Raw genomic sequence first — 68,046 nt, 5'->3', positions numbered from 1 at the left:
TGATTCTGAGATAACCTTGGAGGAGCTTGACGAGGTAATTAAGTCCCTACCTACTGGCAAGGCACCGGGGCCAGATGGATTTGCCGCAGACTTTTTTAGATCCTATGCTACAGAACTGGCTCCACTTTTGTTAGAAATTTATACTGAATCATTAAAGAATGGAAAGCTTCCACCAACCATGACACAAGCCCTGATCAGTCTGACTCTTAAAAAGGACGAAGATCCAAGCGAGTGTAAAAGTTACCGTCCAATCTCCCTGATCCAACTAGATGTAAAAATATTGTCAAAAATTTTGACTAACCAATTAAGTAAAGTTATGACATCTCTTATACATATAGATCAGGTGGGGTTTATTCTGGGCCGTAACTCTTCTGATAACATTAGGCGTCTCATCAGTATCATGTGGACAGTGGCGAATGAACAATCTCCGGTCGCTGCCATCTCACTTGACACAGAAAAGGCATTTGATATGGTAGAATGGGATTATCTTTTTAAGATTTTGGAAATGTATGGGTTCGGGAGTACATTTATTGGTTGGATTAAATTACTTTATAAACACCCTGTAGCAGCGGTACAAACAAATGGATTAATTTCAGATTATTTTACTCTGGATAGGGGCACTTGGCAGGGTTGCCCTCTTTCCCCATTATTGTTCTGTCTTGCCCTGGAACCATTAGCAGCCATGATAAGAAAGGAGGATGATTTTCCAGGGGAGACAGCGGGAGGCGTGGCGCATAAGCTTCTGCTTTACACAGATGATATTTTATTATTTGTCTCTGAACCTACTAGATCTATGCCTTGCCTCCACAGAATTATTAATTCATTTTCCAAGTTCTCAGGATATAAAGTCAATTGGTCTAAATCCGAAGCTTTGGCGCTGACAGCGTACTGCCCAGAAATAGCTCTCCAGCCGGGCGACTTCCAGTGGCCCAAACAGGGCATTAAGTATTTGGGGATTTTATTCCCAGCAAATTTGTCTGATTTAGTTAGAGTTAATTTTGACCCTTTAATAAAAATGTTTTTGAGCGATGTGGGCAGGTGGGCTTCATTACATTTATTGATGATTGGGAAGGTTAATGTTATTAAAATGAATTGTATTCCAGAATTCAACTACCTGCTTCAGTCTCTCCCTGTAGATGTCCCCCTCTCTTATTTCAAGCAATTTGATAGCATAGCGAAGTCCTTTATTTGGAATGGTAAGCGCCCCAGGTTAAATTTCAATAAGTTACATAGGCCAATTGACAATGGTGGGTTAGGCCTACCCAAGATTTTGTTTTATTATAATACGTTTGGTCTTAGACATTTGGCTCATTGGTCACTTCCAACTGAGAGAGCCCCTCCCTGGTTTTGTATTGAAAAGGAAGTTCTTGCCCCTATCTCGCCACTGCAAAGCCTTTCGATCAAACTAGCCGGAGAGGTTAAGTCGCACCCCGTTATTTTGCATTTGCACTCGATATGGACAAAAGTGTCCAGAGTGTTTAATTCGGATATTTATTTAAACGCAGCCTTGAGCATATGGCTGAGCCCTAAACTATGTATTAATAAGTCCCCTTTTTGTTGGTCAGATTGGATTGTGAGGGGGGGTTAATGCACTTGGTGACCTGTATGAGGGTAGAGTATTGAGATCTTTTGAAAATTTGGTTCAACATTTTGGCATTCCCAGATCTCAGTTTTATAAGTATTTACAGCTTCGCCACCAACTCTGCACTATTTCTGGGAGTGGCACACACCCCCCTAAAGCAGCAGGTGCTTTGGGAGCGATGATTGCTGCTTTTGGAAAAGGCCATGAAGCATCAGTGTATTACTCCCTACTAATTCAGAGTCTGGGGGATGGAGCCTTGACTTCTCTCAAGAGAGTATGTGAAAAAGCTTTGAATTTGGTATTGGAGGATGGAGTGTGGACTAAGATTCTTAAAAATGTCAAGTCTGTATCTAGAGATGCAAGGGTTCGCCTTATGCAATTTAAGATTTTACATAGATTTTATTGGACCCCCTCTAGATTATATAGGCTTGGTCTTAAAAACACACCCACTTGCTGGCGATGCCAATCAGAAGTTGGAGACACTACCCATGTCTTTTGGGGGTGTGTTAAGATCCAGGAGTTTTGGTTGAGTGTTCAGAGGTATTTGTGTGATGTTTTGAACACTCAGGTTTTGCTTTGTCCCAGACTCTATATTTTGGGTGATGGGGCGGTCATGCATTTAGGGGATAATCACATAAAAAAATTGGGTTCTGACCAGTCTCATGATCGGCAGGCAAGTAATTTTAAGGGGTTGGAAGTCAAGTGGAGCATCCTCTTTTTTGGAGTGGTGTGTGGAAATGGGGAAGTTAGCTGCATTTGAAGAGGCGGTAAGTAGAAGGCTGGGGTTTAGGGACTTATTTGCTAAAAAATGGGGCAAATATTTAGTTTTTTTGGGGGACTCTCGGGAGGGGATGTGGAGAGTGTAGTTTAGTTTAATCATGTATGTTTATTATTATTTTATTTATTTGTGTATATATATATATATATATATATATATATATATATATATATATATATATATATATATATATATATATATATGTATATATATAATATATATATATTTTATTTTTTATTTTTTGGATTGTGTGTGTGTTATGTGGGACCACAGGGCTGTTTGTTAGGGGTCGGGTAGGATTATATTAGTAGGGTTTAAATGTAAAATGTTGATTCTTTATATATGTGTTGAGTTTTTTCCACTGTCATGTGCATATGAATCAATAAAAATGTTAATTACAAAAAAAATTCTGACTGATGCCGTTTTGCCACCCGCTTATATAGAAAGCTGAGCGCCGTGCATTCAGTGTCATTGGCTGAGCGGACGTGAACGCCACTGGCTCAATTCAGTTGAATTGGCGTGATCCAATAGGAGTTCAGAAATCGGAGAAAACATCCTGGTTACTTGCGTAACCTCCGTTCCCTGATGGAGGGAACGAGACGTTGTGTCGATGTAGTGACACTAGGGGTCACTCTTGGGAGCCCAAAACACCTCTGGTCTTTGATAAAAGGCCAATGAAAATTGGCGAGTGGTATTTGCATGCTACTCCCCCGGACATACGGGTATAAAAGGAGCTGGTATGCAACCACTCATTCAGGTTTTATGCTGAGCCGAGACCAGGTCCGGCATTTCAGCGGGTAGTTCAGTGTTGTGGCAGGAGGGACACAATGTCTCGTTCCCTCCATCAGGGAACAGAGGTTACGCAAGTAACCAGGATGTTCCCTATCTGTCACTCACTTGACGTTGTGTCGATGTAGTGACACTAGGGGTCCCTATACAAAATGCCGCAACTGGCTGAACTTTGTTACGTGAACTGGCGGTGTGTGACGGGCAGACGTGTGTCTCGTAGCCAGCGCACCAGGCTGACATGTAACCTCCCCCAACATAGTTGTGAGTGTCGAATGGCCTTTTGGGGACAAGTTGACTACCCAAAAGATAGAGACAGGCTAACTCGTGGCCTCTTTTCCCCTTCTTTTTTTCCACTCCCTAAAAAACAAGGGGGATTATCTGACTGGGCTGCCAGGTCTAGTCGGGGGGTGTCCCTCCCAAGAGGAAGACACCGCAGAGACCACACCTTGCCCAAAGAGAGGGGGGGATATTTAAGTGGATGTGGAGAGTCTTTGTAGAGTTACTACAAACATGGAGACTGTGGCAGAGGGGGCTCTGCCCAAGGAAGACGCAGTTTGCCAACAGGGAAACGAATTAGCGGAAGATATACATCACATGGGGTTACCTTACAGGGGACTGCCACATGCGGAGCACCTACCCCAGAACAGGGCTCTTAGTTAGCACGTGTACTGGGCCAGCAGTGAGTCTCTCCGAAAACTCGATTGCCACAGGGCTCGGAGGAAGTCAACCAGGGAACATAGTTTGTGAACACTACTGGGAATTAATGGCGCATGTCTTCAGCTCAGAGGAGGTGAAAGGCGCTATGTGCAAGCGATACACCCGGCCGGCTATCCCAGGCTTATCCACTTGTATTGCGTGCCACTACCTGGGACGAATCCGGTTCCACCCGGAGGTTGTAGAACCTTGCAAAGGTGTTGAGTGTTGCCCAGCCCGCTGCTCTGCAAATGTCTGTTAGAGAGGCACCCCTGGCCAGGGCCCAGGAGGCCGCTACACCCCTGGTAGAATGGGCTTGTAGCCCTACCAGGGGCGGCACATCCTGGGCGTGATATGCTATAGCTATGGCTTCAATGAGCCAGTGGGCGATCCTCTGCTTGGAGACAGCGCTTCCTTTCCGCTGTGCACCAAAGCAGACAAAGAGCTGCTCAGAGATCCTAAAGCTCTGCGTGCGATCCAAATAGATGCGTAAAGTGTGCACCGGACACAGCAATGACAGGGCTGGGTCTGCCTCCTCCTGAGGCAGCACTCGCAGGTTCACCACCTGGTCCCTAAAAGGGGTCATGGGAACCTTGGGCACATAGCCCGGTCGGGGTCTCAAGACCACGTGAGAGTAGCCCGGACCGAACTCCAGGCATGTTTTGCTGATAGAGAACGCTTGCAGGTCTCCTACCCTCTTGATGGAAGGGAGCGCAGTCAGGAGGGCAGTCTTCAAAGAGAGTGACTTAAGCTCAGCTAACTGCAAAGGCTCAAAGGGGGCTCTCTGTAGACCCTTAAGAACTACAGAGAGGTCCCATGAGGGAACGAGGCACGGTCTGGAGGGGTTCAGCCTCCTGGCGCCTCTCAGGAACCTGATGATCAGGTCATGCTTCCCTAAGGACTTACCGTCCACTGTGTCATGGTGTGCTGCTATAGCAGCAACGTACACCTTCAAGGTGGAAAGGGACAGCCGCCCTTCCAACCTCTCCTGCAGGAAGGAAAGCACTGATCTGACTGCGAATCTCTGGGGGTCTTCCCGTCGGGAAGAACACCACTTAGCGAACAGATGCCACTTAAAGGCATACAGGCGCCTCGTAGAGGGGGCCCTAGCCTGAGTGATCGTGTCTACGACCATGGGTGGTAGACTGCTTAGGTCTTCTGCGTCCCATCCAGGGGCCAGACATGGAGATTCCAGAGGTCTGGTCACGGGTGCCAGATGGTGCCCCGTCCCTGAGAAAGAAGGTCCTTCCTCAGAGGAATTCGCCGGGGGGGGGGGCTGTCGCGAGGAGCGTGAGGTCCGAGAACAACATCTTGGTGGGCCAGTAGGGTGCTGCCAGGATGACCTGCTCCTCGTCCTCCCTGACCTTACACAGAGTCTGTGCAAGTAGGCTTACTGGGGGAAACGCATATTTGCTTAGGCCAGGAGGCCAGTTGTGTGCCAGCACGTCTATGCCGAGGGGTGCCTCGGTCAGGGCGTACCAGAGCGGGCAGTGGGAGAATTCTTGGGAGGCGAACAGGTCAACCTGTGCCTATCCGAATCAACTCCAAATCAGCTGGACCACCTGAGGGTGGAGTCTCCACTCTCCCCTTAGAGTAACCTGCCATGACAGCACGTCCGCTGTAGTGTTGAGGTAGCCTGGGATGTGAGTGGCTCACAGCGACTTGAAGTGCTGCTGACGCAAGAGGAGGAGACGGCAGGCGAGTTGTGACATACAACGAGAGCACAGACCACCTTGGCGGTTGACATATGCTACCGTTGCCGTGTTGTCTGTCCGAATTAACATGTGCTTGCCCTGGATCAACGGCCGGAATCTCTGCAGGGCGAGCAGAATTGCCAACAACTCGAGGCAGTTGATGTGCCAACGCAGCCGTGGGCCCGTCCATTAGCCGGCGGCTGCGTGCCCCTTGCAAACAGCGCCTCAGCCCGTTTTGGAGGCGTCTGTCATGACCACAACGTGCCTGGAGACCTGCTCTAGGGGAACACCTGCCCGTAGAAACGAAAGGTCAGTCCAAGGGCTGAAGAGACGGTGACAGACCGGCGTGATGACCACGCGATGTGTCCCGCGGCACCATGCCCATCTCAGGACACGAGTCTGAAGCCAGTGCTGAAGCGGTCTCATATGCATCAACCCGAGTGGGGTGGCCACCGCTTAGGATGCCATATGCCTCAGGAGCCTCTGAAAGAGTTTCAGTGGAACCGCTGTTTTCTGTTTGAATGCCTTCAAACAGGCCAGTACAGACTGTGCGCACTCGTTTGTGAGGCGCGCTGTCAAAGAGACTGAGTCCAACTCCAAATCGAGGAAAGAGATGCTCTGAACCGGGAGGAGCTTGCTCTTTTCCCAGTTGACCCGAAGCCCTAATTGGCTGAGGTGCGAAATCACCAAGTCTCTGTGTGCACACAACATGTCCCGAGAGTGAGCTAGGATTACCAATCAATCTTGATGCCGGACGCTTGCCAGAATGCGTTTTTGCATCAGCATCTTGAACGGGAGTCTGTGTAAAGCCCGGTTGAGTTCTCGCAGGTCCAAGATTGGTCGCAACCCACCGCCTTTTTTCGGTACGATGAAGTAGGGGCTGTAAAACCCCTTCTTCATCTTGGCTGGAGGGACAGGTTCTATCGCACCCTTCCGTAGGAAGGTAGCGATCTCCGTGCACAAGGTAGCAGCGTTTTCATCCTTCACCAAGGTGAAGTGGATACCACTGAACCTGGGCGGATGCCCGGCGAACTGAATTGCGTAGCAGAGTCGGACGGTCCAGACCAGCCATCGCGATGGATTGGAAAGCGCAAGCCACGCATCCAAGTTCCATGCATGGGGACCAAGGGGACAATGCCGTCGGACATACCAGCAGGTGGGGCCTCGCGGTGGGGTGGAGCTCGAGGTGCCACACCATGTCGTGGCCATGCTGAGTCTAAGGACATCGAAGCACTTACCTGGCTCCTTGTGACCACCCCCAGAACAGCTTGGTATGGGGAGGAAGAAGCCTGTCCTCGCAACTAGTGGAGACATTGGAGGCGGATGTGTGCCACAGCTGGGTGCGCAGGGGCGGGGAGACCGCCGCTGGAGCGCCAATCCTGCAAGGAAAAACCCATGGACGGTGGTCGTGATGACAACCGTGCACACTGGGTATGTGACCCAGAGAAGAAGGAAACTGCTCTTTAGCTGAACTGTTGGGTACCACAGCCACTTGGGCATGTGGCGAAATCAAATAAAAAGGCAACAAAAGATTCTCCACCCGGCCCTCCACTGGGGGATGGAGTGGTCTTGCTCCAGCTCCAATGCAGTGGGTTTCATCGACCTTGGGTTGCCCATCTCAGGGGCGCTTTGATGACCTTCGTGGGTTCTTAGCGGCCAGCCGTGAGATGGGTGGCATCTGCTTCCTGCGGTGGGCTCCACGCTGGGGCCGGGCCGAAGGGGCGGGCTGCGGCGGAGCCGGTGCAGTCACCGCAGGGGGACGCCCTTGGCGACGAGCAGACAGCGTGCGGGATCTTGAGCCGCGCTGGGGCAGGATATGCCGGATAGCCTCTGTCTGCTGCTTCACTGTCGAGAACTGCTGGGCAAAGTCCTCGACGGTGTCGCCGAATAGGCCAGCCTGGGAGATGGGGGCAGCAAGGAACCGTGTCTTGTCGGCCTCACCCATCTCGACCAGGTTGAACCAAAGGTGGCGCTCCTGTACCACTAGTGTGGACATCGTCTGCCCGAGAGACCGCGCCGTGACCTTCGTCACTCGGAGAGCGAAGTTGGTCGCCGAGCACAGTTCCTGCATCAGATCTGGGGCGGAACTACCCTCGTGCAGTTCTTTAAGCACCTTGGCTTGGTGGACCTGCAGGAGCAGCGCTGTAGGCTTTAGCCGTCAGGGACGACGTGAACCTACAGGGCTTGGATGGGAGCTTTGGGTGTCCGCGCCAGGTGGCGGCGTTCTGCAGGCAAAGGTGCACCGCGAGCGCCTTATCCACCGGGGGAATCCCTGTATAGCCCCTGGCCGCCCCGCCATCGAGGGAAGTGAAGGAGTGGGAACTGAGAAATCGGGACCGGGCAGTAAAAGGTACCTCCCACGATTTTGTCAGCTCCTTGTGCACTTCCAGAAAGAAAGGTACTGGAGCGGGGCATGGCTGCTTTTGAGCGGGAAAGCATGTCCGTCATCTCTGCATCAGCCTGTGACTGGGCAATCGACCCCGAAGGGAAGCTGAGGCTTCTGCGTCCGACTGGACAAGCTCTCTCTCCGATGCTGCACTCGAGAGCTCATCAGCTTTGCAGGCTCCGAACAAGAGGTCAAACTCACCATGAGACGAGCTGGCGGACTCATCCGGAAGCCCGATCGGGGCAGACGAGTGTGCTGGGGAATGGGAGGTCCGCGGGGGGATACCCGGCAGAGGCGATCCCATTGGAGTCCCCAAATCACCCCTAGTGCTAGCCGTGCTGGCCTCAAACCCGTGGGTTTTCTTATGAAAGCAAGCCGCGACCGCAACGTTGCCATGGTCATGTTCTCGCAGTGAGAACATGAACCATCCACGAACGCTGCCTCCGTGTGTGTCGCGCCCAGACATGAAAGACAGCGATCGTGACCGTCTGAAGTTGAGAGGTAACGACCAACTATATTTTCCAAAATAGTATTACTGTAAAACATGGTAAGCTAATAATATTCTTCAAGCTTGTTTTCATTATATACACTCGATATTATGAGCATTTGCTTACAAAATCCATCGAAATGTGTTACCCCGGTAAGAGGTCCTCCTGTCGCAGCAGCAAGTAAGGGACCGTGGAGAAAGTGCAAATCTTTTTTCTTTCTTTCTTTCCTTTTTTTTTTTTTTTTTTTTTTTTTGTTGTAATAGCTTCGTGTGTGAACTGCATGCCCAATATAAACTTTATTTTTGTAATAGCTTTTTTTTAAGGAGATAGAGACACGAAACCAATGTCACTCAATAGAGGAAGACAGTGTGCAACTTTCACAACCATTAGTTTTACCCCTAGTGGTTGAATAGGGAACTGCACGCCCAAAATCACCATTCTTTTTGTAATAGCTTTATTGTGAAGGAGATAGAGGCACGAAACCAACGTCACTCAATAGAGGAGGACAGTGCACAACTTTCACAACCTTTCGTTTTACACCTAGTGGTTTAATAGGGAACTGCACGCCCATAATTAATTTTCTTTTTGTAATAGCTCTTTTTTTTAGGGAGCTAGAGACACAAAACCAACGTCACTCAATAGAGGAGGACAGTGCGCAACTTTCACAACCTTTCGTTTTACCCCTAGTGGTTTAGTAGGGAACTGCAAGCCCAAAATCACCATTCTTTTTGTAATAGCATTTTTGTTGAAGGAGATAGAGGCACGAAACCAACATCATTCAGTAGAGGGGGACAGTGCGCAACTTTCACAACCATTCGTTTTACCCCTAGTAGTTGAATACGGAACTGCATGTCCAATATAAACATTCTTTTTGTAATAGCTTTTTTGTTGAAGGACATAGAGACACGAAACCAACGTCATTCAATAGAGTAGGACAGTGCACAAATTTCACAAACTTTCGTTTTACCCCAGTGGTTGAATAGGGAACTGCATGCCCAAAATCACCATTCTTTTAGTAATCGCATTTTTTGTTGAAGGAGATAGAGTTACGAAACCAACGACATTCAGTAGAGGAGGACAGTGCGCAACTTTCACAACCATTCGTTTTACACCTAGTGGTTGAATAAGGGAACTGCACGCCCAAAATCACATCTATTTTTGTAATAGCTTTTTTGTTGAAGGACATAGAGACACGAAACTGAAGACATTCAGTAGAGGAGGACAGTGCGCAACTTTCACAACCATTCATTTTACACCTAGTGGTTGAATAGGGAACTGCACACTCAATATCACCTTTCTTTTTGTCATAGCTTTTATGTTGAAGGAGATAGAGGCACAAAACCAATGTCATTCAGTAGAGGAGGACAGTGTGCAACTTTCACAACCTTTCGTTTTACCCCTAGTGGTTTAAGAGGGAAAAGCATGTCCAATATAAACCTTTTTGTAATAGCATTTTTGCTGAAGGAGATAAAGGCACAAAACCAACGTCATTAAATAGAGGAGGACAGTGTGCAACTTTCACAACCTTTAGTTTTACCCCTAGTGGTTGAATACGGAACTGCATGTCCAATATAAACCTTCTTTTTGTAATAGCTTTTTTGTTGAAGGACATAGAAACACAAAACCGCCGTCATTCATTAGAGTAGGACAGTGTGCAACTTTCGCAAATTTCGTTTTACCCCTAGTTGTTGAATAGGGAACTTCACACTCAAAATCACCATTCTTTTTGTCATAGCTTTTTTGTTGAAGGAGATAGTCACGAAACCAACGTCATTCAGTAGAGGAGGACAGTGCGCAACTTTCACAACCATTTGTTTTACCCCTAGTAGTTGAATAAGTGAACTGCACGCCCAAAATCCCATTTCTTTTTGTAATAGCTTTTTTGTTGAAGGACATAGAGACACGTACCCAATGTCATTCAATAGAGGAGGACAGTGCGCAACTTTCACAACCTTTTTTTTTTTTACCTCTAGTGGTTTAATATGGAACTGCATGTCCAATATAAACCTACTTTTTGTAATAGCATTTTTGTTGAAGGAGATAAAGGCACAAAACCAACGTCATTCAATAGAGGAGGACAGTGTGCAACTTTCACAACCTTTCGTTTTACCCCTAGTGGTTTAATAGGGAACTGTACGCCCAAAATCCCATTTTTTTTGTAATAGCTTTTTTGTTGAAAGAGATAGAGGCACGAAACCAACGTCATTCAGTAGAGGACAGTGCACAACTTTCACTACCATTCGTTTTACCCCTAGTGGTTTAATAGGGAAAAGCATGTCCAATATAAACCTTTTTGTAATAGCATTTTTGCTGAAGGAGATAAAGGCACAAAACCAACGTCATTCAATAGAGGAGGACAGTGTGCAACTTTCACAACCTTTCGTTTTACCCCTAGTGGTTTAATAGGGAACTGCACGCCCAAAATCCCATTTTTTTTGTAATAGCTTTTTTGTTGAAAGAGATAGAGGCACGAAACCAACGTCATTCAGTAGAGGAGGACAGTGCGCAACTTTCACTACCATTCGTTTTACCTCTAGTGGTTTAATAGGGAACTGCACGCCCAAAATCCCATTTCTTTTTGTAACAGCTTTTTTGTTGAAGGAGATAGAGGCACAAAACTAACGTCATTCAGTAGAGGAGGACAGTGCGCAACTTTCACTACCATTCGTTTTACCCCTAGTGGTTTAATAGGGAACTGCACGCCCAAAATCCCATTTCTTTTTGTAATAGCTTTTTTGTTGAAGGAGATAGAGGCACGAAACCAACGTCATTCAATAGAGTAGGACAGTGCACAAATTCACAAACTTTCGTTTTACCCCAGTGGTTGAATAGGGAACTGCATGCCCAAAATCACCATTCTTTTAGTAATCGCATTTTTTGTTGAAGGAGATAGAGTTACGAAACCAACGACATTCAGTAGAGGAGGACAGTGCGCAACTTTCACAACCATTCGTTTTACACCTAGTGGTTGAATAAGGGAACTGCACGCCCAAAATCACATCTATTTTTGTAATAGCTTTTTTGTTGAAGGTCATAGAGACACGAAACTGAAGACATTCAGTAGAGGAGGACAGTGCGCAACTTTCACAACCATTCATTTTACACCTAGTGGTTGAATAGGGAACTGCACACTCAATATCACCTTTCTTTTTGTCATAGCTTTTATGTTGAAGGAGATAGAGGCACAAAACCAATGTCATTCAGTAGAGGAGGACAGTGTGCAACTTTCACAACCTTTCGTTTTACCCCTAGTGGTTTAAGAGGGAAAAGCATGTCCAATATAAACCTTTTTGTAATAGCATTTATGCTGAAGGAGATAAAGGCACAAAACCAACGTCATTAAATAGAGGAGGACAGTGTGCAACTTTCACAACCTTTAGTTTTACCCCTAGTGGTTGAATACGGAACTGCATGTCCAATATAAACCTTCTTTTTGTAATAGCTTTTTTGTTGAAGGACATAGAAACACAAAACCGCCGTCATTCATTAGAGTAGGACAGTGTGATGAACTGCATGTCCAATATAAACCTTCTTTTTGTAATAGCTTTTTTGTTGAAGGACATAGAAACACAAAACCGCCGTCATTCATTAGAGTAGGACAGTGTGCAACTTTCGCAAATTTCGTTTTACCCCTAGTTGTTGAATAGGGAACTTCACACTCAAAATCACCATTCTTTTTGTCATAGCTTTTTTGTTGAAGGAGATAGTCACGAAACCAACGTCATTCAGTAGAGGAGGACAGTGCGCAACTTTCACAACCATTTGTTTTACCCCTAGTAGTTGAATAAGTGAACTGCACGCCCAAAATCCCATTTCTTTTTGTAATAGCTTTTTTGTTGAAGGACATAGAGACACGTACCCAATGTCATTCAATAGAGGAGGACAGTGCGCAACTTTCACAACCTTTTTTTTTTACCTCTAGTGGTTTAATATGGAACTGCATGTCCAATATAAACCTACTTTTTGTAATAGCATTTTTGTTGAAGGAGATAAAGGCACAAAACCAACGTCATTCAATAGAGGAGGACAGTGTGCAACTTTCACAACCTTTCGTTTTACCCCTAGTGGTTTAATAGGGAACTGTACGCCCAAAATCCCATTTTTTTTGTAATAGCTTTTTTGTTGAAAGAGATAGAGGCACGAAACCAACGTCATTCAGTAGAGGACAGTGCACAACTTTCACTACCATTCGTTTTACCCCTAGTGGTTTAATAGGGAACTGCACGCCCAAAATCCCATTTCTTTTTGTAATAGCTTTTTTGTTGAAGGAGATAGAGGCACGAAACCAATGTCATTCAGTAGAGGAGGACAGTGCACAACTTTCACAACCATTCGTTTTACCCGTAGTGGTTGAATAAGTGATCTGCATGCCCAAAATCCCATTTCTTTTTGTAATAGCTTTTGTGTTGAAGGAGATAGAGGCACGAAACCAATGTCATTCATTAAAGGAGGACAGTGTGCAACTTTCACAACCATTCGTTTTACACCTAGTGGTTGAATACGGAACTGCATATCCAATATAAATCTTCTTTTTGTTATAGCTTTTTTGTTGAAGGGCATAGAGACACGAATTCAACGTCATTCATTAGAGTAGGACAGTGCGCAACTTTCGCAATCTTTCGTTTTACCCCTAGTGGTTGAATGGGGAACTGCATGTCCAATATAAACCTTGTTTTTGTAATAGCTGTTTGTTGAAGGAGATAGAGGCACAAAACCAATGTCATTCAGTAGAGAAAGACAATGCGCAACTTTCACAACCTTTCGTTTTACCCCTAGTGGTTTAATAGGGAACAGCATGTCCAATATAAACCTTTTTGTAATAGCATTTTTGTTGAAGGACATAAAGGCACAAAACCAACGTCATTCAGTAGAGGAGGACAGTGTGCAATTTTCACAACCTTTCGTTTTACCCCTAGTGGTTTAATAGGGAACTGCATGCCCAAAATTATCTTTTTTTTGTAATAGCTTTTTTGTTGAAGGAGATAGAGACACGAAACCAACATCATTCAGTAGAGGAGGACAGTGCGCAACTTTCACTACCATTAGATTTACCCCTAGTGGTTGAATACGGAACTGCATGTCCAATATAAACCTTCTTTTTGTAATAGTTTTTTTGTTGAAGGACATAAAGACACGAAACCAACGTCATTCATTAGAGTAGGACAGTGCACAACTTTCACAACCTTTCGTTTTACCCCTAGTGGTTGAATACAGAACTGCATGTCCAATATAAACCTTCTTTTTGTAATAGCTTTTTTGTTGAAGGACATAGAGACACGAAACCAACGTCATTCATTAGAGTAGGACAGTGCACAACTTTCGTAATCTTTCGTTTTACCCCTAGTTGTTAAATAGGGAACTGCACACTCAAAATCACCATTCTTTTTGTCACAGCTTTTTTGTTGAAGGAGATAGAGTCACGAAACCAACGTCATTCAGTAGAGGAGGACAGTGCGCAACTTTCACAACTATTCATTTTACCCCTAGTAGTTGAATAAGGGAACTGCACGCCCAAAATCCCATTTCTTTTTGTAATAACTTTTTTTGTTGAAGGAGGTAAAGGCACAAAACCAACTACATTCAGTAGAGGAGGACAGTGTGCAACTTTCACAACCTTCATTTTACCCCTAGTGGTTTAATAGGGAACTGCACGCCCAAAATCACCATTCTTTTTGTAATAGTCTTTTTTGTTGAAGGAGATAGAGTCACGAAACCAACATCATTCAGTAGAGGAGGACAGTGCACAACTTTCACAACCTTTCGTTTTACCCCTAGTGGTTGAACAAGGGAACTGTACGCCCAAAATCCCATTTCTTTTTGTAATAGCTTTTTGTTGAAGGACATAGAGACATGAACCCAATGTCATTCATTAGAGTAGGACAGTGCATAACTTTCACAACCTTTCGTTTTACCCCTAGTGGTTGAATACGGAACTGCATGTCCAATATAAACCTTCTTTTTGTAATAGCTTTTTTGTTGAAGGACATAGAAACACAAAACCGACGTCATTCATTAGAGTGGAACAGTGTGCAACTTTCGCAATCTTTCGTTTTACCCCTAGTTGTTGAATAGGGAACTGCACACTCAAAATCACCTTTCTTTTTGTCATAGCTTTTTTGTTGAAGGAGATAGAGTCACGAAACCAACGTCATTCAGTAGAGGAGGACAGTGCGCAACTTTCACAACCATTCGTTTTACCCCTAGTAGTTGAATAAGTGAACTGCACGCCCAAAATCCCATTTCTTTTTGTAATAGCTTTTTTGTTGAAGGACATAGAGACACGAACCCAATGTCATTCAATAGAGGAGGACAGTGCGCAACTTTCACAACCTTTTTTTTTTTACCTCTAGTGGTTTAATATGGAACTGCATGTCCAATATAAACCTACTTTTTGTAATAGCATTTTTGTTGAAGGAGATAGAGTCACGAAACCAACGTCATTCAGTAGAGGAAGACAGTGCACAACTTTCACAACCTTTCGTTTTACCCCTAGTGGTTGAACAAGGGAAATGTACGCCCAAAATCCCATTTCTTTTTGTAATAGCTTTTTTGTTGAAGGACATAGAGACATGAACCCAATGTCATTCATTAGAGTAGGACAGTGCACAACTTTCACAACCTTTCGTTTTACCCCTAGTGGTTGAATACGGAACTGCACGTCCAATATAAACCTTCTTTTTGTAATAGCTTTTTTGTTGAAGGACATAGAAACACAAAACCGCCGTCATTCATTAGAGTAGGACAGTGTGCAACTTTCGCAAATTTCGTTTTACCCCTAGTTGTTGAATAGGGAACTTCACACTCAAAATCACCATTCTTTTTGTCATAGCTTTTTTGTTGAAGGAGATAGTCACGAAACCAACGTCATTCAGTAGAGGAGGACAGTGCGCAACTTTCACAACCATTTGTTTTACCCCTAGTAGTTGAATAAGTGAACTGCACGCCCAAAATCCCATTTCTTTTTGTAATAGCTTTTTTGTTGAAGGACATAGAGACACGTACCCAATGTCATTCAATAGAGGAGGACAGTGCGCAACTTTCACAACCTTTTTTTTTTACCTCTAGTGGTTTAATATGGAACTGCATGTCCAATATAAACCTACTTTTTGTAATAGCATTTTTGTTGAAGGAGATAAAGGCACAAAACCAACGTCATTCAATAGAGGAGGACAGTGTGCAACTTTCACAACCTTTCGTTTTACCCCTAGTGGTTTAATAGGGAACTGTACGCCCAAAATCCCATTTTTTTTGTAATAGCTTTTTTGTTGAAAGAGATAGAGGCACGAAACCAACGTCATTCAGTAGAGGACAGTGCACAACTTTCACTACCATTCGTTTTACCCCTAGTGGTTGAATACGGAACTGCATGTCCAATATAAACCTTCTTTTTGTAATAGTTTTTTTGTTGAAGGACATAAAGACACGAAACCAATGTCATTCATTAGAGTAGGACAGTGCACAACTTTCACAACCTTTCGTTTTACCCCTAGTGGTTGAATACAGAACTGCATGTCCAATATAAACCTTCTTTTTGTAATAGCTTTTTTGTTGAAGGACATAGAGACACGAAACCAACGTCATTCATTAGAGTAGGACAGTGCACAACTTTCGTAATCTTTCGTTTTACCCCTAGTTGTTAAATAGGGAACTGCACACTCAAAATCACCATTCTTTTTGTCACAGCTTTTTTGTTGAAGGAGATAGAGTCACGAAACCAACGTCATTCAGTAGAGGAGGACAGTGCGCAACTTTCACAACTATTCATTTTACCCCTAGTAGTTGAATAAGGGAACTGCACGCCCAAAATCCCATTTCTTTTTGTAATAACATTTTTTGTTGAAGGAGGTAAAGGCACAAAACCAACTACATTCAGTAGAGGAGGACAGTGTGCAACTTTCACAACCTTTCATTTTACCCCTAGTGGTTTAATAGGGAACTGCACGCCCAAAATCACCATTCTTTTTGTAATAGTTTTTTTTGTTGAAGGAGATAGAGTCACGAAACCAACATCATTCAGTAGAGGAGGACAGTGCACAACTTTCACAACCTTTCGTTTTACCCCTAGTGGTTGAACAAGGGAACTGTACGCCCAAAATCCCATTTCTTTTTGTAATAGCTTTTTTGTTGAAGGACATAGAGACATGAACCCAATGTCATTCATTAGAGTAGGACAGTGCATAACTTTCACAACCTTTCGTTTTACCCCTAGTGGTTGAATACGGAACTGCATGTCCAATATAAACCTTCTTTTTGTAATAGCTTTTTTGTTGAAGGACATAGAAACACAAAACCGACGTCATTCATTAGAGTGGAACAGTGTGCAACTTTCGCAATCTTTCGTTTTACCCCTAGTTGTTGAATAGGGAACTGCACACTCAAAATCACCTTTCTTTTTGTCATAGCTTTTTTGTTGAAGGAGATAGAGTCACGAAACCAAAGTCATTCAGTAGAGGAGGACAGTGCGCAACTTTCACAACCATTCGTTTTACCCCTAGTAGTTGAATAAGTGAACTGCATGCCCAAAATCCCATTTCTTTTTGTAATAGCTTTTTTGTTGAAGGACATAGAGACACGAACCCAATGTCATTCAATAGAGGAGGACAGTGCGCAACTTTCACAACCTTTTTTTTTTTACCTCTAGTGGTTTAATATGGAACTGCATGTCCAATATAAACCTTCTTTTTGTAATAGTTTTTTTGTTGAAGGACATAAAGACACGAAACCAACGTCATTCATTAGAGTAGGACAGTGCACAACTTTCACAACCTTTCGTTTTACCCCTAGTGGTTGAATACAGAACTGCATGTCCAATATAAACCTTCTTTTTGTAATAGCTTTTTTGTTGAAGGACATAGAGACACGAAACCAACGTCATTCATTAGAGTAGGACAGTGCACAACTTTCGTAATCTTTCGTTTTACCCCTAGTTGTTAAATAGGGAACTGCACACTCAAAATCACCATTCTTTTTGTCACAGCTTTTTTGTTGAAGGAGATAGAGTCACGAAACCAATGTCATTCAGTAGAGGAGGACAGTGCGCAACTTTCACAACTATTCATTTTACCCCTAGTAGTTGAATAAGGGAACTGCACGCCCAAAATCCCATTTCTTTTTGTAATAACTTTTTTTGTTGAAGGAGGTAAAGGCACAAAACCAACTACATTCAGTAGAGGAGGACAGTGTGCAACTTTCACAACCTTTCATTTTACCCCTAGTGGTTTAATAGGGAACTGCACGCCCAAAATCACCATTCTTTTTGTAATAGTTTTTTTTGTTGAAGGAGATAGAGTCACGAAACCAACATCATTCAGTAGAGGAGGACAGTGCACAACTTTCACAACCTTTCGTTTTACCCCTAGTGGTTGAACAAGGGAACTGTACGCCCAAAATCCCATTTCTTTTTGTAATAGCTTTTTTGTTGAAGGACATAGAGACATGAACCCAATGTCATTCATTAGAGTAGGACAGTGCATAACTTTTTCAACCTTTCGTTTTACCCCTAGTGGTTGAATACGGAACTGCATGTCCAATATAAACCTTCTTTTTGTAATAGCTTTTTTGTTGAAGGACATAGAAACACAAAACCGACGTCATTCATTAGAGTGGAACAGTGTGTAACTTTCGCAATCTTTCGTTTTACCCCTAGTTGTTGAATAGGGAACTGCACACTCAAAATCACCTTTCTTTTTGTCATAGCTTTTTTGTTGAAGGAGATAGAGTCACGAAACCAACGTCATTCAGTAGAGGAGGACAGTGCGCAACTTTCACAACCATTCGTTTTACCCCTAGTAGTTGAATAAGTGAACTGCACGCCCAAAATCCCATTTCTTTTTGTAATAGCTTTTTTGTTGAAGGACATAGAGACACGAACCCAATGTCATTCAATAGAGGAGGACAGTGCGCAACTTTCACAACCTTTTTTTTTTTACCTCTAGTGGTTTAATATGGAACTGCATGTCCAATATAAACCTACTTTTTGTAATAGCATTTTTGTTGAAGGAGATAGAGTCACGAAACCAACGTCATTCAGTAGAGGAAGACAGTGCACAACTTTCACAACCTTTCGTTTTACCCCTAGTGGTTGAACAAGGGAAATGTACGCCCAAAATCCCATTTCTTTTTGTAATAGCTTTTTTGTTGAAGGACATAGAGACATGAACCCAATGTCATTCATTAGAGTAGGACAGTGCACAACTTTCACAACCTTTCGTTTTACCCCTAGTGGTTGAATACGGAACTGCACGTCCAATATAAACCTTCTTTTTGTAATAGCTTTTTTGTTGAAGGACATAGAGACACGAAACCGACGTTATTCATTAGAGTAGGACAGTGTGCAACTTTCACAATCTTTCGTTTTACCCCTAGTTGTTGAATAGGGAACTGCACACTCAAAATCACCTTTCTTTTTGTCATAACTTTTTTGTTTAAGGAGATAGAGTCATGAAACCAACGTCATTCAGTAGAGGAGGACAGTGCGCAACTTTCACAACATTCGTTTTACCCCTAGTAGTTGAATAAGTGAACTGCACGCCCAAAATCCCATTTCTTTTTGTAATAGCTTTTTTGTTGAAGGAGATAGAGGCACGAAACCAACGTCATTCAGTAGAGGAGGACAGTGCGCAACTTTCACAACCATTCGTTTTACCCCTAGTGGTTGAATACGGAACTGCATATCCAATATAACACGAAACCAACGTCATTCAGTAGAGGAGGACAGTGCGCAACTTTCACAACCATTCGTTTTACCCCTAGTGGTTGAATACGGAACTGCATATCCAATATAAACATTCTTTTTGTATTAGCTTTTTTGTTGAAGGACATAGAGACACGAACCCAATGTCATTCAATAGAGGAGGACAGTGTGCAACTTTCACAATCTTTTTTTTTTACCTCTAGTTGTTTAATATGGAACTGCATGTCCAATATAAACCTTCTTTTTGTAATAGATTTTTTGTTGAAGGACAACATTCTTTTTGTATTAGCTTTTTTGTTGAAGGACATAGAGACACGAACCCAATGTCATTCAATAGAGGAGGACAGTGTGCAACTTTCACAATCTTTTTTTTTTACCTCTAGTTGTTTAATATGGAACTGCATGTCCAATATAAACCTTCTTTTTGTAATAGATTTTTTGTTGAAGGACAAAATAATTGCAAATAAGTATAGAATCTTGTATAGAAAAGAACCCTTTTTTATTTCTTATACAATCTTTAAATGTGCTTAAGTTTTTACACACAGATCACACACAACCACTTTGTTCTCTTAAATTTGATGATGCCTTTTTTTGTCAAGTTTACACAGGAGTGGTACCAACGTTCGCAGGTACTGCACTGAATCTGTTGGGGAGAAACTGTGACAATTAAACTTTGTATACTTTTATATCATAACAAACATATTAATGTACAGATTAACTTTACCACATTTGTACATACTACATTAATGACATTACAATATTAACTTCTACATATAATCATATACAATTTTATAAGTTGTGGTAGATAAAGACATTTTTGCTTTTGATTAACTTAATAAAAGTTGACTATAGAACATTTGTTATGATGTTATTTGTAAAATGAAGTTAACTGCATCAAGTAGTCAGCAGGGCAATGCTTGACCTAAACCTGTAGGTACTTAGTAGGGAGTTAAATATATTGCTGTATGATCATGTCATTGTCTTTAACTGATATTTACAAAACATTTTTAATTTAATTTGCTGGGAGCAAGGGCAGCTTGTGTTTTTTTACTATAGTGGAATACAGGCGGGCTATCACAGTACAGGAGTGTCCCTCGGTTTAACGGTCTACCACTGTTAACACAAACCTATATATTGTATTTTCAGCTGTCATAACACCCCACTATCACAAAACATATTCACTCTTCAAAAACTAGCCCCAATATGTAATAGTAATATTTCACTCATTACAGTATGGGTCTTTCATACACAGTACTGTCTATACAATATTGTTTTCAATTCATTGCTGGGCAACAGTTAAGTATAGTATACACAGATATTTACTACATCATGCCTGTTTCCGTCTCGACAGCTAACTGTACTGCAAATCCTGTTTAAAGTTTGTTTTCCACAAATATGTTTAACCAGAAATTGGCATGTTGTACATGTACAGTGGATATAAAAAGTCTACACACCCCTGTTAAAACAGCAGGTTTTTGTGATGTAAAAAATGAAACAAAGATAAATCATACCAAATTTTTTGTACCTTTAATGTAAAAATTACAATCTATGCAATACCACTGAAAATGTCCTGGTTACTTGCGTAACCTCCGTTCCCTGATGGAGGGAATGAGACGTCGTGTCGATGTAGTGACACCAGGGGTCACTCTTGGGAGCTCGAGACACCTCTAGTCTTTGATAAAAGGCCAATGAAAATTGGCGAGTGGTATTTGCATGCCACTTCCCCGGACATACGGGTATAAAAGGAGCTGGTATGCAACCACTCATTCAGGTTATATGGTGAGGAGCTGGGACAAGGTCCGGCCATGTCAGCGGGTAGTTCAGCGTTGTGGCAGGAGGGACACAACGTTTCGTTCCCTCCATCAGGGAACGGAGGTTACGCAAGTAACCAGGACGTTCCCTATCTGTCACTCACTCGACGTTGTGTTGATGTAGTGACACTAAGGGTCCCTATATGAAACGCCACAACTGGCTGAACTGTGTTACGTGAACTGGCGGAGTGTGACGGGCAGACCACTGTGTGCCTCGTAGCCAGCACACCAGGCCGACACGTAACCTCCCCCAACATAGTTATGAGTGTCGAACGGCCCTTTGGGGACAAGTTGACTACCCAAAAGATAGAAACGGGCTAACCCAGTTGTGGCCTCTTTCCCTTTCTTTTTTTCCACTCCCTAAAAAAGAAAGGGTATTATCCAACTGGGCCACCAGGTCTAGTCGGGGGGTGTCCCTCCCAAGGGGAGGACACTGTGGAGACTGCACCTCGCCCAAAGAGAGGGGGGGATATTTAAGTGGAAAAAATATGTCACATGGTCTTTGACAACCATGTGGAGAGTCTCAAGGTAGATCCTACCCAATGGGGGAGGAGTTACTATAAACATGGAGACTGGGGCAGAGGGTCTCTGCCCAAGGAAGACGCAGTTTGCCAACAGAGAAACGAATTAGCGGAAGATATATATCGCATGGGGTTACCTTACAGGGAACCACCACATGCGGAGCACCTACCCCAGAACAGGGCACTTAGTTAGCATGTGTACTGGGCCGGCAGTGAGTCTCTCCAAAAACTTGACTGCCACAGGGCTCGGAGGAAGTCAACCAGGGAACTTAGTTTGTGAGCACTACTGGGAATTAATGGCATACGTCTTCAGCTCAGAAGAGGTGAAAGGCGCTATGTGCAAGCAATACACCCGGCCGGCTATCCCGGGCTTATCTGCTTGTATTGCGTGCCACTACCTGGGACAAAACCGGTTCCACCCGGAGGTTGTAGAACCTTGCAAAGGTGTTGAGTGTTGCCCAGCCCGCTGCTCTGCAAATGACTGTTAGAGAGGCACCCCTGGACAGGGCCCAGGAGGCCACTACACCCCTGGTAGAATGGGCTCGTAGCCCTACTGGGGGCGGCATATCCTGGGCGTGATATGCCATAGCTATGGCGTCAATGAGCCAGTGGGCGATTCTCTGCTTGGAGACAGCACTTCCTTTCCGCTGTGCACCAAAGCAGACAAAGAGCTGCTCAGAGATCCTAAAGCTCTGCGTGCGATCCAAATAGATGCGAAAAGCATGCACCGGACACAGCAACGACAGGGCTGGGTCTACCTCCTTCTGGGGCAGCGCTCGCAAGTTCACCACCTGATCCCTAAAAGGGGTTGTGGGAACCTTGGGCACATAACCCGGTCGGGGTCTCAGGATCACATGAGAGTAGCCCAGACCGAACTCCAGACATGTTTCGCTGACAGAGAACGTTTGCAGGTCTCCTACCCTCTTGATGTAAGTGAGCGCGGTCAGGAGGGCAGTCTTCAAGGAGAGTGCCTTAAGCTCAGCTGACTGCAAAGGCTCAAAGGGGGCTCTCTGTAGACCCTGAAGAACTACAGAGAGGTCCCATGAGGGAATGAGGCATGGTCTGGAGGGATTCAGCCTCCTGGCACCTCTCAGGAACCTGATGATTAGGTCGTGCTTCCCTAAGGACTTACCGTCGACTGCTATGGCGGCAACGTACACCTTCTAGGTGGAAGGGGACAGCCGCCCTTCCAACCTCTCCTGCAGGAAGGAAAGCACTGATCCGACTGCGCATCTCTGGGGGTCTTCCCATCGGGAAGAACACCACTTAGCGAACAGATGCCACTTAAAGGCATACAGGCGCCTCGTAGAGGGGGCCCTAGCCTGAGTGATCGTGTCTACCACTGCGGGTGGTAGACCACTTAGGTCTTCCGTGTCCCGTCCAGGGGCCAAACATGGAGATTCCAGAGGTCTGGTCACGGGTGCCAGATGGTGCCCCATCCCTGAGAAAGGCTGGCTGTTGCGAGGTGCGTGAGGTCCGAGAACCACATGTGGGTGGGCCAGTAGGGTGCTACCAGGACGACCTGCTCCTCATCCTCCCTGACCTTGCACAGAGTATGTGCAAGTAGGCTCACTGGGGGAAACACATATTTGCACAGGCCAGGGGGCCAGCTGTGTGCCAGCGCGTCAATGCCGAGGGGGGCCTCGGTCAGTGCGTACCAGAGCGGGCAGTGGGAGGATTCTTGGGAGGCGAACAGGTCCACCTGTGCCTGTCCGATTTGACTCCAAATCAGCTGGACCACCTGAGGGTGGAGTCTCCACTCTCCCCTGAGGGTAACCTGCCATGACAGCACGTCCGCTGTAGTGTCCGGATGTGAGTGGCTCGCAGTGACTTGAAGTGCTGCTGGCTCCAGAGGAGGAGACGCCGGGCGAGTTGTGACATACAACGAGAGCGCAGACCACCTTGGCGGATGACATATGCTACCGTTGCCGTGTTGTCTGTCCGAACTAACACGTGCTTGCCCTGTATCAACGGCCGAAACCTCCGCAGGGCGAGCAGAACTGCCAACATCTCGAGGCAGTTGATGTGCAAATGCAGTCGCGGGCCCGTCCTCAAGCCAGCGGCTGCGCGTCCATTGCAAACAGCACCCCTAGCCTGCTTTGGAGGCATCTGTCATGACCACGACGCACCTGGAGACCTGTCCTAGGGGAACACCTGCCCGTAGAAACGAGAGGTCGGTCCAAGGGCTGAAAAGACGGTGACAGACCGGCGTGATGACTACGCGATGTGTCCGGCGGCACCATGCCCATCTCGGGACTCGAGTCTGAAGCCAGTGCTGAAGCGGTCTCATATGCATCAACCCGAGCGGGGTGGCCACCACTGAGGATGCCATATGCCCCAGGAGCTCTGAAAAAATTTCAGTGGAACCGCTGTTTTCTGTTTGAACGCCTTCAAACAGGCCAGCACCGATTGGGCGCGCTCGTTCGTGAGGCGCACTGTCAAAGAGACTGAGTCCAACTCCAAACCGAGGAAAGAGATGCTCTGAACCGGGAGGAGCTTGCTCTTTTCCCAGTTGACCCGAAGCCCTAGTCGGCTGAGGTGTGAGAGCACCAAGTCCCTGTGTGCACACAACATGTCCCGAGAGTGAGCTAGGATTAGGATCTGCGACCTTCGTGAAGATGCGAGGAGACAAGGACAGGCTGAAAGGGAGGACCTTGTACTGATATGCCTGACCCTCAAATGCAAACCACAGGAAGGGTCTGTGTCAAGGTAGAATCGATGTATGCGTCCTTCAGGTCTACCACCGTGAACCAATCTTGATGCCGGATGCTCGCCAGAATGCGTTTTTGCGTCAGCATCTTGAATGGGAGAGCATGTCCATCATCTCTGCATCAGCCTGTGACTGGGCAATTGTCCCCGAAGGGGGGAGCCCAGCTGAGACAAGCATGCTGGGGAATGGGAGGTCCGCGGGGGGATACCCGGCCGAGGCGATCACATTGGGGTCCCCAAATCGCCCCCAGTGCTAGCCGCGCTGGCCTCAAACCCATAGGTAGAAGGACCGAGGTGGGGAGCCACTGGGGTTGCCATGGTCATGTTCTCGCAGTGAGAACATGAACCATCCAGGAACGCTGCCTCCGTGTGGGTCGTGCCCAGACACGAAAGACAGTGATCATAACCATCCGAAGTTGAGAGATAACGACCGCAACCAGGAATAACACACAATCGGAAAGGCATCTTTAAAAAGACGTGTCTTTAAAAAGACGTTCCATGTGTGCCACTCTTTTAGAGAAATATACTCTTTTAGAGAAATAAACTCTTTCAGAAAATATACTCTCTTTTTTCTGCCGAAGCGCCCAGGGGCGTTCTCTGCAGTGCACCAGTGCAGAGGAGGGAGAAGCCGCTGAAATGCGCCGTCAGCTCCAGCAGAGGTGAATGAACAGTAGAAATTAGGCTCAATGAACATAACCGTTCGGCTCCAAAGAGAAAATCTGAATGAGTGGTTGCATACCAGCTCCTTTTATACCCGTATGTCCGGGGGAGTGGCATGCAAATACCACTTGCCAGTTTTCATTGGCCTTTTATCAAAGACCAGAAGTGTCTCGGGCTCCCAAGAGTGACCCCTAGTGTCACTACATCGACACAACTTCGAGTGAGTGACTGATCGGGAAAAGCTATTACAAAAAGAAAGTTAATTTTGGGCGTGCAGTTCGCTATTCAACCACTAGGGGTAAAACGAATGGTTGTGAAAGTTGTGTACTGTCCTCCTCTATTGAATGACGTTGGTTTCATGTCTCTATGTCCTTTAACAAAAAAGCTATTACAAAAAGAAGGTTTATATTGGACATGCTGTTCACACACCAAGCTATTACCAATAAATAAATAAATAAATAAATAATATAAAAAATAAAAAAATAAAATAATTGCACTTTCTCCACGGTCCCTTACTTGCCGCTGCGACAGGAGGACCTCTTCCCGGGGTAACTCATAATGCGACGGCTTTTGCAGGCAAATGTTCATAATATCGAGTGCAAATAATGAAAACAAGCTTGAAGAATATTATTAGCTTTTCATGTTTTACAGTAATACTATTTTGGAATATATTTTCTAATCCGTTTAAGAGTTATCGCCGTTTATCGCTGAATGTTTCTGGAATATCAAAAACAAAATTAACTTAACCTCGCTCTGACATTACTTAAACGCGGGTCTTGTTTCAGGCTGTCAGTATGACTCATGATATCATTCTTGGAGATGATCTGCCCGACTGGGTCGGGGCAAAAGTGTTCTATCAGAAATATGAGCCCAAAGAAGTGATTGGCAGGTGAGTATTATTGGGGTTGCAGTGGTAAATCACTGACATGTATGACTTGATTATGTTGAGCTTGATTTTGATGTCATTAATTATTATAACACTGTTCACCTTGAAGTGTCTTGTGTGTACCTAATCTGCCCCAGAGGTGTGAGCAGTGTGGTGCGCAGATGTGTGCACAAACACACAGGACAGGAGTTTGCAGTGAAAATCATTGCGAGCACTGCAGAGAAAACGACTGAGCAGCAGTTAGATAAGGTGAAGACCTCCATGCTGAAGGAGATCCATGTGCTCAATGCGGTGAGGGGCCACCCATCCATCATTGAGTCATGAATTGTGCTGCTAATGTTTTGTCCTTCCTCTGTTTTAACTGACCTCATTTGTACCCCGTGTTTTTTTTTTTTTTTCTTCCAGTCACACTTATTGATTCATATGAGTCAACAGCCTTTATATTTTTGGTCTTTGACCTGCAAGTATAGATTTTTCTTAAGTTTATAGATTAGAATAGGCTCATTTATAAAAGTGGTTCATGTTTGTGTGAAATTGTTTTTCCTGCAGAATGAGAAGATAACTTTTTGATTACTTGACTGAAAAAGCCACTCTTAGTGAAAAGGAAACCAGGCAAATTTTTAATTTATTTCCAATTTTTGCTATGATAGCAAATAGTTTTCTTCATAACGTAATTGGTCAGAAATACTCTACCAGCCAAAGGTTGATACACACTCATTTTTTATTTTTACATTTGAAAGTAATAGTCATCTCTGCATTCTCTAAAATTAGTATTGAAGGAGTTCCCATTATATTATTGTTGAGTGCTTTTACTTCACTTTCTGGTCCAACTCGTCCATCTAAAATCATGAAGATTTGGGTCAGGAGCTTCAGTTAATGTTCACATCAACTATCAGAATGGGAAAAAATGTGATCTGTGATTTTGACCATGGCATGATTGTTTGTGCCAGACAGGCTGGTTTGAGTATTTCTGTAACTGTTGATCTCCTGGGATCTGCGCAACAGTCTCTAGGGTATATAAAGTATGGTGCAAAAAACATCCAGCAAGCAGCAGTTCTGTGGGCAGAAACGGCTTGTTAATGTCAGAGGATAATGGCCAGACTGGTCTAAGCTGACAGGAAGGTGACAGTAACCCAAATAACTACACTTTACAACAGTACTATGCAGAAAAGCATTTTGTGACAACACGTCGAACATTGAAGTGGATGGGCTAAAGCAGCAGAAGACCCCTCTGGGTACCACTACTGTCGGCTAAGAACAGGAAACTGAGGCTGCAGTGGGCACAGGCTCACCAAAACTGGACAGTAGACGATTGAAAAAACATCACCTGGTCTGACGAATCTCGATTTCTGCTATGACAATAGTAGGCCCACTGCAGCCTCTGCTTTCTGCTCTTGGCTGACAGAAGTGGAACCCAACGTGGACTTCTGCTGTTGTAACCCATCTGCCTCAAGGTTTGATGTGTTGTGCATTCTGAGATGCTATTCTGCTCACTACAGTTGTACAGAGGGTTTACCTGAGTTACTGTAGCCTTTCTGTCAGCTCAAACCAGTCAGGCCATTCTTCGTTGACTTCATCAACAATCTGTTTTCACCCACAGAACTGCCGCTCGCTGGATGATTTTTGATTTTCGCACCATTCTCTATGCATTCCAGAGACTGTTACATGTAAAAATCCCAGGGGTTCAGCAGTTACAGAAATACTCCAACCATCCCGTCTGGCACCAACAATCATGCCATGGACAAAATAGCTGTGATCAAATTTTTTCCCCATTCTGATGACATTCCAGACTCGCACATTTTTAATATCAGACGAAGATCCACCATTATGCACCTCGTGCCAAAGTCCACTGTCTCTGAAGCATATTTTGTCCGATTGTGTTAGTTTTATTTCTTTTAAGAAATTATTTTACACAGCAAACACTTTTGAACAGATTTTTAACAAAGTCAACTCTGAATCAGTTTTAATTGATCGAAAATACATTTTAAAAACCTTATATTTTTAATATTGTACCCATAAATGTATTTTAACTTGTTTTTCGCCATTAAAATAGCCATGGATGTTGGCATGGCGTAAATTACAAATTCACTCTCTCCCTATTCTGATGGTTGATGTGAACATTAACTGAAGCTGCGGACATGTATCTGCATGATTTTATGCATTGCACTGCTGCCACATGATTGGCTGATTAGATAATCACATGAATAAGTATGGATACAGGTGTACCTAATAAAGTGGTCGGTGAGTGTGTATATATATATATATATATATATATAAAATATTTAAAAAATGTTGAGTTGTACAAAGAAATTTATACCAATTGTATGCACACTGCACAATTTATATTTGTCTGCAAATCTAATTTCAAGTATTTAAGCATAAGATCATAACAAATTCAGTCAATTTTTTTCCATACTTGTTTTGACTTGTAGTTTATTGCCTTGCACTGTCAGGGATGCAAACTCATGAGAGGTGAAAAATGTGAGAGTCATAGCAGGTGTTCCGGATGTATATTTTCAGTTGATTTGGTTCTTGTATTTAAAGCTTTTTGTTGTATTTAATAATAATAATAATTATAATTTATAATAATTTTCTTTATTCATCACACATTTGCACATATACAGTGAAATTCTTCTTTTTCACATATCCCAGCTAGGCTGGGGTCAGAGTGCAGGGTCAGCCATGATACAGCACCCCTGGAGCAGATAGGGTCAAGGGCCTTGCTCAAGGGCCCAACAGTGGCATCTTGGTGGTGCTGGGGCTTGAACCCCTGACCTTCTGATCAGTAACCCAGAGCCTTAACCACTGAGCTACCACTGCCCCTAATGCTTTAAGTGTTTAAGATTGGAGTAATGGTTTCAAGTAATTTTAATAAGGAAAATTTTACAAAACAATTTGAGCAAATTAGCTTCAGAAAAGGTGACTTTAGTTGAAAGGTGAGTAGTTTGCATCCCTGACTGCACACTGCGAAACTGAATAAAAGACTTGTGTTATTGCATTTAGGAGTATGATGCGTGCTCTTCTGGAGGCTGTCCAGTATTTACATTCTCTAAGTATTATACATCGAGACCTCAAACCTGAAAACATTCTTCTAAATGACCAGGGACACATCAAACTATCCAACTTTGGCTTTTCAGTCCAGCTGGAGCCTGAGGAAAAACTAAGAGGTGAGAGAACCGTCACTGTCCTTCCACAGTGGCAGTTAAAAAAAAGCTTTCCGGTTTTTCCCATTTAATACAACGACTTTCATTGTTTATAGCATTTGCTCCTTGTAATTTTTCCTTGTTAGAGTTGTGTGGAACTCCAGGTTACCTGGCACCAGAGATTCTGAAATGTTCCATGGGTGAGACACATAAGGGATATGGGAAAGAGGTTGATCTGTGAGTGTATATAACATTTCTTAGTAAACTTTATCTTCCTTTGGCCTGAAAGCGTCTCTCATTCCTAAAGTAATATGCAACCTTCCCAAAATTCTTCACCACAAGGTGGCATTAATTAAGTGAGCTTATTGATCAACATTCAGTCATTTTATCCCATGGTTTCCAACAGGTGGGCTTGTGGTGTGATCCTGTTCACACTTCTTGCTGGATCTCCACCATTCTGGCATCAGAAGTGGAACGACAGGTCTGACACTGTCAAAGACTTGGTGAGATTCTCTGTGAATTGTGAACTGCTTTGTTGCGCAAGCTTTACCCATATGTGCATTACACTTTGCTTATAAAGTATAAATTCCCTTAGATCTCAAGGCTTTTAATGGTGGAAACCTCACTTCGCCTCACAGCTGAGCAAGCTTTAGCTCACCCCTGCTTCCGTCAGTACCAAATGGAAGAGGTGTGGCTCTTCAGCCTCAGAAAGACATTTAGGGTATGTATTCTCTTTAATATGTGCTTTTCAAAGTGCTTGCAAGGCAGAATTGGGTTGGGATTGCTCTGACATTCTGGTTAAATTTTCAGGTCCCGATCTTAACTGTATTAGCCTGTATTCAAATGCATTGCCGCTACTACTGAGCCAGACCATTAACAAGGGAACTCCTAGCAAGAGACCCTTATTCAATCCATGGTGTGCGCAAGCTTATTGATGGCTGTGCTTTCCGCATGTACGGACATTGGGTCAAGAAGGGGGAGCAACAGAACCGAGCTGCTCTGTTCCAAAACACAGCTAGAATCATTCTACTGGGCCTTGAAGATCCTGAAAGCTAAAGGTCTTTTTTTTTTTCTTCTGTTTCTAAAGATATTCCTTGCCTGTCCATTAACAGTTTAATTTTTTTAGTTCGGTACAATAGCCCATTCAAAAGAGCTATTTATAGATTGTCTTTTTTTTTCTTTTTCTTTTTTTTTCTCAAAGTGGTGTTGCTTTTTTATTTATTTTCAGCAGCATGTCATGTGACCTCACTTTAACCACTCAATGTTTTTGTTTTGTTGTTTTTTTGGTATGTTTTTAAATGTTTTTATTGTTTACTCTATTGGTATCATTTCAAATAATATGGACCAGCTTTTAAGTAACATTTTGTAGTTCTTCTAGCTTTCTAGTTCAGTTAATATGTAGCTTTTTACTGTTTTGCGACCATATAATTCTGATTTTTCAAAAACATTTCCTGGTTCCAGACTAAATCATAGACAGACAGGGAACATTTAGCAATTTAGAGTCGACAATGGAAGGACTTTTAAGACTTTTAATACATAGCAAACCTTATTTAAATCATAGCATAATAGTTGTATGACCCCACTGAGAGTTGTGCATAAATGTTGTATTCCTTTTTATTGTGGAATGATTCCTGTAAATTTTTTACTACTTGCTGACTTTTATCACAGTTTACTATACATGATCCATTCATCATCAAGGTACTGTTTTAAGTCTAAACAGGTATACATAGATGAATAATATATATAATTACTGTGTCATGTGTGTAATTTAAGCACATATAGCTTACAGAGAGTACAGAACTAAAGTCATGGAAATATATTTTCTTCTTAACTTGAACGTTGTTCTCCAGTTTACTAATGGTGCCATTAAGCTAATCAGCACTGTGCTGCAACCGTTTTTCTAGCTTTGTTCAGACTTTGGAGTGGGACCTTTCATAAAAATAAATAAATATATATAATTTTATTTATATTAAGTGAATATTACACGTGATATTCAACATTCATATAGATAATCCTGAACACAACACTGCCAAAGAACTCATAACAGTTTTAAACACTTGATCTGACTCTGCATGTAGATGGACCCACACACAATCGCGGACACACTCTTGATCCCCTCATTAGTAAGGGTCTGAACATTTCATCCACTATTATTAAGGATGTCGTGCTATTGGACCATTTCTGTATTTTCTTTGAAATATTGATTTCTTCTGCCACTGAAGTTAGATCTGTCTCTGTCAAAAAGAGGTACATAAATGAGAACACTAGGTTGATGTTCTCCTCGATATCTTTAACTCAAAAGTTAAAAGTGCTATTGATGGCATTGCTCCTGTAAAGTACAACATCTTAAAATGTCAACCCGCTGTCTTGACACACTCCCCACATTCTTTTTCAGAAATGTGTTTAACTGTCTGGAAAAAGATCTGTTAGAAATAGTAAATGTGTCACTCCTTTCAGGCATGTCTCCAAAGTCCCTGACAACTGCAGTTGTCAAGCCACTTCTTAAAAAGAGCAATCTAGATAACTCAATATTGAACAACTACAGACCAATTTCAAATCTTCCTTTCAAAGGCAAAATCATTGAAAAAGTTTTTTTCAATCAGCTGAACAAATTCTTAATCTTGAATGGCTACTTGGACAATTTCCAGTCTGGTTTCCAACCGCATCATAGCACAAAGATCCTTAATGATATTCGGCTAAATACTGATTCAGGCAAAATATCAGTGCTGGTATTATTAGACCTCAGTGCTGCTTTTGACACTGTTGACCACAACATTTTCTTAGACAGATTGGAAAACTGGGTAGGGCTCTCTGGGACGGTCCTCAGCTGGATCAGGTCATATCTAGAAGGAAGTGGTTTCTATGTGAACATAGACAACTATGAATCTGAGTGGACATCCATGATGTGTGGAGTCCCACAAGGCTCAAATCTTGCACTGCTCCTGTTCAAACTGTATATGCTCCCACTAGGCCAAATTATGAAAAGGAACCAAATTGCATACCATAGCTATGCAGACGACACCCAGATCTATCTAGCCCTATCGCCAAATGACTACAGTCCCATAGAATCTGTGCCAGTGCATTGATGAAACTAACAGTTGGCTGTGCCAAAACGTCCTTCAGTTAAACAACGACAAGACAGAGGTCATTGTATTTGGCAACAAAGTGAATATATACCTTGACTCCAAGGGTCTAAAGACAAAAAATCAAGTAAGGAATCTTGGTGTCATTTTGGAGTCAGACCTTAGTTTCAATAGTCACATCAAAGTAATAACAATCAGCCTACTATCATCTCAAAAATATAGCCAGAATTAGATGTTTTGTATCCAGTCAAGAAACTTGTTCATGCATTCATCACCAGTAGGGTGGACTACTGCAATGGACTCCTCACCAGCCTTCCCAAAATGACCATTAGACACCTGCAGCTCATTCAGAATGCCGCTGCCAGGATTCTAACCCTAACCAAAAAATCAGAGCATATTACTCCAGTCTATACAATGGCTTCCAGTTACATTTAGAATTGATTTTAAAGTACTACTACTCATTTATAAATCTCTCAATAGCCTAGGACCTAAATACATTTCAGATATGCTTGTTGAATATAAACAGCATTTATATTCATTGAGACAGCGTTTAGCTATTATGCCACCCGCAGCTGGAACCAGCTTCCAGAAGAGGTCAGATGTGCTCTAACAGTAGCCACATGTTTAACTGTGCATTTACAGACAGAGCACTGTGCTGATTGCACTGCAACATTTTTATTTTTGTATTCTTTTTCTTTATTCATTTTAATAATTTTTACTTATTTTTTAAATTCAGTTTATTACTTTTTAATCTCAGTTCTTGTTCTTAATTGGTTTTAAAATTAATTTTATCTTGTATTTTCTTTATCATTTATATGTAAAGCACTTTTAATTGCCATTGTGTATGAAATGTGCTATATAAATAAACTTGCCTTGCGAGCATGTAGTTTTGCATATGTAATCACTTTGATGTTCATCAGTGGAAAGGGGTCAACTTTTTCCACCTGTCTTTGCAGGTTTCCTACTTAACATTTTAGTGATTAATGTTATCAAAATACATTTTTTAAAATGGCAAAAAATATTTTTGCTTAAATGTTTTGCAGACCTTGAAATTGTTTTGTGGAGACCAGGCATGCAATTGCAATTGCCACTTTCTATAAGAACAGTTCAAAACAATATAAACTGCCAGTAATAGTCTGCAAACCACCATAATAAATAATAAAGAGTCAAGAAAACAATCTGAAACATGTAATATGCATGGATTTGGAGGAAAGATGCCTTTTTAAAGGCCTACTGTAAAGGCCTCTTTTTATTGTAAATTAAAATCTAGAAATAAAAAATTGCATGTTATGCATTTCTGATTTATATTAGTGAATGCAAGGGAGGGTGAAATTAATAGCCCTAACAATTATTATATATATATATATATATATATATATATATATATATTTTCTTTTTTTTCTTTTTTTTTTTTTTTTTTTTTTATGATAGCTTTTTAGCTTCACCTGTGTTAAACTGATGCACACTCTTGATTATGGAGATGAGATCAGAAGTTTGCTCCCTGTTAAAATTGTGCAGAACAGCGCTAGATTTGTGTACATCTACTTTGTGCATGACACGAGTAAATTTTAATTGACTATATCACAATTCCAGTGGGTCAGAAGTTTACATACACTAAGTTAACTGTGCCTTTAAGCAGCTTGGAAAATTCCAGAAAGTGATGTCAAGCCTTTAGACATTTAGCCAATTAGCTTCTGATATGAGGTGTACTGAATTGGAGGTGTACCAGTGGATGTATTTTAAGGCCTACCTTCAAACTCAGTGCCTCTTTGCTTGACATCATGGGAAAATCAAAAGAAATCAGCCTCAGAAAAAAAAAATTATGGACCTCCACAAGTCTGGTTCATCCTTGGGAGCAATTTCTAAATGCCTGACGTTACCACGTTCATCTGTACAAACAATAGTACGCAAGTATAAACACCATGGGACCACGCAGCCATCATACCGCTCAGGAACGAGACGGATTCTGTCTCATAAAGATGAATGTAGTTTGGTGCGAAAAGTGCAAATCAATCCCAGAACAACAGCAAAGGACCTTGTGAAGATGCTGGAGGAAACAGGTAGACAAGTATCTATATCCACAGTAAAATGAGTCCTATATCAACATAACCTGAAAGGCTGCTCAGCAAGGAAGAAGCCACTGCTCCAAAACTGCCATAAAAAAGCCAGACTACAGTTTGCAAGTGCACATGAGGACAAAGATTTTACTTTTTAGAGAAATGTCCTCTGGTCTGATGAAACAAAAATTTAACTGTTTGGCCATAATGACCATTTGTTATGTTTGGAGGAAAAAGGGTGAGGCTTGCAAGCCGAAGAACACCATCCCAACCGTGAAGCATGGGGGTGAAAGCATCATGTTGTGGGTGCTTTGCTGCATGAGGGACTGGTGCACTTCACAAAATAGATGGCATCATGAGGAAGGACAATTATGTGGATATATTGAAGCAACATTTCAAGACATCAGCCAGGAAGCTAAAGCTCGGTCACAAATGGGTCTTCCAAATGGACAGTGACCCCAAGCATACCTCCAAAGTTGTGGCAAAATGGCTGAAGGACAACAAAGTCAAGGTATTGGAGTGGCTATCTCAAAGCCCTGACCTCAGTCTAATAGAAAATTTGTCGGCAAAACTGAAAAAGCGTGTGCAAGCAAGGAGGCCTACAAACCTGACTCAGTTACACCAGTTCTGTCTGGAGGAATGGGCCAAAATTCCAGCAACTTATTGTGAGATTACCATGCAAGAAGAAGAGGTGCATTAAATCACAAAGTTGATTTAGCTGTTACCATAAAATAGAAGTTAATGCTAATTTTGTACACATTAACTGACATGACAAATTTATAGCCTCATACATACCTCTGGAGTAAATACACTATATTGCCAAAAGTATTCGCTCATCTGCCTTTAGACGCATATGAATTTAAGTGACATCCCATTCTTAATCCATAGGGTTTAATATGACGTCGGCCCACCCTTTGCAGCTATAACAGCTTCAACTCTTCTGGGAAGGCTTTCCACAAGGTTTAGGAGTGTGTTTATGGGAATTTCTGACCATTCTTCCAGAAGCGCATTTGTGAGGTCAGAGACTGATGTTGGACGAGAAGGCCTGGCTCGCAGTCTTCGCTCTAATTCATCCCAAAGGTGCTCTATCGGGTTGAGGTCAGGACTCTGTGCAGGCCAGTCAAGTTCTTCCACACCAAACTCGCTCATCCATGTCTTTATGGACCTTGCTTTGTGCACTGGTGCGCAGTCATGTTGGAACAGGAAGGGGCCATCCCCAAACTGTTCCCACAATGTTGGGAGCATGGAATTGTCCAAAATCTCTTGGTATGCTGAAGCATTCAGAGTTCCTTTCACTGGAACTAAGGGGCCAAGCCCAGCTCCTGAAAAACAACCCCACACCATAATCCCCCCTACACCAAACTTCACAGTTGGCACAATGCAGTCAGACAAGTACCGTTCTCCTGGCAACCACCAAACCCAGACTCATCCATCAGATTGCCAGATGGAGAAGCGTGATTCGTCACTCCAGAAAACGCGTCTCCACTGCTCTAGAGTCCAGTGGCGGCGTGCTTTACACCACTGCATCCGACGCTTTGCATTGCACTTGGTAATGTATGGCTTGGATGCAGCTGCTCGGCCATGGAAACCCATTCCATGAAGCTCTCTACGCACTGTTCTTGAGCTAATCTGAAGGCCACATGAACTTTGGAGGTCTGTAGCGATTGACTCTGCAGAAAGTTGGCGACCTCTGCGCACTATGCGCCTCAGCATCCGCTGACACTGCTCTGTCATTTTACGTGGCCTACCACTTCGTGGTTGAGTTGCTGTCATTCCCAATCGCTTCCACTTTGTTATAATACCACTGACAGTTGACTGTGGAATATTTAGTAGCGAGGAAATTTCACGACTGGACTTGTTGCACAGGTGGCATCCTATCACAGTACAACGCTGGAATTCACTGAGCTCCTGAGAGCGGCCCATTCTCTCACAAATGTTTGTAGAAGCAGTCTGCATGCCTAGGTGCTTCATTTTATACACCTGTGGCCATGGAAGTGATTGGAACACCTGAATTCAATTATATTGGATGGGTGAGCGAACACTTTTGGCAATATAGTGTATGTATTTGTATGTAAAGTAGTGTCTCATATTTGTGTTGATGAAATTGAATAAAATGTGTTGCCCTTGCTCTGAGCTGAAAAAATTATGTCACTAAAGGAGATGTAATGCTCTTAACTATGTGAGCTTTCTAAAAGTTATCTCAAGATAAAATGGTTCAAACAATATTTGGTCATTTAAGCCACACTTAATGTATTAATATCTTTGCATGATAAGACATATGTCAAAATATCAACCAAGTGGCATTATTTAACTTTGTGAAACATGTCCATATTTATGTAATGTGATGAACTACATCTGTGGTTACTCTGCAACCACCTTGAAGACCAGCTGGTTAAAAGTCATATGGCTCAGAAAAGTGACATTAGTTCTGAGAAAATATGTATATAATGCAATGGTTTTTAGACATTTTTAAGTGTGACTTAAGTGTCCAAAAACTTTTTGGGGGCCACTTTGTATGATCCATGTACATACCCTGATTGAATGGCAAAACAGGACGTCTCTGCAGTAGGTAAAACAGTGATTCATGTTATTGAGGGGTGATTCTGTCAGAAAGAAGTTACGTTTAAGATGATCTTTTAAAATTATAAAGATACAATTACTTTTTATTAACATGATTATGACACACAAACACAATTAGATTCTCACCTGTGTTAAACTGATGCACACTCTTGATTATGGAGATGAGAACAGAAGTTTGCTCCCTGTTAAAATTGTGCTCCCTGCAGAACAGCACTAGATTTGTGTACTTCTCAAGCATTACTCCCTGTTTTGGCTGAGCCACATGAGTAATCGGAGGCGGGTTTACTATTTCTGAGGCCCCAAGCAACTGACCAAGCCGGGGCCCCATTTTGAAAATGTTTGCTTAAAAACTTACATAAAATTTATTTTAAATCAGAATTTTAAATTCATCCTATAAACCATTATAGCCAAGTACATTCAAAATGTTTAATAAAATAAAAATCTTGTTAAAGATAATTAATGCATGTTTTCCAGTTTAAAAAAAACAAAAAACAATATTTACCTACATATATCATGGCCCCTAACCACATATGTATACATTTTGGATGGTTTATACATATTTTTTTTTATAATTTTTATTTATTTATTTATTTATTTCCTTCACCTGTACTTGTCTTTATGGTTCTATTCATACATTGTGTGATCTTATTGAACATTTATATAGAAAAAAACTCCACAGTTTTACCACAATTTGTGGACTTTTCAGACGATCCCTTATCACCATAGTAAAATTTTCCAACTTATATCAATGTTAAATTGGCGATCTGGAACGATTTCACCATCTGACCAACTTAAATATTTAGTGTTAGTATTTATAAATTAGTATTAATTCAATACAGGACGCATAATTTTATCTTTAAATACAGGACGATCCCGTATTTTACGGGACGGGTGGCAACCCTGTTTTGGAGGCTGGGGCACCTACAGATACATTACTATTACTGTACAGAAACTGATCAAACATAATGGAAATGACAATTTATTACTAATACCTAGATTTCATGGAAAATACCTGAACATAAAGTCTTACTATAATTTCCTCAAAAGCCTTAATTTTTAACTACTACAATGCACCACGAGTCTGGATTTAATGAAAGCAAACGTGTGTTACCCCTCACGGCCTCTAAAAACGTCTTATAAAACAGTAATCTAAACCATCTGTCTGTGTTGTACTGTATCCGAGCAACCGAGTTTTTACTACCAACTACCAACATGAGGAAGCACGCTACAAATGATTTTATATTTTAAAAACCGTTTAAAACGATATTTTAAATGAATTTTAAATACAATTGAAACTATCAATTAAATGTAATAGTTGTTTTAATTACATCTATTTTATACGAGAATCAATGAAATGTATACGCCTCCCTTTAACACTTTTATTTTAAAAAGTTACTGTCATCCTGGCTACGATATTAAGCAGCTGTTGGGCGGAAGTGACGTAAAGTAACAGACTCGCTTGACAGAGTTCTCAAACGTATGGGGAAAAGAACACGAAATATTTTTTTAATTTAGAAAAACGGAATTGTGAAATATAATCTATACGTAAACTCATGATTAATAACAGAGTATGTGAAAACAATACAGAAATTGCTGAATATGTCACTCAGTTTTATAAAAATCTTTACACTTCAGATATAATGACATAGAAACAGATTTATTTTTGAGTAGAATTTTTGATACAACAAAGAAAATAAATGAAGAATTTCAATTATTTTGTGACAATGATATTAAATTGGAAGAAGTTCAAAACTGTATTATGGGATTAAAAGATAATAAGTCTCCAGGGAACGATGGGCTTATTAGTGAATTCTATAAACTGTTCAATGTTCAGTTATCTCCTTTTTTAGTAGCCATGTTCAAAGAATCTATAGCATACGGGGAATTACTTGCAACTCTTAAACAGGGTCTTATTACAATTATTCCTAAACCTAATAAGGATACATTTTATATTGACAACTGGAGATCAATTACCCTTCTGAATAATGATGCGAAGTTATTTGCTCTGATTTTTGCGAGAAGATTAAAGAAAGTTCTGGAAGAAATTATTGATAAAGAACAATCAGGGTTTATGACTGGGAGACATATCAGTAAAAATATTAGGGTAATTTTAGATATGATTGATTACAATTGTTACATACCAAATGATTCATTCATTTTATTTATAGACAAAGCCTTTGATACCGTGGGTCATGAGTTTATGTTTAGATGTATTGAATATTTTGGTTTTGGAGAATACTTCCAAAAAGCTATTAAAACTATTTACAATGGATGTAATAGTTCAGTCAAATTAACAACAGGTACAACTAGTAGATTTGAGATTAATCGAGGTATACAGCAGGGTAGCCCATTATCTCCATTCTTGTTTTTATTAGTTACTCAAATGATGGCCCTACACATAAAAAGAGCAGAATTTGAAGGTATTAACGTATTAGGAAGAGTGTTTAAATTGTGCCAATTGGCAGACGATACTACTATTTTTCTTAAAAATGACTTAGAATAAAGGTGGTTAATTGTATTAAAGAGTTTTCTTCATTATCAGGTCTAAAAATGAATATTAATAAATCTGTGCTGTTTTCACTTAAAACATGTGATTTAACAGAATTAAATGGTATTCCCATTAAGCATACAGTTACATATTTAGGAGTTATCATAGATAAAGATGAGAATGAACGCAGTGTGCTTAACTACAGACCTATAATTAACAAAATTAAAAGGAGATTTAATGTACGGCTTCAAAGAGATTTATCCCTGAATGGAAGGGTCTTACTGTCTAAAGTAGAAGGGATATCAAGATCTGTTTATGTGTCTTTAGCCTTAGATATGCCATCTAGTATATACAAGGAATTAGACAAAATGTTATTTAATTTTCCATGGAGAAACAGACAACATTATTTGAGAAAGGACATTTTATGTAAGCAAAAGTGTGGGTTATCTGTGCTTACCTTTGAAACCTTGAATAATACATTTAAGGTTAATTGGTTAATTAAATTCATGAAAGAAAAGGACAGCATGTGGTACACATTTCCAAAGTATGTGTTTGATATGTTGGGTGGCACAGATCTTTTGTTGAGATGTGATTATAAAATTGATAAACTACCTGTGAAATTAGCCAAGTTTCACAAACAAGCTTTATTAGCTTGGATGCTGGTGTTTAAGCACAATTTTTCCCCAAATAAATATATTATTTGGAATAATAGAAGTATTCAATATAAAAATAGATCTCTCTTCTATAAAAGTTGGTATTAAAATAATATTGTGTTAGTTAGACAACTTTTAAATTAAAATGGTAATTTGTTAACTTATAGTGAATTCTTGGACAAATTTGGGTTTTCAGTTACACCAAAAGAGTATGCTGTTGTGTTTGATGCCATACCTCAGCAGGTTACACATTTTGTAAGAGCTTGTGGAAGTGATATTTCTGAGACAATATATGTTAAAGACAGCATGTTTATAGCAGATATTGATATCCTTAAACACCATTGTTCTAATAAACATATTAGAAATATTATAATAGATGAAACGGCTACTCATAAATGTTAATTGTGGAACAGTGTATTTAGAAATATAAACTGGACTAAAGCTTGGAATATTTGTGAAAAATATTGTTTAAATAATAAAGTAAAAGAGGTTACATTCAAAGTTTTACATGGTATATATCCAGTTAAAGGTGTATTAGAGAGATTTCATTTGGATATTGATTATTCCTGTGATTTTTGTTCAATAGAAAAAGAATCTATTGTCCATCTTTTTTGTAATTGTGTATACTCTAAGATTTTTTGGGTGGATATGGAAAATTTTATCAGAAGGAAAACCAAAATTATATTCAAGCTTAATAATTTTGATATATGTATAAATTATTCCAATGAAAATAATAATAATAATTTTATTTTTCTTGTACAACTTTTTATTATTTTGGGGAAGTTCCACATACATAAGAAGAAATGGTCAGGGTCCAAGCCAAATTTCATTCATTTTCTCCAGGAGATCAAGAACTACAGCACCTGTTTGGAGAATACTGTCAACAAAAAAGCAAAAAAGACTTGTAGTATTTTTCGTGGCTACTTTTTTGATTAAGGAATTAATATTCTGTACACTCTGGTATATTTATGTATATTTCTGTATACTGTTGTATATTATATTCTGTTAATTAAAAAAAAAAAAAAAAAAAAAACTTTTTGCAGAAATGGTGTCAGAATAAACACCACATTAATGGCATACTACCATACTACTCTTATTTCTGCCACAAACTGACATAGCAGAAATAGTAAGAGTAGTATGTGAAGTATGCAATTGCAAATGCAGCCCGTGAAACACACGTAAATGTTGTCATGTTGTGAGTCTGGCCAATCGTGAATAAGCTGTGTCATCAGAGCTTGTGCAACTCCTCTGGAGCAACTACAGAGGCAACACAAAGAAAATTTGTTTTCAACTAATGTTTATAGGCAGAATGGAAAGATCTGTTTTGTATCCCCCATTATTGTTCTTATAATTTGTAAATCTGTATACTTTTTAAAAAAAAAAAAAAAAAAAAAAAAAAAAAAAGAGTTCTCAAGCGTACGTTATTCAAACCATAGACATATAAGGCTGTGTCTCGTTTGGAAGGCTGCATGCTAAGTAGCACGCGTCCTTTGAAGGCTGCGGTATACCAAGTGTCCTCCTTTAAACAAGCCTCATTTAAACGAGATGGCCTTTGTAGGACAAACGGAAACGGAAGGTATCGTGGTTTCTATGACAGCACGCCACTCTTTACCAAGCACCAGCGCTTTGAGTGAGAAGGGAACAAAGTCCCTCTGGAAGGGAATGTATGAGGTACATTTTAGGAGAGTTATAATGATGTAAAGAGAAAAGAAAATAGATTTAACAGTTGTACTTTTAGTCTAATACTTTATTTTAATTATATATTAATATAATTATATATATTATATACTCTGCACCCATCTACTGGCACCACAGGAACTGTGCTTGACAGGTTTAATTCCTATCTCTCAGGTAGGTCCTTCAAGGTAGCCTGGAGAGGTGAAGTATCCAAGCCACATCAGCTACTTACTGGGGTACCTCAGGGATCAGTGCTTGGGCCACTTCTCTTCTCTATATACACAACATCACTGGGACCCATCATTCAGGCACATGGTTTCTCTTAACACTGCTACACTGGTGACACGCAACTCTGCTTGTCTTTCCAGCCCAACGACACCACAGTGACTGCTCGAATTTCTGCTTGCCTGGTAGACATCATGGCCGGGATGAAGGAGCACCACCTACAACTCAACCCAGCCAAGACTGAACTCCTTGTCTTTCCAGCCAACCCTGCTGTTGAACACAACATCACCGTGCAGCTGGGTGCAACTACAGTAACGCCTTCCAAATCAGTCAGAAATCTAGGAGTAACCATCGACAACAGACTAAATTTGACAGACCACAAGATCATGTAGATTTACACTCTACAATATCAGGAAGATAAGACCCATCCTCTCTGAACATGCAACACAACTGCTTGTCCAGTCACTTGTCATAACTAGACTGGATTACTGTAATGCTCTCATTGCAGAATGCAGCAGCACATCTGGTCTTTAATGAACCAAAGAGAGCACGTTACACCACTCCTTGTCTCTCTCCACTGGCTGCCGGTTGATGCACGTATCAAATTCAAGGCTCTGATGCTGGCATACAGAACAGTCACTGGGTCTGCTCCAGCATACCTAAAATCATTTATGCAGAGCTACGTGCCCACTAGAAGCCTGCGGTCGGCTAAGGAACGTTGCCTTGTTGTACCAACACAAAGAGGCACCAAAACACTTTCCCGGACTTTCAGCTTCATCATACCACGTTGGTGGAACGACCTTCCCAACTCCATCCGTGAAGCTGACTCACTCTCTGTCTTCAAAAAATGACTAAAAACACATCTTTTCCATGAGCACTTAACCAGTCATTTAAATAATAATAATAATAATAATAAATCCTTTTGCATTTTATTCTGTTCTGAATACTATTATGATGCTAGTGAAACTTTGTAATACAGCACTTTTCATACCACTGTCTCCTTAAGATGATTTGCTTATGTTTTCCTCTTTTGTAAGTCGCTTTGGATAAAAGTGTCTGCCAAATGAATAAATGTAAATGTAAATGTAAATCTACTGAGGTACTTCAACTTGGGAATTAACATTCCTTGCGTTTGAACATATTATTTACGGGCAAATTGGCGTAATTTTTTTTAGACATTTCCGTTGAAGCAAATAATTGTGGGTTACGAGTGCCCATGAAGGATACACTTCATGCATCCTCCGAATTCCCGTGAAAGAAGGTCACATTCGAAGGTCGCATTCGAAGTGTCCTACTCACTTTTCTGAAATGAGACAGCCTCGATGACGTGTGCGGCCGTCAAATGCGACCTCCGGAGGATGCAGCCTTCAGCCTATGATTCAAACCACTCACTGCACGCAAATTCATGTGTGATTACAACAAATGTCCAAAAAGGTATGGTTACTACAAACACATCCCTTCTTACATGTACTTGAGAATTTGACTACAGCTCGGCTCACTTTTATTTTGATAGTCAATATTATGTCCTGTAGTGTCTGTCTTCATGCGTCTATCCTTCTTCCTGTTTTGCGGCTCTCGCAGAGGTCTGTATCTGTGTGCAAAGGAAATAATAACCATAAACACATTTAGATATTTATTATACATTAGTGAACCAGCTGAAAACGTTTTAGAAAGACATACGACTAAAGAATGTTATAATTTAAGTTATAATTTTGAAACTCCAATGTTTGGACGATTTTAGCTCGCTAGCTAGGCTATTGCTACCTCCGTTTTTAGCTAAACTCACTAAAAGCGCCACTGGTGCCTAAAATTAATGGCAATTTTACTGTGAAAATATCTGAATCGTGTTCGAAACTTTTGCTGTGGCTTCTCAAGTTAATATGCATTGTTCATTTTTATGGCTACTTCATTCTAGCTGTAAATTGATACACAAATTGCGATTTGATCTACCCCCGTGCTATCCTGTACTATTATCACTGTAATTCTCGTATTGTTAATTTAGTCACCAGTGTTTTACCGGTGGTGTCCTTAATGTAAAGAATTCAGTTATAATGGGTAATTGTCTATTAAAATGAATAAGTTCATGTGTTGATTGCGTACAAACAATTTTCTGAAAATATCAGTGTAAGCTCTCTTGGTAATATAGGGCTATAATGTAATAGGTTTAGTTAACAAGAATACCTACTAATATCTGTTCAAAAGTTTAAGGACTAACACCCTAATGTATTTTGCAGGGAAGCATGTCTAGCACTGGGGGTGGGAAGCGCCCCTCAGGAGGGGATAGTCCCCCTGGCCCTCCTGAAAAAAAGGTGAAAAAAGAGGAGAAGACTACTACCACTCTCATAGAGCCCATCCGCATCGGAGGAGTTTCTTCTACGGTTAGTTTAATGTTGCTACCAGAACAAAATGCAGCAGAATGTTATTACAACTGGCATGTGCCGTTTCCATGCAATATTTTGTGTTTGCAAAGTGGATCATTAGCATAGATATATTGTTAGAAACTTATCAGTGTAGCAAAATTGACTGTAATCCACAGGTATGCAAACTACTCACCTTTCAGCTAAAGTCACACTTTCTGAAGCTAATTTTCCCAAATTGTTTGGTGACATTTTCTAAATGTTCCTTATTAAAATAACTTGAAAGGGTTAGTTTAAGCTTAAACACTTAAAAAAAAAAAAAAAAAAAAAAAAGCTTTAAATACATGAAAAAACAAAAACAAAAAAACAACAACTATATATATATATACACATCTGGAATACCTGCGATGACATTGTCACCTTTTTCACCTCTCATGAGTTTGCATCCCTGAATCCAGTTAAGATAAACCTGATCATATGTTTTGCCATAACCTTGAGAAACCCTTAAAGACGAGCATGACATTTCCACACTGACCACTGTCTTTTGGAGATTTACTCATTTTGTCCCAAATTGCCTTGTGCAGGAGGAGATGGACATGAAGGTTATTCAGTTCAAGAACAAGAAGCTCTGTGAACGCCTTGAACAGAGACAGGCTTTGGAGGATGAATTGAGAGAGAAGATAGAGAAGCTGGAGAAGAGGCAGGCCACTGATGACACCACCCTGCTCATTGTCAACCGTTGCTGGACTCAGGTTCAATACTCAGTCAATATTCTTCATACTGTACTTATTTGCTTTAATAACAGGGCTTAATTTTTTTTTTTTTTTTTTTCAGGTCATCTATGATAACACATTGTGTATAACTGCATTTTATTTCATTGCAAATTGACTTGGTTGTCTGGTCTTACAACTTAATTTCACAACCCTCATTTTTTAATCTGCTTTTTTTCGTTACATGGTATCCCTTGAACAAAGGCAGTATTTTAAGGGCTCTTTGTTTGTTGGTCACACAGCTCGAGGAAAATATTCATGAGCTGCTGCAGCGCGTGGAGCCTAAGGATGCCCCGGTGCCTGTTCAAACTCCTGCTACTCCACCTGTTCCTGCAGATGTCCCTGTTCTTGCTGCAGCCACATCACCAGCTCCTGAACCGTCTGCTCCTTTGCCAGCTACAGGGGAAGGGGATGACAGCCTCCCCCAGCCTCCACCTACAGCTGAGGAGGTGCAGGAAGAACAGCAACAGCCAGTGCAAGACAAGGAACAAGAGCAAAAACAGCAGCTGCCTGACACAGAGGTGAAGCCACCTGAGGAACCAGTGGAAGATGGAATTCCCGGTAAACATACAAAGAGTTAAATTCCAAAACACTAGACCTAAGCTGCTTGGAATATATAAAATAAAGCTTTTATATATTTCAACATAGATGACGTCAAGCAGTGGCATCAATGTCCAGCTGTGCAATATGACATACCTCATTGACTAAATGGAATATTTGTACTTTTAAAGATAAATTTGTCACACCACAGGACTATAGAAATAAAGCTAAAAGATTATTAAAAAAGTTTAAAACTTAATGGAAATGGTGATACTTTCCGTTATATATTGATCGAAATTTGATGTTAAAAAAGTTAATGTGATGGTATTTGTCAACTACCCTTGATTAGGCTAGAATTAAGAAATGGTTCTTGTTATTAATTCTAAAATTAGAATTAAGAGGATCAATTAATACACAAGGATTTATTCTGGTTGTAACTAGTGAATGCAATGTAACTAGTGTTAGAGCGGTGGAACAGTATGTAGCACAGTCCCATTCCCCCACTCTCTCTTTATTATTAATAAAAGGCTATTATACATGTCCAGAGCAACTTTTACCATTCTCATTCATATTTTATTTGGTCTGTTTTTTGCTTTGTAGCCCCGCCACCTACACCACCTCTCAGTGAGAACGCAAAGGCTTTCCTGGCCACTCTGGATAACAGTAGTGAGGAGGAACTCACTCTGCAGCTGCAGGACAGGATGCAGTTCAGCAAGGGGGCTGTGGCCTGCATGGTCTGCATCTTTGATCGTCTGCACAGCAGCATTGAGGAGCTGTGTACTCGCGTGGAAACGGCTGGTAAAACCAGGATTCATTTATTCTGATTTTCAAAACACAAACTGTTTAATACAGAAAAAGATTATTTGTGCAAATTTGTATAACTGTATTTCAGTGTAAGTAGGGGTGGTTTTGTCCAAGGATGATGTCAGCTTGGTTTGATCACTGTGTGAGAATGAACGCCGAACTTGTGCACTCTTGTCTTATCAGTTTGTGAGGATGACAGTCAGCAAGAGAAAATTTCCACAAACCACACACTTCTAGAGGAGAATAATCGGCTGCAAGACCTCGCTTCCTCCCTTCAGGGGAGGCACCACAAAATGTCATTGGAGGTATATGCTTCTGCATTTTTACCTTCTACATATTAAAAAGTGTTCTTTTCCATTTACTGATCTGAAACTGCCTATTGCAGTTTCAAAGATGTGTGACTTCCGCTGCCTTTGCTAGATTTAAGATAATTTCTTGCCTCCACAGTATAATGAACTAGTTGACAAAGTTACAAGTTCTGAGACTAAAGTGTCTGAGATGGAAACTGCTGTGGAGGACCTACAGTGGGATATAGAGAAACTCCGGAAGAGAGAGCAGAAGCTGAACAAGCACTTAGCAGAAGCTTTGGAGCAGGTCAGCCTTCCCCTTATCTAAAAAAACAATCAGTGTCTTTCATCCTGTTTTGTTTCTGTAATGCTGTGCAATTAAATCTTATTTAATGCCGTGAATATTAAATTAAGGAGATCTTTTCAATTTTATGCAGTATATTTCCATGAAATTTTTATTAAAAAAAATAAAAATGTTGATCACCAATCCTATGAGAAAGGAAATTATACTGTAAAATATATTTTTTCTTCATGCATCATTTGTTGTAAGGCAGTGTGTTAAAGTGACCAGAAATAAAGTAAAAATAATTAAAATGTACAGTGATATGATATGATGATATGGGGTAATATTCCTCTGTTTGTGGTTTAACTGTGAGTATTATTATAACAGTTTGCATCTTGTATTTGATCATTTCTTGAATGTGTACCTTTCAGCTTAATTCAGGTTACCATGCCACAGGCAGTTCTGGTGGATTACCAGGGGGTCAGATCACACTCCCTATACAGAAGGTAAAGTGTGAAAGTATTTTAAAAATATTTGTTTACTGGAAGTATTTAGACTTTGTATCTTTAAAGGTGCAATATGTAAACATTTTCATGTAATATTTGCACTTTTGTTTGCCAATGTGTGAACGACTTGTAATCTTAAAAAAATGAGCCCTTCCCGGACTTCCTAGGTTGCCTATTAAAGCCTATAGACTTGATTTTCACGCAAAGGGAGCGGGTCGCTTTTGCCGGGAAAATCCAAAGGATGTGACGTTTATGCGTCCTCCCGAGAGCCTTGCCTCAGACAGTAATAGCTTGTCTTCCGCTATTCAACAGCGACAACAAACTGCAACACTAGGTAACGTTATCTTAGAGATGGAATGCAGCAAACATCCGGCTCCCAGCACAACACCGACTCCTACACAAACTCAGAGTAAGCCCCCCCCCCCCCCCCCCAAAAAAACATTTATCTACTGAATCCCGTCTGGCTAAGTGGGAATGTGATCGTGGTCGAGCGAAAACTAGAGTGAACATCGGCAGGGCATTTGATTCCTGGAGGGACCTTCGTTCGGTTTTGGGGATCAAAACCAAACCTGAATTGCCGTTCTTTTTATTGGACAGGCAAGCTTACATAACTGCAAAACATGTGAAATATAGTGCCATAAGGATTTATCTGTGTAATTTTAGCTAACTTGATCTTGCCTGCATATTAACTGTCATAAACAATGTTAATCTGTAATTATTCAGCAAGGTAAACTACAATAACACATGAAATGAATGCTAGACAATGTTCAAGATAATGCAAAAAGACCCATTCATTAGTGTAACGTAACTTGGTTATACAGAAAATATATACATTCTATTATTATAAAACAATAGCGTATCGATATATCAAAATGACAGTTGTGATCACATCAATACTGAATGGTGTCAACATATTTATAATGTACGGTCTATTTTATAAACAGCTACTGTCATCATCCACCAAATTTAGCTAACAGATATTGATAAAGCTGGCTAGCTAGTTAATGCCGACATAGGTTATCGTATAAATGCAGTCAATGTATCATGCAAAGAAAAGTGATTACTTCAAACTACAGTCTCGCATAGCCAGACCTATATCCAAACTTTGTTTTAGCCCTGTTCCAGCACTGGAGAGTCAAATATAATATGCAGCCTCAAAGTTTGTAGTAAAACATGTGTAATTTTAATTATGCTACCTCATCTGTCAGCATGATGCCGGTGAATCACGTTGTCTCTCTGTACGTTACGTCATTGTATTGGCAGATGCTCGCGTCCCTATGGAGTGCGAGCGCGAGAATGAGCAACAGGTAGCTGGCTGCAGTTCAATTAACGGCCACAGATGTCATTAATAACAAGGGTTTCTGAATCTTACATACTGCACCTTTAAAAGATACCAATTGTGTTGTTTTCACTGTCAGTTTATGTGACAAGTTTGTCTGTGTTTTCAGTTTGAGTCTCTTAATGCAGAGCTGGAGCAGAATCAAGAGCTTGCCAACAGCCGCATGGCAGAACTTGAGAAACTGCAGCAAGAGTTACAGGAAGCCGTTCGGGAGAGTGAGAAACTAAAGGTGCAGCAGCTCAATGAGACTCGAGCATCAGCTTAAGATGCCCAATAATGATTTAAAGGCCCTTGAATGTTCTTGTGAGATATTGCTGACCTCTGCATCCCTATGTAGATGGATCTAAGAAATATACCAGAGGAAGTGTTGAAGGAGACTCCAGAGTACAAGTGCATCCAATCACAATTCTCTCTGCTGTACAATGAGTCTCTGAGTGTGAAGACCCAACTGGATGAAGCCAGAGCCCTGCTGCTCACTGCCAAGAATGCTCACCTGCGGCAAATAGAGCACATGGAGGTGAGTCCTTCACAAGAATGCATCCTTCACACACTTCTTGTGTTCAAAAACAGCTGGAAGGAGCACAAAGGAATTGAACAAAACGTGAGAGTGTAGAGACCCTATTTCCTCCCTATATCTGAGTATTTTGTTTGTGATTGTTTGGATGTCATTCTTTCTGTGTTTGTAGAGTGATGAGTTGTCTCTTCAGAAGAAGTTGCGCACTGAGGTCATCCAGTTAGAGGATACTCTGGCCCAGGTGCGCAAGGAATATGAAATGCTACGAATCGAGTTTGAACAGAATCTTGCAGCCAATGAGCAAGCAGGTAACAAGTGATTTTATTATTTGGTGTTGACAGATTGCCGTGCTCAGCCTTGTAGGTCGGATTCCTTAGCTGTGGATTTTCCTAGGCCTGTTTGTTTTACAAGTAACCATGGATGCAGTGAGGAAGTCTGTGGGGGTGGTGTATCCTGTCATCTCCTCTCGGAATGTTCATGGTTTTTGACTCTTAATGAAGCATTGTAAACCAAGACTGTCACTGTCTTTGAATGCCTATCAGTAGCACTATTTCTTTTCTCATTCAATATTTTCTCTCTCTCAAACATCGCAGGCCCAATAAACAGAGAAATGAGACACTTAATCAGCAGTCTGCAGAACCATAATCACCAGCTCAAAGGGGATGTGCAGAGATATAAGAGGAAACTACGTGAGACACAGATGGAAATCAACAAGGTACTTCTCATGCTGATGTTTGCGCTCTCATTTTTAACTTCATTTACATTTTGTGATTTTCCAAACAAGAGTCATCATTACCATTTTATCTGGAATTTCAGTTACATTACAAACAAGATTTAATACTACTGCAACACTTGGATTCCTGGGAGAGGTGTGCTTAATTTAAGTATTTCATAAAAACCTGCTAATATAAATTTAAGTGTAAAGTTCACACTTGCTTTGGTCCAGAAAATGTTTTATCATGTTTATCAGCTATTTTAGTCAAACTTCAGACTTTTTTTTTTCTTTTCTTTTTTTTTTCGAAAACAAGTATTAAAGGAATGTTCTGGGTTCAATACAAGTTAAGCTCCATCAACAGCATTTGTGGCATAATATTAATTACCAAAAATAGACTCGTCCCTACCTTTTCTTTACAAAAAGCAAAAAATCTTGGTTCCAGTGAGGCACTTACAATGGAAGTGAATGGGGGCCAATTTTTCAAAATTGAAATACTCACTGTTTAAAAAATATAGCCATAAGACATAAAGAATATGCATGTACACATGATTTTAGTGTGATAAAATCGCTTACTAACCTTTTCTGTGTGAAATTATAGCCAATTTTACGACTTCGTTGCCGTGACAACGTAATGTCAACAAACCCTAAAACGATTGCAAAAATTATGATTTAAACAACTTTACAGCTCAAATAATGCACAAGTTTTAACAGAAGAATTAATGTAAGTGCTTTTATAAAATTATAAGCTTCAAATTTCTGTGTTTAAACCCTCCAAAAATTGGCCCCATTCACTTCCAATGTAAGTGCCTCACTGTAACCTCGATTTTTGCTTTTTTAAAGAAAAGGACGAGTCAGAATTAATTTTTGTGGTAATCAACATTATGCCACAAATCCTGTTGATTGAGCATCTCTTGTATTGAACCCAGAACATTCCTTTAATAAAGAATCTCTTGAATGAGGCATAATATATGTGCATTTGAGTGTATGTCTGTATTAATGTATAATTGTATATTTAATAATAATAAACTTTTTTTTTAAAGATTTCTCAAACAAAAAAAAATCTTATTAACTTAACAGTAAGTTTTGATCATGAATTGAGTATTTTACTTGCTAATTAAATTCAGTGCATTTACTACTGTTATTGTATAAATGTTGGTTTAATTTCTCTATAAAATGGCACTGAAATGTAACCATGATGCTCTTTTCAGTTGAAGTGCCAGAGTGGGGATGCAGGTACGCTGATGTTGGAAGAAAGTGTGGGTGATGGAGGACTGGAGGTTAAGAAAGAGGAAGATGAAGACCAGGAGGAGAAGGAAGAGAGGAGGAGAGAGCTGGAAAGGCAGCGAGCTCGGGAGAGAGAGAGGGAGGCTGAGAGAGAGAGGGAGAGAGAGAAGGAGCGTGAGAGACAGCGCAGTGAGGAGCTGAAGAGGAAGGACTCTGACACACTGAAGATGCTCAGAGGAGAGCTCAAGTATGTCTAATAACTATATTATCTGCTCTGTCTGCAATCATGCTAAATTGGCTCTAAATGAAGAATCAGTTAACATACTTTATTATACGATCTCACCAGTGAGATCATAAAAAACATTCACTTCACTTAAAAATATTGATGAATTTCTGATCTGAGTCACCTTACCCACGCTTACTCCATATGCATCTTTTCAACAGAAAAGCTCAGGAGTCTCAGAAGGAAATGAAACTGCTGCTAGACATGTACAAATCAGCCCCAAAAGAGCAGCGGGACAAAGTGCAGCTCATGGCAGCAGAGAAGAAGTCCAAAGCGGAGGTGTGCAAGCTTTGCTGTCTTTCTGTGTTACAAAACCATTAACATACAATGTACTTGAGGTGGTCCTTCACTCAGTGATAATGTCAACACTGCCTGGCAGGTGGAGGAGTTGAGGCAGCGAGTGCGGGAACTGGAGGAGAGAGAAAGGAAGGAGAGCAAAAAGCTTGCAGATGAAGATGCTCTCCGTAAGATCCGTGTAGCTGAAGAGACCATCGAACACTTGCAGAAAAAGCTGGCTGCTACTAAACAGGTGTGTCATGTTAAAGCAAATTATTACACGCAAGAATTTCTGTACTGTGTGCCGTGTGATCTTTGTGGTTTTATACCTAATGCCAACATTTCAAGCTTTCTAGATCAACACAACCTTAGTATCAGGGTCCAAATTTTACATTTTGCCACAACTGCTAATGGCAGGTGAATTGAGAGAATTTACATGCCATAAATATTTCTTACCAGCCATGTTGTGCATTATTTTTTTTTTACATTTTCATTTTTGTTGGCTTATTGCGAGGAATATTCCACACATGTATCACCACATGGAGTTCTGAAAGGGAAAATAATTATAGTCTTTAGTCATCTAGATAAACTAAATGATTGTACATTTGAAATTAAGATGTGCCAATTGTGGCAGATGTTTTCTTTATCAAGCATCAGACTCATTCTTACAATTAGATTTTTAACCATGTATTATGTTGCAGTACCTAATAAAGTTTTTCAACTGTTGTGCAACTATTTGGCCAATTTTAACTCACATTTGTCACTTTGCTAGTGTTAATTTTGAGACTAGTGCGTGCAGCAGATTATCTAACAGTGTCCCTGTGCATCTCTCAGGAGGAAGAGGCTCTGCTGAGTGAGATGGATGTGACGGGACAAGCGTTTGAAGACATGCAGGAACAGAACAGCAGGCTCATGCAGCAGCTTCGAGAGAAAGACGATGCCAACTTCAAACTGATGAGTGAGAGAATCAAATCCAACCAGATTTACAAGCTTCTGCGGGAGGAGAAAGAGGAGCTGGCGGATCAGGTGCTCACTTTCAAAACCCAGGTATGCAGAGAAAAAAAATCACCATGCACCAGACTAGAATGAAAGGAATAGTTCACTCAAAAATGAAAATGCTATCATCATTTACCCACCTTCGTGTTGTTCCAAATCTGAATTACTTTTTTAATTCTGAGGAACACAAAAGGAAATATTAGAAAAAATGTTAGGGACTGTCAACCTCAGTCAAAACGCATCAACATTCCTCAATTTCTCCTAGTTATACTGGTTTGAAACAATGTGATTGTGAGTAAATAACAACATAATCTCGTTAAAGCTAAAACTGATTGGCCTCGCTTACTTTTTGAGGCCGAAAATCTGCATATAAAAGTGTTTTTACAACTTCTGTTTTCGCAATACTGATGCAGTTACATCATTGGTTCTTTTACTGCCCTTCCCAGGTGGACGCACAGCTGCTGGTAGTGCAGAAGCTGGAAGAGAAGGAAGGTGTCCTGCAGAGTTCACTAGCCGGTCTGGAGAAAGAGCTGGCATTGCGCATTCAAGCACTGGAACTCAACAAGCGCAAGGTAAAACCAGAGAGATCACAGACGCCCACCCCTGTTCTCGTCCCCATGACAACCATGACTCAGCTTAGCCACTGTTTTTTGCATGTATTTCCAGATGTGTGTTTAATGCTGCTGTCTCTATCTTTCACCACCATGGCTCAGGCGGTGGAGGCGGCCCAGTTGGCAGAGGACCTTAAAGTGCAGCTGGAGCACACTCAGACCAAGCTGAGGGAGATCCAAGCCTCTGTGCTGGACAACCGCACTGCCCGTGAGAGGGAGAGTGTCAACCTCAAGAAAGCACAGGTACATGGGCGCATGTGTTGTGCAACACAGAATACATACATAACTATATACTGTACGTACATTCACTACATGGCCAAAAGTTTGTGGAGACCCATATGTGCTTGTTAAACTTTTAATTTCACTATTAAGGAGTTGGTCCTCTCTTTTCTGCTATAACATCTTCCAGTCTTATTGAAGGCTTTCCAATTGATGTTGTAATATAGCTGCATGGATTTGCTCCCATTCAGACACAAGAGCATCAGTGAGGTCAGACACTGATGTTGGCCAATGAAGCCTGGCTCAGCATTCACATTAATCCCAAAGGTTTTCAATGGGGTTAAGGTCCAGGCTGTGTGCAGGCCAGTCAAGTTCTTCCACACCAGACTCAGTAAACCATTTAACTATTGGTATCCTTTGACTGAGATCTTTGGTACGCCCCATTCTAACTACAAATGTTTGTCTAATGGGATTCTGTTTCTGTATCGTTGATGTTATGCACCTAATTGTAATGGGTGTAGCTTAAATAGTCAAACCCATTAATTAGAAAGGGGTGTCCACATTTTTTGGCCATAGTATCAGGAAAACAATGACCAATGATTACGAGGAAGACTTACTTTCTGGGCTGGTTTTTCAGGAGGACTTGTCCAGACTGCGGCGTAAGCTGGAGAAACAGAAGAAAGTGGAGGTGTATACAGATGCTGATGAGATTCTTCAAGAAGAAATTAATCAGTATAAGGTAGAGATTTGCTTTCTTAATTATTATTTTGATATAACTTTATAAAAGCTGTTTGCTGATGGCCATTGTATATGCAACACAACTATATTATGTGTGCATGACCTGGCTGTTGTATCTGCTTTCTAGGCTAAATTACGTTGTCCCTGTTGTAACACCCGGGATAAGGAGACTGTGCTCACCAAGTGTTTCCATGTCTTCTGCTATGAATGCTTGAAGACGCGTTACGACACTCGCCAGAGGAAGTGCCCCAAATGCAATGCTGCATTCGGAGCGAATGACTTCCACCGCATCTACATCACCTAATTTTATGTGGACGGTTTGATGGACTGAAAACCGTAGATGAGAAAAGAAGTGATGAGAGTGGACTCATAAGAACATGGCAACCATGCTGTGGTGTTTTAATATGCTCTAAAGGGCCACTTTCACTCTCAAATGTAATAGGTGGCACTAGTGACCAAACAGACAGTGACAGAGTGGAAACAGTTGTGATGTATTAATGAAGTAGTCATGGTCTGTAGCACGCAAGCAGTGCTCCTTCATTGCAGAAGAATCCATTGAGTTCTGTCTCCCTTTTCCTGTGTTCTTTAAAGTTCTACAACTAAAAAAAATGTGTACATTATTTTTTCTGGAGATGTTCTTCATTCACCATAAAATGAGCAAAGACTTGTATCTGCTTAGATTTCTAAATTTCAGAAATATCAGAACTCCACATAATATGACACAGACATTTGAATTTGTTCACAGAAACCGTTTTGTTTTGACAATTCTAGACCTATTGAGTCATACAGTAACTCTATCCAGTAATGCTCAGAGCAAGTTTCTATGGTGACATTCTGTGTTACTGAACCCCTTAAAGTTGCTAATGAACAGATGTGAATGGATACATGGTGGAAAGACGAGAGCTGCAGAATTAGCTGCATAGATGGTGGTGCAATGATTTTAAAGAAGAAGAAGGGTAAAAAATGGGATCAACTCTGGAGTCGAAAGTCATGTAGCTGTTTTCAGAGCTAGAAATAACAGAAATTTTCAAATTTGTGTAAAAGATTAACTGTTTTAGCTGAGATAACTGAAGACCGGGGTCACAATATATGTGATGATAATGCATATCACCAAGAATACAAGGTCAATAACTATAGCACAGTTTTCCTAAAATCTGATAAATGCATTTACATTAATGAACTAAGCTTTCTGCTTTGAATTCAACAGACAAAGCATTTGTTTCCCCACATGTCTAGTGTTTGTTAAAAAAAAAATTTTGCATTTAATATTGATTTGACAGACTTCTTGTTGTACTAAATGCAAAAGGATGACTCGAATTCGCAACTAAATTTTCCAAGTGTAAAGCCTTAAATATTAGTCTTCATACTGTCTGCCAATACAATATTGAGAAACTCCACATTGCGACATGTGTACTTAAATATATTCAGATGATTTTAGATATGCATACAATGAATATTAGCCATTCCAAAAGGATCACAAGAGAAGCAGTGGTGGGGAGGATGAAAGCACATGGTATTTTATTTCTTGCAGATCTTTGCCCGGAATATATATGTAAATGTTTTCCCTTATATTGCGCAAATGGCCTTATGTTATTCCCCCGCACCCATGTTTTTTTGCTCTGATCATATTAATAACTGTTGTACTGCTTTTCCTCTCAGTCTGCGTTCTGTGAGCCTGCCAAACACTGAACTTTTGTTTGCTCCCTTGGACCAGAGAGTGAATTACGTAGTTGGGTGGGGTGACTTTAATGTGCCTATTTTGCTCAAACATACTTGTACGGGGAGACTGGGGTCTCTTTCTTTTCTGCTCTTACAAAAAAAGTACGAATTTTCACACACTAAGTTTAAACTTTGATTCTTTTAAGTTTTTTTTTGGTTTCTGTAAGGTTTGACATCAAATATTCACGTCAATACGAAGGACCAGTAATATAATGTCTTATATTTCCAGTGAATGGAGAGTTTGGTTATTAGTTACTCTTTCGCGTAAATGTAGCCTTTGAGAGTAAAAACGAAAGTGTTAACACAAAATATGCTGTGTTGTGCGTGTCTATCACCAATGTCGGTTTCCTCGTAGTAGACGGCTGTGGCGTGCTGTGAATACAGAGATTCTACGGCCGCGTCTCAAAAGCTCGTGAGCTGCCTATCTCAGCATCATGTTGGGACACGAAAAGAGCGCAACGATGCCTGCCCACTTTTTCTGCCGCCTGGGTTCCAGAAGTATTTTCCCCATTAATTTCTTCTATTGACTTTTCATAAAATCCTCCATAAAAGAGTTGTAAGCCATGAACCAAACCCACCAGCTCTGAGGTGAATCGCAACATTACAAACCCTGGAAGCAATGTGAATTATGTAATTGAATAAAAAACCATGGAAATAAAGAAAACTATTGATTAAAGTTTGTGATCGTATAAAAATATACGAAAAAGTATAAAAAATAATTTATTTTAAAATATTCTGATATGTACAAATTTATAAATAGTTAAAGGGTGAAGAGAGACCGACTCGATTGCAAGATTTACAGTGCGTCATCTGGGAGTGGGCGGTTGCTCCTGGGCTCATTTCACGGGCTTTGTCAGCCACAGTTCTCTGATTGGTGGATCTTTCTCTGCTGGACCATCCGATTTTTAAACAGTGAAGTTGAAATAACATGGACTGATGGCTTCAACGGAAGCATACCACCGATGAACAACCTCAGAGCTCATGGTAGGTCTGTCCTTAAATGTTTATAATTTGTTGTTGAAAATCAATTCATTAATGGAAAAAATGAATGGGATTTTTACTTCCGGAACCAGCCTGTTGTGTTCTATAGTCACGCAATGCACGTCATGTATTTGATGTGATAGCCTAATTCATTTGAAAGATGATATATGTAATTGTAAAGAAGTATTTCTTGTAGGGGGTCTGGGTAGCTCAGCAAATAAAGATGCTGACTACCACACGTGGCAAGTTCGAATCCAGGGCGTGCTGAGTGACTCCAGTCAGGCTTCCTAAGCAACCAACTAGCCCTGTTGCTAGGGTGGGTAGAGTCACCTTGGGTTAACCTCCTCATGGTCACTATAATGTGGTTCTTGCTCTCTGTGGGGCACGTGGTGAGTTGTGCATGGATGCTGCAGAGAATAGCGAGCCTCCACACGCCCTACATCTCTGCGGTAACACCTCAACAAACCACGTGATAAAATGCGAGGATTGACGGTCTCAGACACAGAGTATTAATTGTACAGCTATTAATTATACAGTATACACAAAAACTGTCTCTCTGTAAACCACATTTCTCACATTTTATAAATAACAGGCAAACCTATAGTACTTACTAAATGTATGTAAAATTATTTTCTCTGGCAATGTTAGTTATGATGTGTGACTATGTACAAATATCCTACCTCTTTTTAACGTACTTGTGCGGAAAACGCGCCCTTGATGCCGCTATCTATACAGGCAGCTTACTAGGTTTTGAGACGCGACCACAGAATCTCAGTACAGTACATAGGAAATGACTCATTGAGGAGTTGTATCCAGCGCGTGGGTGTGGGCGCTATTAAAACAAGGCTGAAAGTTTGGGGTGGGTCATTCACACGCGCTGCTTTAGCCATACTAGAAACCCAATTGTGGCTTTTAATCTTTTGAAATAGTTGTGTGATTTTAAAATATAACTCAATGGATCCCGATGCTATCTCGCGTGCTCTCTGTTGGATTACTCTAGTGGTCGCCACGCTTATGAATGGGATAAACGCGGATAAAAGTAAGAATATTCGGATTTACTTCATATCTTTGTGTGCCTCATGCTTTAATATAAAGCTCGCAATGTGAGGTATTAGAGTTTCGTTTGGTCTCTAGACGTAGTTTAACATAAAAGTTGCAACATCTTTTATGTTTTAAAGAAGTGCTTTCTCATTTGTCCTCTTTGTACGAACACGGAGAGACGTGGAAACAGCAGAGTTAATGATGAAGTGCCTCATTCGTAATAGCTTCCTTTACCAGATACAGTTCCCACCGGTTCCGCATTCCAATGCTCTTATTTCACTCCCTCCCGCTCCATGGGATGTATTGTGCCCAGCTGAGAACATTTCAGCACAAGAGGCTTCAGCTTTCCATGAGCAAACATCAGTTCAGCTTGTTGTGCCTTTGTTACTTTGCCAAAGTGGTTGTTATTGCAGGGACCGTTTCAATTGTTTGCTCTTAATGAAACATTCCTGAAAACAAAGAAAACGTGTAATTGCATTGTCTACTGTAAAACAAGAGGGCTATTAGGCAATGTTTTAGAAAGTGTCCACAACCCCTTGTTATACTCAGGTATGCAATATGTCAATGCAGAAAACAGCTGCATGTCAGGTCAATCAAGTAACTATAATGACATAATAGGAAGAGTAGGTAGGGTAAGATGGGGTAGACGCCCCCCTTAAGAACAGTGTTCATTTACTTCTAAATTGTAACATATATAGATACAATTTTAGCATGTACAGGATGAAGATGCATCATCCAACATATTATCAAGGGTAATAAATAGAAACATTTGCTAATCTTCTTGTCATAGATCAAAATAAAAAATTATGAAAAGGGGCCATCTTACCCCACTACTGGGGCAAGATGACCCCCCACCTGGGACAAGAAGCGCCCGGGTGTCGTCCGATTTTTACAGAATATATCAAATATATCTTATATCATTCTTAGTAATGTATTTTTGAACTTTAAAGTAAAATATAAAATCAAATATTTTATGTAATTGCTTATTTTCACAATTTAGTTGAATAATTGAATAACTAAACAATGACAGGCAAATAAAAAAACAGAATCCCAGTCATAGATTCATCTGAAAGGTAAACTTATTCTATGAATTATATACTGTGCAGACCTATGAATATATACATATAAAGTTACCCATATTTTCAAGGCATGTCATAATAGCAATACTATGAATATAGATTGAATTCCACTCAATTAGCCTATGTTATAAGGAATAGAGAAGATGTTTGAAATGTAAATCTAATGCATGGAAGTATTTAAAAATAACCCCATAAAAATTAATAATTATTAAATTGAATAATAATGACACAAGAAACAACCTTCTGCCCCAATCTTACCCTATACAACCTTGTGTCATCATGCACACCTAAGCATGCTTAGACCATCAACACAGGGGGGCTGAAATTTAAGCTGATGTTTACTTATAATTTTAAGCATGTTTGTGTGTGCATGATGAAATAATCAAGGCCTTAAACCTATTTTGTTATTACTCAAAGGCACTGTAGTGATAGAGCAGGACTGTGATCTCAGTACATCTCTATTTCACCCTTGTTTGCAGAAATGTCCATGAGCAGACCATTTGGCTACCATTTCTATAAGTGTAAACTGAGAAGTGTACTTTTACCTCTAAAATTTTTCCTTGTACCTGGAGTAACTGCATGTCTATGTAGTAATTATAGATAACAAAGGCTGTTTAGGACCACTTGTATTAAAATGAATGGCAGAAATTGGAATGCCTAATATGGCGGATGTAGAAAAGAAAGTCCCGCCTTACAGGTAAAAGAGCCAATCACTTTTTAGATACAGACAACACCTGCTAATCAACTCAAGCATGCACATTAGCTGGACCGGCCTGAATAAGTGCTTTTTTTTGTGTGTGTGTGATCTGAGCTAAAGAAGCACAGTTTATGATACCATTGTTGTCAGATTTAACAGCTGATTTGAAAAATGTTCTTTGATCGTATTGTTGACCAACAATTTTAAAGATTTCAGTCTTTCACCATTCAAGTTGATAGGAGCTGTACTTTTATGCCACTTGTATCTATAGAAAATAGCTGCCCAGGAGCGTTCCAAAGATGGCCGCCGTGTGGACTGACTTTGAAAGGGACTTTGATTATATGTAGTTGTCAAAAAGGTCTTCAGCGTGTTACGGAAGGCTACATTCACAACGTGTAATTAAACAAAGTAATTTGTGATGCATGCAGCGATTTCAGGATCAAAGCACATGATTATATTCTACTAAAAATAGAGAAGCCTTATTTTTTGGGGGGCAACTGGAAGTGGTGCAATTCCAAAACATTCCTGTGATAAACCCTTTGGTATTTGGTTTCATGGAAAAAAATATAAGAAAGAAATTAACTGGTTAACAGCATTTAAAAATAAAGTTTTCACACCGGAGCAATTGAAAGGGATTTCGTTCCCATTTTTGGTTACGTTCTGCAAAACATTTCTTTCATTTTCAGTTTTCGTAATTGAACCGTTTTTAGTCCCTGCTTTTTAATGCAGTCTGTATAGTTGGTCGAGACGCTTTGATGTATCTCTTTTTGAGCAGATATTACTGGTGCACATTTACATTGACCAATTACACCTCACAATGTGTCAACAAAGCTGTCAACAGGATTTCACATTCAATATACATTTTCCCTCATTTTAATACTGTTTATCTTCCTCAGTCTTATGACTTATTGAAAGCTTGTAACTTCTCTGGCCAATCATTCACATTTGATAGCAGTGATCTTTATATGACACAATTAGTGCATTTACTATAAGTTCACCCTTCAAGAGGAAGTTGCTCATGAGGTTGTACATCTTCATGAGAATTAACCGATGTTCTCGAAGTTACGTCATATTCTGCTGCAGCTGAGATTAGCTTGCAGATGTTTATCATCTGTAGGCTTTTGTGAAACACCTTTGTGGTACCTGTCACGTTTTCGTAACTGTACGTCCCCTAATTACAGGCACACAAAAGACAACCTTCAGCCCTGGAAGCATTCACAGATGGCAAAACTCTCTTTCTCACCAAACCATTCAATTCGGTTGAAGTCACTTTTCCATGTCTTCAGTACTCACAATGGGACACTTTGCATGCACTCAGGGGCTGCATCATAGTCTGGCTGTCAGCTCACTTAGCCTTGCTTACGCACTCAAAGCATGAGTAATACCATTTCCCCACGAGAGCACCACCACATCACTTCAACGGAATTTCCCCATTTCATTTCATGTGAAATAGAGGTGCAGTATAGAAGGCCCTTGGATCTACTTGTTCAGATGCAAAACATGACATTTCAAGCATAGGCAAACCTCCTTACTCACCCCATCTCTAAGGTATCAGGAAATGTGTACTGAGAGATTGTTTTTGTTAGTTTTGCCTGTTACACTGTATAGCAGCTATTTGACACCTTTTTTGTGCACATTCGTTTCAGGTTCAGCCCTCTGTACAAAATTTGAATTTTGGAATGGAGATGTTGATGAATGTGTACCTTGTTCTTCATGTAAACAGTACCCAAAAACCCCATCATGTGACACATGTGAGTATTTTCAGTCAAACGAGCTCATTTGTGCAGTGAAATATAAGACGATAATTGATTTGAATAAACAATATAGGCTACACTTTGAACATTAAGCAAAATTACTTTAACATACTATACAACAGAAATAGATGTTCATAAGTCTAAGTAAAGTTAACAGGTCAGAGCTTATGTACAGAGGAGTGGTCAGATTCTTGCTGTAAAAGTTGGAGTAAAAAGCTGGAGGTCTTCCAGTAACAGTGTCCTGTGTTTTTAAGGCCCACCCATAGAGCCTTCAGATTCCTGGAGGGTGGCAGCAATTACCAGTTTGTCTGTCCTGGCAGCTGTAATTGTTTTTGGAGCCTTGCTTATAGGCGTCCTAGTACATCAACGTAGGTCCCAGAGGACCTTACGGGGTAAGATGTTAACATTGTAAAACAGGATGTTATATATTTATTTGTGTTGTTGAATATACATTTTTCCCCTTTGCATTATACAATAGTTCTATAAACATCAAGTCTTATTAAAAGCTGTAATGTTTTAGAAAAAAGAAATGTTGGCATGAGTAGTGCAGAATAACCTTTTATAATTTTTCTTAAAAAATAACCAGTGAAACAATTTAGATTTAAAATATTAATTATATACACAAATGTATTAATATATTAATATTTGAAAAACTTTTGTCCATCAAACCAAAGTTAGGCCGTGTAACCACCATGTAGTTGCCATTTTGTTGTTATGTGAAAAAAAAAAAATAAAATACATAAAAATAAAGATAGAAATACGACCCTTTTTAGACCCTCAAGAAAAAGAAGAAAAAATTTGTTTTTAATGAAAAGGCACATTTTGTTCAGGTCATATGGAATAACCTTAAGAAAACTTCTTGATGTTCTTGACTCAAAAATGCATTAACATTTTTATATATTTTTGGACCTAAAAAAAAAAAAAAAAAATTTACAATTGTGTACAATCTCATGTATTGTCCTGAGAAATAGGTAACTGTGCTAAGATGTTTTAAAACCATGTCTTTATAAAGAGCAAAGTCCAGTTCCCACTTTGCAGTTTGGAGATTGCACCAGCAGGTGGTAATAAAGTTCATGTCCAAACTAAAAATATTGTGGAATATCAAATTATGTCCCCTGACAATCACTGTTGTAGCCATTTTAATAAAACAAAAATGTATGAGGTATGTATGAGGTTTGTGTTAAACTATTATACTACTACTTACATTCACTGTAATTTACTGGAGCCTACATCCAAGTCATGACAAGAATCGCATTTTCCATGCATAAAAAGGAGTATGTCACTGTCGTAGAAATTTGACTGACATTCAAGGATGCAGTTATTGCAAAAAAGAACATAACTCCATATTTCTGTTATTGTAATTCATTGCATACAGCCCATTTACACTACCAACTTCTCATGAATGTACTGTCTTTGTTTATATCGCAGGTGCTTGACAGGAAATAGAGTATATAATAGGACGCAGGCTGGGCAATAATCGGAGAAAAGAACCTCAGAATTAAATTGTATTTAATCCAGCCCATTAGCGCTTTGCGTGCAACATTTTGCCACACCCACTCGTGCCTAAACTTCAAGCATGCTTGCAGAAAATACCAAAACATCATGGCCATGCCCACTGACTTTGTGCATATGATGTGTTGCACAGCGCTGTGCTTAGCGCTCTTAAAATAGGGCCCAAAGATTACATTTCTTCGAACCTGACACATTTTAAACTAGATTTGTAAAAGATTTCTTATTTTATCACCACTGAAAACCTTATTTGTCAACAACACATATTTTTCACTCTGTCATCGAAAATAGCTCCAAAAGAAATCAAAGCATCAAGCTTTACATATCGCCAAGCAGCGCACAGACCGAAACAGTAATGTGAGAGGAATGGAGCGACAGCAATTTCCCCTCACCACTCGAAGTGTTCTGTAATCTGCTCCAGCTCCAATCCAGGCTAACCCGGATTGAGAGAAAACACAGACATGTTCCATGTTCACACTAACATGTTTTCGGTGGAAAATACATGGATTTTACTATATTTATGCCCCTCTTCCACTCTAGAATTCTGAAAAACTTTCCATAAACAAATACTTTGGAAAACAATGACATTAGGAAACTGAAAACTGAGGTTTCAAAATTAGTGTGGATGTGGCCTAAATGTGATACAGACAATGAAATGCCCCAGTGCTGTTATACTACAGGTGCATCTCAATAAATTAGAATGTCGTGGAAAAGTTCATTTATTTCAGTAATTCAACTCAAATTGTGAAACTCGTGTATTAAATAAATTCAATGCACACAGACTGAAATAGTTTAAGTCTTTGGTTCTTTTAATTGTGATGATTTTGGCTCACATTTAACAAAAACCCACCAATTCACTATCTCAACAAATTAGAATATGGTGACATGCCAATCAGCTAATCAACTCAAAACACCTGCAAAGGTTTCCTGAGCCTTCAAAATGGTCTCTCAGTTTGGTTCACTAGGCTACACAATCATGGGGAAGACTGCTGATCTGACAGTTGTCCAGAAGACAATCACTGACACCCTTTACAAGGAGGGTAAGCCACAAACATTCATTGCCAAAGAAGCTGGCTGTTCACAGAGTGCTGTATCCAAGCATGTTAACAGAAAGTTGAGTGGAAGGAAAAAGTTTGGAAGAAAAAGATGCACAACCAACCGAGAGAACCGCAGCCTTATGATTGTCAAGCAAAATCGATTCAAGAATTTGGGTGAACTTCACAAGGAATGGACTGAGGCTGGGGTCAAGGCATCAAGAGCCACCACACACAGACATGTCAAGGAATTTGGCTACAGTTGTCGTATTCCTCTTGTTAAGCCACTCCTGAACCACAGACAACGTCAGAGGCGTCTTACCTGGGCTAAGGAGAAGAAGAACTGGACTGTTGCCCAGTGGTCCAAAGTCCTCTTTTCAGATGAGAGCAAGTTTTGTATTTCATTTGGAAACCAAGGTCCTAGAGTCTGGAGGAAGGGTGGAGAAGCTCATAGCCCAAGTTGCTTGAAGTCCAGTGTTACATTTCCACAGTCTGTGATGATTTGGGGTGCAATGTCATCTGCTGGTGTTGGTCCATTGTGTTTTTTGAAAACCAAAGTCACTGCACCCGTTTACCAAGAAATTTTGGAGCACTTCATGCTTCCTTCTGCTGACCAGCTTTTTAAAGATGCTGATTTCATTTTCCAGCAGGATTTGGCACCTGCCCACACTGCCAAAAGCACCAAAAGTTGGTTAAATGACCATGGTGTTGGTGTGCTTGACTGGCCAGCAAACTCACCAGACCTGAACCCCATAGAGAATCTATGGGGTATTGTCAAGAGGAAAATGAGAAACAAGAGACCAAAAAATGCAGATGAGCTGAAGGCCACTGTCAAAGAAACCTGGGCTTCCATACCACCTCAGCAGTGCCACAAACTGATCACCTCCATGCCACGCCAAATTGAGGCAGTAATTAAAGCAAAAGGAGCCCCTACCAAGTATTGAGTACATATACAGTAAATGAACATACTTTCCAGAAGGCCAACAATTCACTAAAAATGTTTTTTTTATTGGTCTTATGATGTATTCTAATTTTTTGAGATAGTGAATTGGTGGGTTTTTGTTAAATGTGAGCCAAAATCATCACAATTAAAAGAACCAAAGACTTAAACTACTTCAGTCTGTGTGCACTGAATTTATTTAATACACGAGTTTCACAATTTGAGTTGATTTACTGAAATAAATGAACTTTTCCATGACATTCTAATTTATTGAGATGCACCTGTACATATGAGGATTCTTGGATGACCAATTGGCTAATCAAATTAAAGGATGAAAATTAACTGTTGTATAAAATTTCATTTGAACATATTTGACAATTTTTGTTTTTTGAATACCTCCGTTTGGTTGTTTGACTTTTGTGTGTAAAGGAACTAACCAACCATTTTATGCCCATAATTTAGAGCCAATTGAAGAGACAATAGGACCGCTTTATCCAATTTAGCTTCGTCAAGAGGTAGGAGTTCGAACACACAACCCTTTTTTTTTTTTTTAAACAATTCATGCTGTTATTTTTGAAATGCACAAAGGAAATTCGATTATTTGTAGCCTATTTGTATGACAACTGCAATGAATATCTTATAACTATCATAAACAGAATTTGCTTCTCTTGTTCAGTTTTGTTAATACACAATTTTCTAAATGTTTGCAGCTTATGGAACACAGGGATATGAAAATGGACTGTTACTCCAGTAAATCAATACTCCAGTCTCTGAAACATTGGCTGGTACCTCAACCACAGTGTTCTGAGTAGCAATTGATTTGTCTAATTTATTACATACGTAAGCTATGTCACACATATTGAATGGTTACGCATACATGTATTTCCATGAGCACAAAAGCTGCACTGAGACCTTGTCATTCACTGTGTGCAGAATGTGTTTGCAAGCCTTAGGTGCTAAGTGACATCCTTTGGACAAAATATTTTGATAGCAGATTTGTATATTTCCTCTTTTGGAAACCTTTAAAAGAGGGAAAACTGTCTAGGAGCTCTTGTTACACTGTTCTTGCAAAAGATTTGTTTGAGGCCATTTACATTGCACTTGTAGTGCATCAAGTGCATTGTAGATGAATATCCACTTTTGATATATTCATTGTTAGATTTGTGAACATACCCATTACAAATAACTTTAACCTGCCTAATTACATATAGTAGAAATAGTGTCAAAGATGACCCTTTCATACAATTATGCCTCCTAAACAGATTTAGTATGGCACGTAGCCATTTGAATGTATTTGTAACTATCATTTGTACAGTTTAATTTTATAGTGTTGAAATACTATGCACTGTATAGATGTAGCCCTTTGTACAACAATGTTCTGACACCGACTGGCACAGCAGCCTGTCTATGGCATTGATGAACAATTTGGAGATGTGGGGACACCGAAAACCAGCAAAGACACCACTGGCATTGCTTTGCCTCTCAAAGACACAGCAGCCCACGACCTGAAATACAGTGAAAACAAGAATGTTGCAAGCTGACACACACAGATTCTCCAATCAAGAGCAACAGGTGTAGGATAACAATCTCAATTTTCCTGCCTTTATGTGCATAGGAGATTAGATAGTTTAGAGCTATATTTACATACTTGTATCTCAATGCATTTTAATCTCTCATGTTTAATCAATTCAGCTTAGTAAAACATTATGACAGGATAAAATCAAGTTTAGATATGTGTAGCCAATGGGCATTAGAAAATGTATATTATATATACACTCACTGACCACTTTACTAGGAACACCTGTACATCTTCTTAATCATGTGGATATCGAATTAGCCAATCATGTGGCAGCAGTGTAATGTATAAAATTATGCAGATATGGGTCAGGAGCTTCAGTTAATGTTCACACCAACCATCAGAATGGGGAAAAAATGGGATCTCAGTGATTTAGACAGTGGCATGATTGTTGGTGCCAGACAGGCTGGTTTGAGTATTTCTGTAACTGCTGATCTCCTGGGATTTTCACGCACAACAAACTCTAGAGTGTAAAAAAAACCAGTGAGCGGCAGTTCTGTGGAAAAAAACACCTTGTTGATGAGAGAGGTCAATGGTTATTATTGGGTTTTTGGTTGCACAACAAACTGCTCCTGGAAAGCAGTGGGCCTACCATTTGTGTACCTCAGCAGAAATCCAGATTTGTCAGACCATGCGATGTTTTTCCAATCATCTATTGTCCAGTTTTGGTGAGCCTGTGCCCACTGCAGCCTCAGTTTCCTGTTCTAAGCTGACAGTAGTGGTACCCGGAGGGGTCTTCTGCTGCTGTAGCCCATCCGCCTCAATGTTCGATGTGTTGTATTTTCAGAAATGCTTTTCTGCATAGAACTGTTGTAACGTGTGGTTATTTGGTTTACGTTTACCTTCCTGTCAGCTTAGACAAGTCTGGACATTCTCTTCTGACTTCTGTCATTAAAAAGCCATTTTTGCCCACAGAACTGGCACTCGCTGGATGTTTTGTTCCCCCCGCACCATTCTCTTTACACTCTAGAAATTGTTGTGCGTGAAAATCCCAGGAGATCAGCAGTTACAGAAATACTCAAACCAGCCCATCTGGCACCAACAATCATGCCACAGTCTAAATCACTGAGATCGCATTTTGTTTCCCCCATTCTGATGGATGATGTGAGCATTAACTGAAGCTCCTGACCCATATCTGCATGATTTTATACATTACACTGTTGCCACACGATTGGCTGATTAGATAATTGCATGAATAAGTAGATGTACAGGTGTACCTAATAAAGTTGCCGGTGAGTGTATATACACAGCTAAAACTGAAGAGTAATGAAAGTGATTACTTTGAATGATGTACAACACAGAAATACCAAGAGTAAAGGTGTAAATCTCACAAAATCTGTTAAGAACATGTCCTGGTCATATTTCAGACCAAAATCAGGAGGAAAAAAATTCTACTTTTCTTGTGGTAGTATTTATTGTCCTGCCTTTAACTTGACGCTGATTTAAAAACAAAAAACAAATCACTACATATTTTTTGTTTTTTTTACTGTAATAAATGAGAATCTAATGACAATCGGCATTGAGAATAATGGAATTAACAAATCTCAAAAAATTAAATGTGCCCAGTTTTACATCCAGCACTACATTAATGCGAATATGAGTGTGAAATGTGCTTAATTGTAATGAACACACACACATATATATATATATGAGATATA

At 40.5% G+C, this 68,046-nt stretch overlaps 1 protein-coding gene, 1 long non-coding RNA gene and 1 pseudogene across 3 annotated transcripts; all 3 read left to right on the top strand.

Annotated features, from left to right (window-relative positions):
- The first annotated feature begins 25,519 nt into the window (after nucleotides 1-25,519).
- Nucleotides 25,520-32,792, top strand: LOC127427480 (phosphorylase b kinase gamma catalytic chain, liver/testis isoform-like; annotated as a pseudogene).
- A 10,119-nt stretch (nucleotides 32,793-42,911) lies between these two features.
- LOC127427473 (E3 ubiquitin-protein ligase BRE1B-like) lies at nucleotides 42,912-54,726 on the top strand. 2 transcript variants are annotated; one of them, XM_051675106.1, is made up of 20 exons: nucleotides 42,912-43,030; nucleotides 43,831-43,974; nucleotides 44,538-44,705; nucleotides 44,966-45,284; nucleotides 45,864-46,061; nucleotides 46,251-46,372; nucleotides 46,515-46,661; nucleotides 47,069-47,143; nucleotides 48,592-48,711; nucleotides 48,820-48,999; nucleotides 49,169-49,304; nucleotides 49,590-49,711; nucleotides 50,920-51,182; nucleotides 51,380-51,497; nucleotides 51,598-51,747; nucleotides 52,329-52,541; nucleotides 52,937-53,062; nucleotides 53,204-53,344; nucleotides 53,958-54,059; nucleotides 54,186-54,726. In XM_051675106.1, exons 1-20 carry the CDS (start codon nucleotides 43,019-43,021, stop codon nucleotides 54,360-54,362), a joined length of 3,033 nt encoding a protein of 1,010 aa, XP_051531066.1. In that variant the 5' UTR covers nucleotides 42,912-43,018; the 3' UTR covers nucleotides 54,363-54,726. The 2 variants fall into 2 exon arrangements, with proteins under 2 accessions (XP_051531066.1, XP_051531067.1); XM_051675107.1 differs by lacking the exon at nucleotides 42,912-43,030 and adding an exon at nucleotides 43,142-43,179.
- A 2,936-nt stretch (nucleotides 54,727-57,662) lies between these two features.
- LOC127427482 (uncharacterized) lies at nucleotides 57,663-61,622 on the top strand. Its single transcript, XR_007894946.1, has 4 exons — nucleotides 57,663-57,797; nucleotides 60,757-61,123; nucleotides 61,222-61,326; nucleotides 61,584-61,622. It is a non-coding gene; the product is annotated as an uncharacterized LOC127427482 (long non-coding RNA).
- Nucleotides 61,623-68,046: the final 6,424 nt, after the last annotated feature.

Source organism: Myxocyprinus asiaticus, chromosome 36 (assembly GCF_019703515.2).
Source record: "Myxocyprinus asiaticus isolate MX2 ecotype Aquarium Trade chromosome 36, UBuf_Myxa_2, whole genome shotgun sequence".
In the NCBI taxonomy this organism is placed as follows: domain Eukaryota; kingdom Metazoa; phylum Chordata; class Actinopteri; order Cypriniformes; family Catostomidae; genus Myxocyprinus; species Myxocyprinus asiaticus.
This window is presented reverse-complemented; position numbering and strand designations above follow the sequence as displayed.

What these genes read in the sequence shown, in the direction of transcription:
- LOC127427473 (XM_051675106.1), top strand. An exon ending in TCGGAGGAGTTTCTTCTACG is followed by an intron (nt 43,975 to 44,537) that starts GTTAGTTTAATG and finishes TGCCTTGTGCAG; the next exon opens with GAGGAGATGGACATGAAGGT. An exon ending in TACTCGCGTGGAAACGGCTG is followed by an intron (nt 46,062 to 46,250) that starts GTAAAACCAGGA and finishes TTGTCTTATCAG; the next exon opens with TTTGTGAGGATGACAGTCAG.